Genomic DNA, 71,214 nt, shown 5'->3' on the forward strand with positions numbered 1-71,214 from the left:
TCCTATTGGCAGGTAGAAGCTGCAATTAGTTTTTGGCAAAGTTACATTGTTGTGATATTTTGATACCATGGTAGCATTTACAGGATATTGTTTTGTAGTGATATTATACAGAAAAGAGTTACTCAATAAGGCCCATTTACTAGTTGTTTTTCTCTTTCTCTCTGACCCAAGAATTGATGTGTAAGAATCACAGGCTGGTACCCCAAGGTCGAAAATACCACAGAGACGAGACCACTTCCTTACTCCCATCCTCCCTTCCTTATCTTTTAGAAAAGAGCTTGTTAAAAGCCAGGTGGTTTGTTTCAGAATTCACTAATGAAAGAACTCTGTATTCTATGCCTAGGAGTGTATTTTGCTGGGATGATCATAAATTGTAGCTGAACTGATAAACTACACAAAGGATACTTCTTTGCTCAGAAGGCAGGAAGACGTTTCCTTATTTGGTCTGTACCGGTTTTGAACTGAGAACCTGCTGACACACGAACCTTTTTTTCCTCTATATAAGCTGTTTTGTACTGAATAAACCTTTGAGTTGGTTTGGGAAGGCAACCTGAAGCAGTCTGTGTTTCCTTGTTCTCCCAAGCTACTCCCGGCGCTGTAACTAACCCAGCTGAACGGCATACTTGAGCGTTACTTTGAATAATTAGGAATCTTATAAGGAAAGGACAAAACTCTGCTTATCGGTGCTCACGCCTTGGAGGGAAACCGGGACGGAGATTTTCTCTTCATACATTAAAATGTATTTTCCAAAGAGAGTGGCAAACACTGGGACCAAAAAAGTCTGGATTGGTTATAATGAATTTAAAGATACTTTTAAAACAGTTCATTTCTTTATTTTATATATAAAACTACTATTTAGTGTGTAGTGTTTACTATTTAGTTTTTCCGCAATAAAGAGATGCTACTGTAACCAATCTTTCAGTATGACTCTTTGGGCTTAAATTATAACAGGTAAATGTATAAAATTACAAAAACATCAGTTGTAGCTCAGATGGTCCAGAAAGTTGGTAATTCACAGAATATTTCCTTTTTTGTGGACCCTTTGTAAAAAAAAAAAAAATAATTCTATAGTCAATAGTGAGAACAACAACGAACTTTTCTGTTATGTAATTGTTTACCTGTTATTTAACTCATTTGCTGTAGTTGGAATAGCCATGGGGAAGATCTTTATCAGTAAGTAAAGCTGCGAAACATCTTAATTTATATTTATAAGTCCAAAAATTCACGTCTTTTGTCACATTTTCCAAATGCACCCAGTGGGTCTTTGTCTGGCTAATCCTGCACCTTATGTTTGACACCCCTGACGTGCACGTTTTAAAATAGGGAAACATAAAACAGGCAAGAGTTACAACTGTGGATAGGAGAAAACAATAAGCAATAGGAAGAAATAACTCAATTTATTGAAAAGCTCAAAAAGATACAATTAAAAAGTTATCAGTAAGTGTTTTATCACGCCACATATAAAGCATTAATTTCAGCATTAGTTAATTTGACTGACGGGCTGCTTTGTAACGTTGTAATCCACCTCCCGATCAGCGTGTGGCGGTAAAGCACCAACCAGTTGTTTGCCAAGCGTCAATAAACCTCAAAGAAGAAGAAGACCCCAAAGTTATTACCGGAAGTGAGGTTTTTTTTTTCTGTCTCACGCTGTTAAGGAAACCTACAGACACATTAGCAATTTCCTCCTTGACTCTAAAGGTAAACAGTTGTATACTACCTACAAACAACATGTATCATTTATAAGCAGGTAGCCGTGTAGTGTGTCTTTTTGTTTCAGTAGTTTGAGCCTGATATATACGAGCTCACAGCGGCTACCTGGCAGTTGTGTAAGCTAGTTTAGCTGCTTCTGGCGGCTTGTGCTAGCTAACGCAAAGTGAAAGCTAATGGGGACAGGGCACGGTAGAAAAGAAAGCAGCTAGAAAAAGTTACTCTTTAATGTTTGGAGGATAGAAATGTATATGAATTTCCAGGCTAAAGTTCAGGTTTCACCAAACCAATCGTGCGGAGCCTGTCTTAAAACCAAAACTTAAAAACAAGTTCATCAGGAAACGTTACTGCACTGCGAAGGAGCATAGCTTAGCAGGAGTAACTATAGGTTTATTTCGCTTGTGGTTCAGCTGCTGCCACTTTGTTTGTGTCCCCATACAGCCGAGGCTTTATTAGGCTAGAAAAGAGAAACTTTATTACGTTTAATGTTCTGTGACTCATTTGCGCTGACGGTTAAGTGTTGCTCAATAAATAAGTCTACTTGCTGTTATTATTTCCATCCCTCTGAGCTAACCATGGCAGGTTTTTCTCCTTGTAACAGGTAACGAGAGATGAAAAAACAAGATACCGAAGAGTCCACCACTCAGGCTGCGGAGAATGCTCCACCCGCAGCAGCAGCAGCAGGGACAGAGTCACCTGCAGCTGCAAAGGACAGCTTGGAAAGCAACAGCCCCAAAGAGTCTGAACCACAGACACCACAGACGGATACACCTCCACAGGGCGAGGAGGGGGCGGGGGGAGGTAAACTGTGAATTCATGTCAATCCCAGCTGTACTAGATTATATAGTAGGCTAAAACCTTCCTATCATCAGTCATTGTGACTCAAGTTTATCATCTTGTTTCCCAGTTGTGCATGCGTATGTATACCAAGCAACCAAGATGTAGGAGTAGAGCTTTTTTCTCTATATCATTGATTAACCTACATGCAACCCGAAGGGTGCATGTACCTGTTTATTCCCTGTGAAAGGAGGAGGCAGGAGGACACATTTTTTTCAGTTGTCCGGTATAGTTTATAAATTCCTGCGCTAAAATCTTTCTTTTTTTGCAAATTACTCATCTGCTGTCTACCTAATTGGCCTGGCAGTTGGTCGTGATGGTTCTTATTCTGATTTGAAGCAAGGAAGCTTGCTAATAGCAACATGTGATCCAGTGCTTTAGTTAGTGTGTCCTTCCCACTACAACCTGTGGGGGGGGGTTGTACTCTACAGCCTGCTGTAGACTTCTGTGGGGAAACTTTGTAGAGCCCAAGATGTAACCTATGTAAGTGCATTTATGCTGGTGCTGATGCAATATTTGTTAATTAACATAGGGCAGGGATAGCTCAGTAGGTAGAGTGGTGGCCCCATGATCGGAAGGTCGGGGGTTCAACTCCATTGAACGGCTACCCTGAGGTACCCCTGAGCAAGGTACCGTCCCTACACACTGCCCCCCGGGCGCTGCATTGGTGGCTGCCCACTGCTTCACTGGGTGAATGGGTTAAATGCAGAGGAACTATTTCCCTATGGGGACTAACACATACACATTATTATTATTATTATTATTATTATTATTATTATTAGGGCCTTGTCCCAGTGTTTCACATGCAGTGCCTCCTGGGTCCTCGCTTGTTGCTGTGGTCAATTTTTTTTCAGGGAAGTTTTCCCTCTTCTTTGTACATTCCTTCATGTCGATTCCAATAGTTTCAGCAGTCTTATATTGTCCTTACATTGATGCTAGGATAATTATTTTTTATACTGAGAGAAAGTTATCCCATCCATCCATCCATCCATTCGCTTCCGCTTATCCTTTTCAGGGTCGCGGGGGGCGCTGGAGCCTATCCCAGCTGTCATAGGGCGAAAGGCGGGGTACACCCTGGACAGGTCGCCAGTCTGTCGCAGGGCTAACACATAGGGACAGACAACCATTCACACTCACATTCACTCGCACATTCACACCTAGTGACAATTTAGATTAATCAATTAACCTATCCCCACAAGCTGCATGTCTTTGGACGGTGGGAGGAAGCCGGAGTACCCGGAGAGAACCCACGCAAACACGGGGAGAACATGCAAACTCCACACAGAAAGACCCTGGCCTGATGGTGGAATTGAACTCAGGACCTTCTTGCTGTGCGGCAACAGTGCTAACCACCGTGCCACCGTGCTGCCAGTGAGGGGAAAGTTATCCCCTCACTGATAAATTAAAATACTGCTGCGAAAAACAACAACATTCAGCATTTAACAGCAGTATGATAAAGTATACAATCAAAAAGCTCAGTGCCTCTTTCATTTTCTGCATCTCAGTTGTCAAACTCCAGCTATGAAGTGTCTGCATCAGTTTCAGTGCCATGAAAGCATCATAAGCAGTGTTAGGAGAATTTACTAATAGCAGGTTCCAGCTCTATATTATAATGCTGGCACCACTAATGTTTGACTCTACACTGCTTAGAATAGTTTGCTCTCTGTTGTTGTTTCATTTTTCTTATTCTTAAGCCTTTAATTTGCTAAGTGAGATCCAGCACGGCCAAAGTGACAGTTAGGAAGTAGAAATGCTGACCATGTGATCATCTGTGATGATGATAACGCCAGTCACAGGCCTTCAGATGTGCATCATGGTTGAGGACGGTGCCTAAAAGCATCTCAAAGTCACAAATCAATTAAAGATTCTCATTTATTTTCAAGATATTGTAAATAAAACTTCTAAACTGTTGCTGATCTGATAATCTGGGTGTTTTTTTGTTTTTTTTAAGGAGTATCATTTCCAACACGGTCTTGTAGCAAGTGAGCTTCATATTTCTCTCACTGTAACTGTTTAATTCTACATTGTATTATTTATTTGTTTTTTTAATTATTATGAACTGAAAACCCAAAATGCAACATATTTGACTTCAGAAGAAGAAAAGCAGCTAGTCATTTTTTCCCCTCCATTCTGTGTAATTGCAGAGGCTCCGTTGTCTCAGTGTGACATGGCAGAGGAGCTGAGCCGGCAGCTGGAGGACATCCTTAGCACCTACTGTCGGGAAAGCATTTCAGACGATGCCAGCGACTTAGCTAACGGCCAGTCACACAGCCCAGAGCTCAATGGCCTGACCAATGAGAGGGAAGATGACAAGCCAGAGGAAAGCAAAGTCAACGGTGGTGACAGCGGTGTGGGAAAGCAGCAGAAGAAAACTCACGAGAAGAAAAAAGTGAAGGGTCTAGGTAAGAGGGGGAAGTGTGTTCAGTGTTTTGGCCAGATTTATAGGAATAAGTGGGAGAAATTAGTGTGAGCGCGCTGCACAAGTGGAAAGATTGTGAGTAATCTACTGAAAATGCAAATTTATGACTGCACACAAAACCATTTTGTTTCGGTAATCACCAGCACAGTCCAGAAATGCAAATCAGGCGATATAAAACGAGTAGATTTTGTGTATCTTTTCAATAACGGCATAGCATTTCAGGTCAAAGAGAAGCAGACTCAACATGATCTGAAATACAGCCTGTAACAGATGTTACAGGCTGAGGCAGCTGTTCTCTGAGAGCGCTAATGGAGTGCAGCAGTATTCATCCAGAGAAGGGCTGCTGTTGTCTGCTCGACAAACCTGAAGTTTGTATATGGCAGCTCATGTGATATGTTTAGAAGGAGGACACAAAACATTAGATACCATATTGTTAATGTCTTGTTGGACTTAATGTAATGTTTGTGTAAACTTGTGCATGACTCTTGTTTTTCCTGCATTTGTGTCTGCAGGTGTTTATTAAAGATAAAAGAAAATAATGTGACTCTCAGACAGCTGCGAGTAGCAGAATCTCGAGTTGCACTTAGTAGTACCTGAACGACATAACGTGGGAGTCAGACATTCTTGTTTGTCACGTTTGCGTCAGGTCTGTCTGAGTCACATTAAAAGATTAATTTTTAAAGATGCTTCAGTGTGTTAAGTGAAAGATTCTATATCTAAGGAAAGTTAGAAAAATAAGTGGATTTGTGGCACAGAGCTCTGTGTGTGTTCACTGCTGAGCTTGTGCTCTCTGCAGTTTTTTGAAATGTGACTAAAACCATGAAACACCGCAAACTGCTCGGCTCACTGTAAAAGTGCTGCCTGTAATACATCTGTGGCCTACTTGTCTACTCTTTTAAAATAGCAGTGCTGCAGACTAGGGCTGGGCGATATGTTTTAGTACAACTTTGGTAAGCCGCACTGCTTGATGGATTGTCAGAGCATTACGGCTGCCGTAGTGAGGAGCTTCGCGGAGTAATCTGGGTCCAAAACTCCATCCGCTTCAGGTCCCAAAGTCAAACGAACACTAAGAGTTAAAAACGGTCTAAATTCTTTCATCTTTAATTAAATCATCAACGTTGCTGCTTTATCGGGTGTAACAATTAAGTTTTACATCCATGAAAACAGAATTTATTAAATTTAACAGAGTTATAAGCTAACAGGAAGTTAGCTCGCTAGTTTCCACCTAAACATTTCATACCAAGTTCTGACCGAGAGATTTAAACTAATTAAAACGTACAGCTCTGCTACCACTTCCAACATAAATGAAGACAGAAAACTAAACAGCAGTGGCGTTTGCAGGGTTACTACTGGACTACCTGGTATATAATGTTGTGCTATGTGATTGCTAGCGACACAGCTATGTTAGCATAACATTAGCACAGTGAAGCTGGAGGATGAACACCAACTTTTTTTTTCCACTCGATAAAAGTTAACGTGAGGGATTCTGGTGGTCAGGGACAAATGCAATCGCATAGCAGGATGCTATACACGGGCCAAACTTCAGTCAGGAGAACAACTGAGATCATTCATCCACAATACAAGGTTAGTTATTAATATACTGCAACAACATGGGACTAGAACAGCTGCGAGAGAATTCAACATTAATGAATCATTGTTACGGAAGTGGAGGAAGCGCAGTTTTTGGATTTCCCCATATTTCAAAAGTGCTTCATCTCTTTGCTATGACTGTCGTCCGGCATAATTTGCAGATGATAATGGTTTTAGCCGCTGCGATGCTTTCGACCAAAACAGTCGCAGCTTGATGACATCATCAACATGCGCTATCGCGATAGAGCGGTATAGTCAAAATCTCTGTCGTTGGCCAAATTTATATCGTTTCTATCGTATATCGTTTATCGCCCACCCCTACTGCAGACCAAACGTATGCAGGATTTGCTGCTGCTTCTTCATTCATGCATGTGTGCACATGTGCATTCCGCCTCACTACTGCTACCTCTACAAATAAGTATCTTACACTGCCTTCTGTAAATTGGCCTATCTCTTAAAAATGTCCATCCAAAATCCATCAGTTTGTAGTAGTTTAAAAAGCTGCTAACATTTGTGTGAGGTGGGCGAGGTTCCATCCTGATGTTTTTATTTGCCTTTGTTGTGAGCAGGGAAGGAGATCACACTTCTCATGCAGACTCTAAACACACTGAGCACCCCCGAGGAGAAGCTCGCAGGCCTCTGTAAGAAGTATGCTGAACTGGTGAGTAGTTCTTCTGAAGTTTGTAGCTTTGGCTGTAAACGTCTTTGTTATTATGTTAACGATCACAAATACTTCAAAACATATTAACAGCAACATTTTAACTGCTGTAAAATTTCCAGTCTGCCTCTAAGGACAAAAAAAAACAACCCAAGCATCATATTGTTTGCGTGCACTATTCTTACATTTGAAAGTGTGTAAGGCAAGTTTGTCCTGTCGTGTCTTATAGGAAAGCAAGGCAGCGTCCTGCATAAAAAGATATAAATGTTAGTTTGGCGGTGTCACACCTGAAAGAGCATGTGTGTGTTTTACAGTTGGAAGAGCACCGAAACACCCAGAAGCAGATGAGGGCGCTGCAGAAGAAGCAGAACCAGCTGGTCCAGGAGAAAGACAACCTGAGGAACGAACACAGCAAGGCCATCCTGGCTCGCAGCAAGCTGGAGAGTCTGTGCAGGGAACTGCAGAGACACAACCGCACACTCAAGGTACAAAAACAGACCCTGTCCTCTATCTTTTACATGTATACACAACGCACATGCACAGAGACTCCTTAAATTTAGTCTTATTTTACTGATGAAGCGAAAACAGTTTGGAGGGTAAAGCTGACGATCACATAAAAAAAAGCACTCGTTGTCATTATCATCATCGTGTCTCCGCAGGACGAAGGAATGCAAAGAACCCGGCTGGAGGAGGAGAAAAGGAAGGAGGTGACTTCTCATTTCCAGGTGACGCTGAACGACATCCAGGCTCAGATGCAGCAGCACGACGAGAGGAACGCCAGCCTTCGACAGGAGAACGCAGAGCTCGCCGAGAAGCTGAAGAAACTGTATGAACAGTACAAACTCCGCGAAGAAGTGAGTAGGCAGTGTTTTCCTTCACCCGCTTGGTTAAAGCGCCACCAGTGAGTCCTCAGTTATTTGAAACTCTCGCCTGTCTGACCTTGTAATCCCAAAAGCACATAGAGAAAGTGGTGAAGCACAAAGACCTGCAGCAGCAGCTGGTGGATGCAAAACTGCACCAGGCCCAGGAGCTGCTCAAGGAGTCTGAGGACCGCCACGACAGAGAGAAAGACTTTGTAATTATCCTTTTCTTTTTAAAATAAATACACAGTCCAAGCACAAGACTGAATCTACACATGCAACAATCAATCTCTAACGGCTTTGTTTTCTCCCTCCACAGCTGTTAAAAGAAGCAGTAGAATCCCAGAGGATGTGTGAGCTCATGAAGCAGCAGGAAGTTCACCTCAAGCAGCAGGTTTCCCATCAGCCTTTCAGATTTTCCAGCTGAACTCGGGAATGACTTTAACATTTAAATAATGTTGTTGTTTTCCCTCACTAGTTATCACTGTACACGGAGAAGTTTGAAGAGTTTCAGACCACCTTGTCCAAGAGCAATGAGGTCTTCACCACTTTCAAGCAGGAGATGGAGAAGGTGAGGCGACTCCACTAACTTGAAGGTGTAAGAATGAAACGTCTCCGTGGTTATTGGCTGTGGTGACAGTCTTGTTCGCTTTGTGCTTACAGATGACTAAAAAGATCAAAAAGCTCGAGAAGGAGACGGCCATGTATCGCTCCAGGTGGGAGAGCAGCAACAAGGCCTTGCTGGAGATGGCCGAGGAGGTAAAGCTGGTTTGAGCTTATTGTGTCCACGTCTGCTGTTAAGAAGCTGTAAGATCTGTGTTTGAATAGTGTAGCTCATAGGTGTCAAACTCTGGCCCGCGGGCCAGATTTGGCCCGCAGCCTAATTACATTTGGCCCGCGAAGCCATACCAAATTATTATTAGAGCTGGCCTACTGTTATTATACAGCTAATATATATATTGTTTAGTATTAAGCTTTGCTTGTTCCATATTCAGTTTTTCAGCAAAACTTCTTTGAGTTCATAAGAAGAGATTCATTCTTAAATCTGGAGGAAGATTTTTTTTTTTTTCTTTCAATAAATATTAATGTTAGCCCGCGACTTTGTTCCAGTTTTGAATTTTGGCCCACTGTGTATTTGAGTTTGACACCCCTGGTGTAGCTATTTAAAAATCTGTATATCTTTTCAGCTGTCTTAGAGAACAGCCCCACTAGTATACTAGTGGACAACATCCTTGCTTTTATTTTGAAGGGGCAGTCGCTGCTAACTGTCTAACAAGATGAAGGGCAATCCCCAAATTAACCTGCAGCTAGTTTATTTTAGGATGCCACATAAATAGTGGAGTATGTGCCACTATTTTGAGCTGCAGAGCAGAACAAGGATTATTGGCCCTTCTATGCTCAACCTGTTTACCCTTGTGAACAGAGGCGTGTGCTAAAAGTGATGCTACAATAGCTGAGCTGAGCTTTGTTGTCGATTTACCTCCTTTATTTGTATTCTAGTCGGGTTTTTTTATACTTTATGATAAGACTGCAGTGAAATTGGCATGAAGCTGCAGTATAAATGGTTACAGGCTTCGTTGACATCACATTTGGTTCACAGACTATCACATTTGTAACCTAACCTTAAAATTTCAAGCCACGGTTCTAGACAGTAGAATCTTACGTAGACAGTTTATTATGGCTGCAGTGTTTATATTCATTTGTGATTCTATTCATTTTTTTTTTTAAGCAAGTGTGGGTGTAGGAAGTGGATGCATCAAATCTCCAGTCAAACCAAAAGTTTGGTGACTTTGCACATGAACAGTAGAATAACCTGCAAGTCTTGTTTTGCAGCAAGGTTATGACATCACAGGTGACTCAGTCCAGAGTCCTAACGATGTCACTGCCTTTGGGTCTCTCTTAGGGTTTTAAACAGATCCATGCTTACTCGTTTTATGGATACAAGAAGCCAAAAACCTCACTAATGGGAATCTTTTCTGTGACAACATGACAATGTTTCAGCTTCCTTACAGCTGAAAGTGGAATCTTCTGTTTTTCAATGCACAGATGGCTAAAAAGCTGACAGCACAGTTGCTGTAATTTTGTGTGTGTGTGTGTGTGTGTGTGTGTGTGTGTGTGTGTGTGTGTGTGTGTGTGTGTGTGTGTGTGTGTGTGTGTGTGTGTGTGTGTGTGTGTGTGTGTGTGTTTTTATTCACAGAAAGCCGTTCGGGATCGTGAGTTTGAGGCACTTCAGGGAAAAGTCCAGCGGCTGGAGAAGCTCCGGCGGGCGCTCAAAGTCGAACGGAATGAGCTGAACAAGAAGGTCCAGAGCCTCAGCGGCGGCACAGAGGGAGCCCCCACCTCCAACCCAGGGACTGACTCCCCCTCTCCACCACCTACAGACTCTCTGCTGGAGCCTGGCACCTGCCCTGCCCCTGACACCACCACCGCCTCCACCTCTTCTTGCTCCCACTCCTGCCCCTGTGAGCCGCAGCTGGACACAGACACCCTGCTGGAAGAGGCAAACACTCAGCCTGTCCAGGCACAGGAATGAAGCAGCACTGCTCACACGTTCTTCAAACCACCCACAGATAAGCCACCAGCCTGCAACCCACTACTCCTCTGCTGGATGGAGCCCATGTTAAACACTGGGACCGAAGCAAACTGCAAAGTCACACCTTTATGTACGAGGCCAGAATACCAGATCAGCGTTTGACAGAAGGGTTTAGTTGTAATCTCCCAGAATCTTCTGCAAAACAGTCTGCTGGTGTAATTACATGCACACTATCACACAGTTACCGTGAATGTATAATGCAATTTTCTGCAATAATTTGGTTTTCATGGTTTTTATTAGCATCTATCGAGTGTGTTCATCTACAGGAAGCAACTAATCAGCCACGCAAGTTAATATTATTACAATACTTTCAGAAATAACTATAGTGAAAGGATAGTGATCATATTTACAAGTTATTATCTACATATTAATGTCAACATGTGTAAAAATGATCAAAGAACAGAAACCAAGGATGACATAAAGGACCACCATAACAACATAAACTATGCCATGTAGTCATATTAACACATCTAAATTTGTGTATATACAAATTATCAAAGCATTTTTAGCAAAGTAAAAGTATATATAAAGCTCGTATGAATAAATTTACATTAACTACATCACTTTGTTCATTCTATTTACTAAGATCCAGAGCAAGTGTTTATTATTATGACTCTTCATTTCTAACTCTCGAGTTTGTTCCCCTTGTTTTGAAGTTTGCCATATTCTTCCTTTCCGTTTCTGAACTCACATGTACTCCTGTACTCAATACTCTGAGTAAATTTATTTCCTGCTTTAAATCACACCATGAGAGTTCCAGAAACATCTCTTTTAAAAGCATTATCCATATTTAACATATTGATTATAATAACGTATTTGAAATAACCTCCAGGGCCCTAATATTGCTCTTAGACTGTATGTAAACGGTGGCCACAGTGGCATCACCCTTTGGTTTCTAAGTCACATTTAAAAGCCTCAAATTTAGTGTTTTTGCCACGACTGTGTTGGATTTTCAAAGTCAGAAGTGACTTTTCATCTTTGTACAAGCATGTGGAAATATTAAATTAACAGCTAATGCTAATTAGCTTGGTTGCATTCATAAATTGTAGGGGTGCGAACCGAAGGCACACATGCCTGCAACAGAATAAAATAGTAGAATTTCAAGCTAGATTACAAACTAATTTCATTTAATAAAATCTTCCAGAAGGTCCCAGCAGCACAGACATAGTGGAGCTGTCCAGCTCAGAATTAGCTGACCTAGCAAACAGCAATTAACTACTCTAGCTCCCTGTGTCGGTCAGGGCAGGCATTGATTCACATGGATAACAGGTTATCATGGTGGTGTTATGAAGGGATTTGTTTTCCCAGGCTGGAAACGTTTTTATTAAAGTTTAAGGCTTTGGGGATGGACTTTTGAAGCAGGCCTCAAGTGGCCACTGGAGGAATTGCAGTTTCTGGCACTTTGTGTGTTCACATTTTTCAGGCCCAGAGGTTTTTGTCGCATCATCTTCAGATCTCATCATGTTTTTTTGACAATTAATAAATATTATTTTATTAGCTGACAATCCCAAAATATATGTCCGTATTAACCTCATTACTAGTGTGCATGTAATTCCACCGACCGCCTCTGTGTTGTGCTGTTTTCCTACACCTCCGGTCCAATCGGCCCGGCAACAACAGCAACACTGCTGTAAGGTGAAGCCAACCTGCTTTATGGTGTAAAGAGTCAGAGGGTGTGTGTGTGTGTGTGTGTGTGTGTGTGTGTGTGTGTCCAGTTAGTCTGCTTCAGTTTGCCCGCTGATTGTCAGTGTTTATCCTAAAACTCACATTATGTGTTTCTTTCAAGTGAAGTCTTAACAGCAGCATCAGGCACAATATTTTTAGCAGGTTCAATTCATAAAAACAGAAAATCATTTTTAGGCCTGTCCTGAAATTTGAGTCCCACTTATTAAAGCGTCGTACTGATGTTTAAAATGACAATTTTATGGCACTTAAGCATGTTATTTTTGAAAATTAAGGCAGCACATTACTGATGTGACATCAGATAAATATCAGCCACTGATCGACCAATCATTTTACTTGTCAATATTCCGATATCTTGCATTCCTGAACTTTTGGTCCGTCTGCATTGTTGGAAGATGAATCTGTCATTGAAATGTGGAAATCTGGCAGAGCACGCTATACTCTCCATTAATTTAGAGCATTGCTAAAGAGTTTTAGTTTTATGACGTCAGTTGCTTTTTGCTAATTTTGTTCGGGTTTGTCACTCTGCAGTAATGACCTCTTTAAACTCCATGGTTGTCTGGTGTGTGTATGGTGAGTGTGTGTGATAGAAGTACTTTCAGTTTTTCCCAGTTGAATGTTCAAAGACCTCTATGCAACGCTCATGTCTTGGTTTTATTCTATGGCAGTCTGATCTGACAAGCACTCAGCTGAGAATGTATTTTTATTATATCCACTGTCCTGCATGGATGTGCTGTACCACACATGACATCTCACAGAGGAACACACACACATATAGATTTGTTTTTCCTTTTGGCCCACACTTGAGCTACACCGGATTGTTTCGATGTTGAGTGTAATGTTGTGAATCTCTTGAAAGATGCACCGACTGAGCCGATGTGAATACAGATGGAAAAGTTAGACCGCCTCTTAATGGACCATTGAACACGTGTCTTCTGACATTCTTGTGTACTACATAATATGTAGCACTGGGAACAGAGTGACGACTCATTTTCATCTGATATCGCAATGACAAACCTAATCTCTTCCATTGTCCCGTAGGACAGATTCATTCCTGTCCCACAGTGGACTGAGAGGTTCACTCACCATAAGAAGGAACCAAAGATCTTTCTGTTTTTGTTGTTTTTTTGGTCTTTTGCAGTACTTTTCTCTGGCTCTGTATATTTTGTTTCTTGTTAAATAAAAGAACTGACTTAGCTTTGACCTTCTAGACTCAAGCTTTTATCTGATGCTTCTATAAATATTTGGTCAGTGATGCTTGTGTTTTGAGTATGTGTGTAATTTTGCCTCAGTTACAGCACCACGGTGGATTTTAAGTCGAGGTGGTTTTCCAAAAATGCCGCATTAACTGTTCAGGAATTCCAGACATTTTTCGATACTGTGCCGAATTTTAGAGTGTCAGAAGTCCCTGGACTTTCAGACCTTTAAGATCAGGGATGTCAAAGATGTTTTATGTCATTGACCATGTATGGCCCATTTTGAGCTTTAAGGGGCCAGCCCAGTAAAGCTCCCCCCATACTATAAGCGGGAAAAGAGGTTGAATTAAATGTTTAATCCCAGAGTTATCTAATTATAAGGAAATGATGTGCAATTTAAATAGTACATCTCAGGTCTTGCATGGTAGACAAATGTTACTGTAGTAAAGTAATCTGTCAACAAAACTCTTTGGGTTTAAACTGTAAGAAATGAACGCGCTGCAGAAAAAAACGTTCTGTTAGCTCATTGCTGAGACTGACCTGTATTATAAAACAGGAGATTTTTATATTATTTTCAGAAAATTGCTGAGTTTTTTGCTGCAAAGTTAAAAAACAATAACATGAATTTCTATAGTAGATACTACAAAAAAATAACACACCTACACTTTTTTGCTAAGTCCCTGATAGGTTTATTAATTAATTAATTAATTTATTATTTTTCACCTAATGATCATTTCCCCCGCCTGCATCTACAAATTATTGGACTTGGTATTGAATTATTATTCAAGATTCTTTATTTGTCACATGCATGGTTATACAGGTATAACACGCAGTGAAATGTGACCTGATACATATATATGATACTGGTTTTATGTGTTTTTACATTCAAATAAATGTAAAATTGAGGAAAAGGGAAAATTATACATGTGGAAATAAGTTAAAATGATATACTGTTATAAATTACAATTATCTGTAGCAATATATACGCTGTTTATAGTATGGGTGAAAATATGTCTGTGAAGGTTCTCAGTCATCCAGGTCATCGTAGCTTCTCGGATGAGAGGTGAAACGTCTTCAAGCAACTTAAAGAAGTCCAGACGCTTTTCTTTGCAAGCTCCTTTGACTATTGGTGAAAACGAATTTAATCAGACTGGAGCCTCAACAAATATGTTGGAATAATTGGGTTCAAAAAAGATAAAAAGACTAGAGATTTTGGGGATTTTCTTTTTAACTACTATAGTAACTATTAAGCCTTACTCTACTCTCCTAATCAGAAGGTGGCGGTAATGCGCTCGAATGCGATTTCCCCATCTGCCAAGAGAAGAAGAACATTTCCTCTTCCGCCGCGGCTCCGGTGCATGAAACACGAGTGTTCATCATTTCTCTTTCAACGGGCGGAACGGCGACAATACTGGACTTGCTGCCGACACTTAGCTGACAAAAATGGTTAGTGTGCTCCTTGGTAAATGGTTCCTGATGCTAATATTTGTTTTCGAATGAGCGGTTTGTTGATACCAGGATCGCCTCCAGCTTAGCTAGCGTAACTGCTGGTGCTACCGTTAGCTTAGCTCGAAAATTAGCCAGCGACAGCTTATATTTGAGCTAGTGTTAGCTGGGTGTAGCTAAAAGAGGTTTCGCCGGCCTGTGGTGGTTGCTACAAGTGGAAAGCTGCTTTCCCGTTTTCTTCTTTGCCATTTTCTCTCGTTCGCTGTTTTGCTAAGCATTTCAACGTTAATAGTTGTTTCGTCATCGTAGAGCCCTGCGCATTGTTTCCCCTTTGAAACAGGGCGACCTGCTGATCTAAAATCAATGTTTGTGTTGTTCACAGAAACCGATCCTGCTCCAGGGCCACGAGAGGTCCATCACTCAGATCAAGTACAACAGAGAAGGAGACTTGTTGTTCTCTGTAGCTAAAGACACGGTGGGTTCATAATAGCCAAGCTCACTCATCCATTGTTTGTTAGTTTGTTTGCAGCTGGCCAACTCGTTGATCATCTCTCTCTACAGGTAACTAACGTATGGTACTCGGTCAATGGCGAGAGGCTTGGTACCTACAACGGACACACAGGAGCTGTGTGGTGTGTGGACTGTGACTGTATCCTTATTTTTCTGGAAAAAATGCTTGGAAAAGTTTTTTTTTTGTAGCAAACGGATGTAGTTTGAGATTGTAATGTATCGATCGTGCATGCTCGATCATCCAGGTAAGGAAATTCAACTAAAGTAATTATGTTCATCGTAAAAACATGAGCTGAGGTGGTCTTAGATATGTGACATCGAGATGAACAGAGCAAACTTTCTGGGATGAGTTTGTAATCCTGTGATAGTGTCTGTGCTGAGGATACGCATGTTTGGATCCTTAACTTGTCTTCTCTCAGGGGACACTAAAAATGTGCTAACAGGATCAGCAGATAACAGCTGTCGGTTGTGGGACTGTGAGACCGGTAGGTTGAAAACAAGTTAATCATTTTTCTTTCACTAGCTTTGCATGATTTCAAACTAATCTTCATGTGTGGTATACTGGGCTTTGCTCTGCTCCCTCAGTTGATCTTCTCTCTCAGTCTGGCTGTTTTAGCTCCTTTCATGTTAAGTGTAACTATATTCTGATTGGCTGATTGGTGGGTGGGGCTTCTGTGCTCACAGCCTAAGTTTTCAATGACATATAGAGCCATGGGTAGAAAAAAAACTGAGGATTTTGTGGGGATTACTTGTCATTTTAAATTTTGTCTGAGTTTAATAAAAGCATCGACCATTTTAACGGTGTATAAGAGAAAAGGGAAAAACATAATGTATCCACTTTAATGCCATATTTGCAGCATCGTCTGAACCACTCAGGTATGAGACAATCTCTAACCGGAAGTAGCTTCTTCTACAGTGTCATAAAGCCCACAGTGTGTCGTCCACAGGTAAACAGCTGGCTCTGCTCAACACCAACTCTGCTGTTCGAACGTGCGGCTTCGACTTCAGCGGCAACATCATCATGTTCTCCACAGATAAGCAGATGGGTTACCAGTGTTTCCTGAACTTCTTTGACCTGCGGGATCCACAGCAGATAGGTGCATATACACAGTGTTAGCAGTCATGTTGATCTTTAAAGAAAAAGGGCTACAAGACTAAAGAGTCACACATCAGAGGTGCTTTGAAGCCACCATTGGGCACATTGTCCTCCATAGACCAGTGTGAAGTAACTCATCTTTGTCTCAGTTTTATATGTATTTAGAGTAGAGCTGGGCGATAGAACGATAACGATATATATATTGCGAACTAACTTTTTCTCAATAGAAAAAACTATTGCGATAGGCCTCACCACTCTTGTCCTCTTAAAAAAAAAAAAAAAAGAACAGCCAATCCAAATTAAGTAGCGCAGAGCCGAACCAATCACAGTCGCAGCGTCACGTCACGTGACTTGTTACGTACAGCACAAGTGCCAAGCCGCACATGTGTATTTGTTTGGGAAGCAGCCAGCCGCCGTGCCGCCCGGGTAATGGAGAAAATGAGTGTGCTGACTACAGAAAAATCAACTGAGAGCGTGACCGAAGAGAAAACAGATGACCGTTCCAATGCCGGAGAGATTGTTGAATGGAAGAGCCATAGAAGTTCCGTAGTGTGAAGGTATTTCTGCTATTTCAACTCTGACAAAAAACAGAGTAGCGCGCACTGTAAATTGTGCCAAAAGCAAGTCTGGAAATGAAGCGGTGCATGCTCAATCTCTGACTGGAAGCGCTAATTCGTCATTCGGCTTTTGTCAGACTAAAGTAACTGTTAAAACTGTTTGAAAAGCTCAGCTATACAACAAGGAGCGATTGAGAATTTCCTTTTAGTTCTCAGTTTATTTGATATTGACAAAAGTTAGTCAATTTTTTCTGTTCTTCTGTAAAACAAACCGTTTATTTTTAGAATTAATATTTTGTTTCTAAGTGGAATTGACGATTTAGTCTGTTTCGTTTGTTCTATTTTGAAACTTAAACGCTTTAGCGGCTGCCTTTTGTGTAGTTTGCAATATTTGCCTTATATTTTATTTTGCAATATTTTATTTATTATGGGAAATAAATATTTAAATCAAAACAAGCTGCTGATTATTTCACATTTTACTTGTGAGCAACGGCACATTTAAATCTTACAAATATAGTTATTTGGCTTATATCGTGATATATATCGTTATCGCCTGAAATGAAAAAAAACATATCGTGATATGAAAAAATCTTATATCTCTAATTTAGAGATTTTTACTGTATTGGTGGAATTATTGCCGTATATGCGGATTATGGCTCATGTCAGTGGTATAAAGTTGTAATTTCTCTCTCTCTTCTCTCTGCAGAGGACAACCAGCCCTACCTGACCGTACCATGCAGTGACCACAAGATCACCAGTGCTGTGTGGGGACCTCTGGGAGAATTTGTCATTGCCGGCCATGAGAACGGAGAGATCAACCAGTTTAGTGCCAAGGTTTGTCACACACACTGGGAACATGTGGGAATGTATTAAACAGGCAACATAGAAAGCAACGTGCGATCTACACACAGCCCACAGTGCTACGAAAATGGAGCCTCTTCACCTTTCCCTTGATTTCTGTATATGCTGTTACCATGGTGATTGCTCATATTAAACATGACCAGAATTTCATATGACACCAGAGTATGTACAAGGAGTCATTGTAAGCCAGACTGCTCAAAACAGTTTCACACCATCTTTTTTTTTCCCTACCCTGGCCCTGTGTGATGTCAGAGAGGGTGTCCTTGTATGGTTATCTCAGACATGCAAGAGGCAGCTTATCAGGACAGAAATGGCTTAAAGGGAGCAGAGCCAAAACGGCTTGTTTCAGACAGGATGAACTGATGAGGTCCACTGTAACATGAAATGAACAAGGCTTATTTTGAATTGTTGAGTGCCTGAATAAAAATGCGGAGCTTGAAACAAGAAAAAAATGAATCCCGCTTCAAAGCGTCATGTTGAAACATGCTTCATGTTTTGGACAGTCTGGAGAGATCCTGAAGAAGGCCAAGGAGCACACCAAGCAGATCAATGACATCCAGACATCTGTGGATCTGACGATGTTCATCTCTGCCTCCAAGGACAACACTGCTAAGGTAAGCCTTTAAACACAACCTCTGAGATCAGGTCACTGATGTACGTTCGCTTTAAACGTCACATGCAGATGTCTCTGATGCTGTTACTGAGTGTTGGTCATGTTCCTCATGTTCTTGTAGTTGTTTGACTCGACTTCTCTGGATCACATCAAGACATTTAAGACAGAGAGACCTGTTAACTCTGCTGCCATCTCCCCGATAATGGACCATGTAAGAGAAGCCCCTCACAGGTGCTGCATGTCCTTTGCACAGAGGATCAGTCTGACATTTAATATTTACTCAATGCTGTGTCACTCAGGTGGTGATGGGAGGTGGACAGGAGGCCATGGAGGTCACTACGACCTCCACCAGGATCGGGAAGTTTGAGGCCAGGTAAGCTAACGTGACAGATGTGGATTCCCCTTTTAATGCTTGATTTTAGTCCTTTCAGGAACCTGTTGTGGTGGTAACCACCTTCTTTGCTGTACTCAGGTTCTTCCATGCTGCCTATGAAGAGGAGTTTGGCAGGGTCAAAGGTCACTTCGGCCCAATCAACTGTGTGGCATTCCACCCTGACGGCAAGAGGTAAAAGACGACAGTCTTCCTGACCATCATCTTCAAATATGCAGACAGCGTGGTTGAAGCAGTTGTTAACACTTTTCTCCTGCTGTTGTCGTTTTGTGCAGTTACAGCAGTGGAGGAGAAGACGGATACGTAAGGATTCATTACTTTGACCCACAGTACTTTGACTTTGAATTGGAGGCGTAAACTGCCAGCCCGCCTGACCCCACAGCTTCAGCTGACATCAGACTCAGTCCAGTCAGGAAAGAGGAATAACGGACAGTCGGCACTTTGTCTCCTCCCCTTCATCTGAACTGATCTGGAGTCAGGGTACAACAAAGGTCTACGCTGTACACTTCTCCCAGATTACTTCACAATAAAGGAATAGAGCCGACGAGAGTGTGGTGTTTATTGTAAGGCTTTTTATCTAACATCACTTTTGACACTCCTGTGGCATCAGGGGCGTCTGGATCTCTACATATTTTGTGACTGGACTTTAACCCATTCTCCTGAAGTGTATTTAATTTGACAAGAATTTGACTTATCAATCATTTTTCTGTTGTGAAGCCATTCTGCCAAAAATCGCTATAAAATACCTTAAAAAGTTGTTCCAGTTTGTCATCTCTCATTTTGATAGCACTTGATAGTAAAAATAAGCCTGAACAGTGTGGAGTGATACAAGTTTATAGTGGTGATTGTGTTTCTTATACTCTCATGTGGGACATACCTCTTCCATTCTCTCTACTAAGCTCAGTGATCTGCTAACGAATCGATCGCTCTTTGTAAAACCTTAAACAGTTTTTTACCAAGTCAGACATGGTTTGCAGCTCTGACACTTGATCCAAGGAGGAGAGCAGGGTGAGAAAACGTTTACACATCGAAGTACAGTGTGTTGGTATTGGTACCTTTATTGTCCCTAACGGGAAATTGATTTGCAGTATGTCCGTACAGACAACCAACACATCACATACACACTCCAAAATAATCTAATATAAGCCTGACAAAACAACCTAGATTTTTCATCAAAAAAGTACAATGTGCAATGGCAACAACACTTATGGTTTAGTGTTATTAACTTTAATAATAGCAGCAGGTACAAAAAACAATCTATGTCTCTTTGTCTTCACTGCAGGCACTTTATAACGGTGACCTGATGGAAGCAGTTGAAAATCATTAAAGAGAAGATGATCTGAACACAACAGGACAGAGGTGGCCTTCCTCAGCACCTGCCTGTTATAAAAGTCCACAAGCTGGACCTGAGACCTCCCTAAAATCTTACCAGCCACTTTAACCAGGTTGCTAAGTCTGGTCTTATTATTCAGGGACATATTACCGTACAGCAATGATACAGAAAGTTAAAACAGATTCAATAAAACTTTTATTAAAAAAAAGTCATTTCAGATGAAACATTGAAACCTCTCAACCTCCTTAAAATGTACAGTCTTTGTTGAACCTTTTTCACTGTAGCAGCAAGATGTTACTCAAAGGACAGAGTCTTATCAAGAACAACCCCCAAATACTTGTAACTGTCCACCAGTTCAATGGCTGCACCATTTACCACTGTTAGCGCAGGATGGGGGGATGTCTTCCTGAAGTCAATAACCATGTCCTTGGTTTTCAAGGTGTTAATCATTAAGGAGGACTGATCACACCACGAAACAAACTCATCCACAACAGGCCCATGGGAATCCTCTTCACCATGAAGGAGGCTTACAATGACTGTGTCATCTGCATATTTAATGAAATGCCTGTTGGCCTGTGTACTCAGTGTTTTTGCATTAATGCTTGATTCACATATTGGGTGAGAAAAAATGGGAACTTTTATTAGTAAGTTGCAGTTTTTAGTTTGAAAGATTTATTTTTGTACAATTGCACGATATCCACGAGGTGTGAAATTTTCAAGTGGTTACAAGCAGTTGACCAATACTGTAGGACGGGGATGTCAAACTTTGATCTTAAGTGGGCTGGACCAGAAAAAGTTGATAGTTCAGACCGTCCTGTGATTATACAATAGAAAACCTCATCTCACGCTCTGCAAGAAGCTGGCTGACACCAAACAACTCCCTACTCTGAGCCCTTAACCTCCACAGGCACCAAGACTGTCTGGGTGTGGTAAGGAAATTGTCTCTAATAACGTCATCAGAACCGAATGTACTTGTAGCCATTTTTTTCTCTGAGCATTCAAAGCCACGTGCACGGACAATTTGGGGTTCAGTACACTGCATGTGGAAGTGTGATCGAGCAAACTTGGGGAGCTGGGTCTTCTTAAAACACTCTTGATCAGCGGTCCCCAACCCCCGGGCCTCAGACCGGTACCGGGCCGCGAGAGTTGAGGCTCAGGTGTGAAATGTATAGTTTTCAGGGTTTTTATCGGTTTCCAGCGTTATTTTGTTATCGTTTTTATCGTTAACTCTGTTTTCCTGGGTCTTTTCACGTGTGTTATGAATAAATCTTCTTTTTTACAGTACCAGTACTAGTTTTATTTTGTTGTATTTATCCGCGACACCTTAAAGGCCGGTCCGTGAAAATATTGTCGGGCATAAACCGGTCCGTGGCGCAAAAAAGGTTGGAGACCGCTGCTCTTGATGACAAGTTAGGTGGCACTGTACTGTAAATTCTGGCTTGCCTTTGTATCTTTAATTTACAGTGTCAGTACGAATAACAAGTCAGGACAATATAAGATTCTGTTTTATCTTTTATTTATTTTTTTATAACAAAGTTCTGATAATGCACATTTCACAAGGATAGAACTCCAAACAAGCACGTGTAGAGGCTCACTCCACCTTCATGTATAATGGTACAAAATATCTAAAATAAGTCACTCATACCCCAACAGTAACCCCAGAAGAGGTTCACACTCATACTTACATAAACACACAATGGAGGAAGAAAATAAAAAAACAGAGCAGATATTCATAGGAAAATGGGCTGAGGGGACTGTACTCGTGATTTTAAATAAGTTACTGAGCAGAGATTGGGGACTGTTTGGGCAAAGGCAGTAATACGTACATGCTAAAGGCGAGACCAATCTAAACATGCATTCACTAGTGAAGCAACACAGAGGCAAACAGTGCCTCATGCTGGTTATTCAGTATCACAGTATCATAAATAGATGTCTGAAAACTAACGAAGCCTTTTTGCATGTGAGCACTTGGAAATCATCTACATCTCTGCAGGGACTTCCGAGTGAAATACCAGGATAGGAACAGTAACACTCTGGGTGGCTTTCAAATATTATTAGAGCAAACCTGGTTTACACACCAGCTCACATGTATTGATTTTATTCTACATGGAGCACCAGGCGGGTGCGGTTTATACCGGCGCATTACTGGGCTTGTAAACAGGTGACAGTGTAAATCAGGCTTGCCTCTAAGAGCACATAATAAAAACAGGAATAGAAAAAGGCCCTATCACTGGAGCGGGAGAATACAGGAATCAAGAGGGGCTTGAGGATAACAATAAAACCATCCATTCCTCTGTGTGCCGGTCTTCAGGTCGTCTTCACCTCTTCTTTTGGTCTGAAACAGGTTAGAAGTTGCTACAGTTACTACACTGAGTTTACTCAGAAAACATCATCTAAACAGCTAACACAAAGACAAAGAGGGTTCCCTTTCTTTTAGCAGTTTCAGTAACTTATCTGCTGTTACCAGCCCTTTTCTCAAACACTAACTATGAACGTCATGTAGTGAAGCACCATATTACACCCACACTGTACTCCTGTATCTCTTTATCAAAACAACTGTCCAATCAGATGAAGCTTTGGTCATATCACTAATTAACTGATTAGCCAGCAGTGTGCCAGGACACACCAATAACCTCGTGCTTTTACTAACCATAGCAAGTTACCAACAGCACTGAATAATCATTAGTACTTTCATACAGCAACATTACCAGCTGCAGAACAGATTAGGGAGGTGATGGACGGTGATCATTTGCTTGTTCATGCCTCACACCTCTTTCTATAAATGAATGTGTGTGGTACGCAGCTCCTCTGATTGGAGCTTAATACACCTGTCTGTATGCATGAAGCCATTTTTTTAAACACTTAAAAACCGACTGAACGACTTCAACTACAAGTCTAAAGAACAACTAAAAAGTAGGTCAAATCATGCAATGCAACTCCACTATATGCCTCTTGTTGTCTCATTAGCTGCTTTGTTGTTGTGTGTGAGCCACACAGTATGCAGAGAGGTAGACAGCATTGCCTTACTACACACACGGCCTTAACTGAAAACCCTAAATGATAAATGCAAGAAACCACTACACCAACCAGTTACAAACCACAATGTCATGAATCTGAAATTGCTTCAAGCTGGGAACCTGGTGTCAAAATTCTCTACTCCATATCCAGTGAACAACCGAGACAAGTAAAAGTGAACCACTCTGTCCCAGTCTGAATGTTTCTTACCCTGATGTGTCCATTTTCTCCTCCTCCTTCTCTTCCTCTTTGACTTCTAGGAAGCAAAGACACATGGGTAAATACTGTTCCTGTTATCTTTAATCATGTTCTACGATAGGTTTGTCTCACTAGCCTCACCTTTCTTTTCCTCTCCTCCCTTCTCATCCTCCTTCTTCACTCGTTTAGCCTTCTTGTGGTTAGCTGCGTTCCGGCGTCCCCCGCCTTGCCCCTCCGCCTCATCTTCAGAATCAGAAAACTCCTCCTCGCAGGCTATCCTCTTGTCGTGGGCTCGGACTGAAAAACAGAACACACACAAAAAGGCATCAGTACAAATCCTCATGCCACTGTTTCTTTAATCCTAAAAAAAATAATTCCTCCTGAAGTCTCTTACTAGAGATGCGTTTGTCTGGGTCTTCCTCCTCCTCGTCTCCGCTGTCTGGGTGAGGGGCATCCTCTGGGATCGCTTGCATCTGGACACCGGGGGCGTGAGGCAGCATACGCAGGTTCTCAAACAGGCGCTGTTTGATCTTCTCCAGGTACTCGTTGGTGTTCTGGTTGGTCATGTTGGAGGGGCTGATGTGCAGCTTAAAATCAGGCCCAAAATACTCAAAGTAATCATTGTACGGCAGCTCATTGGGGATGGAGCAGTCCAAGGCGACAGCGGTTTCGTAGGTCCAGCAACGGGCCACATTGCGGATGGTGTAGCCTCCGCCGCCCAGCATCAGCAGAGGAAGGTTGAAAGTTTTGATGTACTCGACACACTTGGCGTGACCTGTAGGAGTCAGCACATATTGGCGTGAAATTCCTGATGGTACAAAGGCAGATCTGAGCATTATCTTTTGGACTGTGTGGTTATACCTTTGATGGTGAGGTTAAAGCAGCCCAGTCTGTCTCCAGACAGAGAATCAGCTCCACACTGCAGCACCACAGCACTGGGCTGGTACATCTCCATGACTTTAGCCATGACCTAACACATACACAGTAATAATAAAGTCAGAACATGAACAGTGAACATGCTCTCTGCTGGCTACAGAAACATTATCAAAGAAAACTTACAGGCTTGAAGATGGCTTCATAGGACTCATCATCAATACCATCTCTGAGGGGGTAGTTCACTGCATAGTACTTGCCCTTTCCTGCTCCAATGTCCTGCATACATTGGGAATATTGTTGAATTCATGGTCACACATGTTCAAGTTGCACTGGTCACGTGTCAGACGTAAGAGTAAGAAAACTAACCCTCAGGTCTCCAGTGCCAGGAAAGTATTCCCCATACTTGTGGAAAGACACGGTCATGACCCTGTCTGTGGTGTAGAAGGCCTCCTCTACTCCATCACCGTGGTGGATGTCAATGTCAATGTATAACACCCTCTGATGGTATCTGAAACATGGCATAGAACTCAGTTAATAAACTTATACAGTTCTACTACTGTATAATAACATAAACAAAACAAAAAACACTCCAAAAGTGCACCCAGTGTGTGTTTCTACTTAAAAGCAAATAAATGCTGATGAAAATCAACCACTCAGAAAGACACAGGACAAAGACAGGGAGCCTAACAGAGCATTTCTGAATGCTTTCATAAATGCGCTCTGCAGACTGAAGGACAGCTTCATCCATCAGGCTGTCAGGAAGCTTAACTCCCTCCCGATTCTGCCCCCTCTCCCCTCTCTCCTCCACAGTCTCACTGAACTCTGTCACACACACACACTCTGACTCACTCACTGGCCTGCACCAGTTACCAGTCACTTTGTGGAGCATTGGACTGCCATTACCTCATAAGACTTTGTTGTTACACTATCTCTTACCGTACATTACTAAATCTCCATTTGCACTATTTGCCTATTTGCACTACTCTGCCTGGTTTACACCCAATGTCATTTACCCATTATATTGTATATTGTATAGCTTTCTTGTTATATGTAAAATTGTATTGTATTTATTTATTTAAATTTTTACTTTTTAATTATTTTACCTGCATTTTTTTTAATCACTCTTATATTTAAATGTTCATTTGCTTTTTTATCTAGGGATTGAGAGTAACGTAGTTTCTATTCTCTGTATGTCCTGTACATGTGGCAGAATTGACAATAAAGTTGACTTTGACTTTGACAGAGGACAAGGATATACAGTCATGTAAAAACAGAGCACAGCTGTGCTGCTTACTTAAGCAGCTCCAGGATCGCCAGCACGATGTCATTGACATAGCAGAAACCAGAGGCCTCTGACTTCTTGGCGTGATGGAGCCCACCGGCCCAGTTGATGGCGATGTCTGTCTGCTGCTTGTTCAGCTTCACTGCTCCAGCTACAGGAATGAAAAAGAATAATCAACATTAAACAATCTGATGGAGCTTTTAAGGGGAGTTTTAACTGTATTTTGATTCTTGTAAGTTTGCATTTGAACAGTCAAAATATTCCTCATGTATGTTATTCTGGGCCTCTCAGTTCACCCTGTCTGAAACAAGTCATTTTAGCATCCACCTTCCTTTTTAAATTTCTTCTGATTAGCTGCTCTTTGTAAACAAAAGGACTGAGATTATGTGAAGTGTGTTTGGAAAACATACCCACAGAGCCACCTGTTGAGAGCTGACAAAACTCGAAGAGACCATCAAAGACTGGACAGTCCTCTCCAACATTGACTGTAAGAAAGAGAAAACCAGTTTTTACACGCCTGAACAGAAGGAAAAGCCGAGGATTAATGAGAAGAAAACAGCGCACTCACATCTCTGCATTTGTTTGCTGTACTCAGACATGTTGTCCGGTCGGATGGACCTCAGGAACTTAATGTAATCATCACTGTGGTACTTTGTCATCTCTTCACCACTGGCTTTGTGTGGTCTCTGAAATAACACACATTGTCAATAATTGTTAGTTGTAACTAACATTTCGTGCAGTTTGGTACAAGTGTGTGAATACAGACAGGGCTAACCCATCATTCAAGCCCTATTTACCTGTCTTATATAACTGACAGTCCTATGTAACGCAGCTTGAGATATATTTCAAAAATCATTTTTATTTAATTTTCTGAGATAAAACAAATATGGAAACCTTCCATAGTCAAACTATCCATTTATCTATCAATCGTCTATCACTTATTGACGTCAAAGTCACATGACCAGTCTAGAAGGGATATTGAGGGATTCGGCAACAGAGAGCCACGATCTTTCCAGCATGTTCCGAGTCCCCTCTGGGTTCACCATACCTCAAATATGTCATCTAAGTTGCACCCAAGAGGCATCCCAGTAAGACACCTGTACCACCTCAACTGGCTCGTTTTGATGCTGAGGAGTAGCAGCTCTGCTCTGAGCTCTACTGAATGTATCAAAGACCATATTCTTTACATAATTTCCTTAGGGATTATTAAAGGATTCTGGTCACTACTCCAAGTTTGTGGCCTTAAATCAGATTAGGAACAAAAACAAACAACCTTACGACTTCACGCTCACAAACAAGAACCTGATGAGTCTGAACTTCCAGCTAAAACCCATTTGACAGCCCAGTTCCCCCAGTTTGAGCCAGACACTATCACTCAATTAAAACCAGTAGAGGTAGGGGGCAGAAAAAAAAAGATTCAGCACAGCGTCATGATATTTTGGGTGGTGATACACAGGGACACCAAATACTCTGGGAATACTGCAAACAAGAAGGTTCGTCTCACCTGATAGGTGTTTCCCTCTGGACCACATCATTGGCAAAAAGCAAAGATGTGAAGCTGAGCTCACCAAACCTAGAGATTTTAACCTGCTGCCTACAAATTCTGTCCATAAAAGTTAGAAAGGGACTCAGTAACAAAGGGGATCCCTGGATAAGTCCAATGCCAATTTGGAATGAGTTTAACTTACTGCTGGAGACCAAACCCTCACTGTGGCTGCACAGGAACAAGTCACAGACTCATAAACCACAATTACAGCTGCATGAAGCTCTATAAATGTTACTCAACATGGACATCGTTCAAAGCTTAACACAGTTAAAACAGCAACCGATGACCATTATTTTAAATTTTTTTTTATAAAACTTCATCGCAGTTCTGCAGTAAACAGCAAATAACTACCCATTTTTATGTGTGTAAAAAAGCGCTATACAAATACAGGCCATTTACCATTTAAAAACTGTTGCAAGGTACAGTTGCATTAACAGTTTGCCTCTGAGTACTATCAGTCCTGGCAGAAACCCTGTGTGTGTGTCTCTGTCTGATGTGTCTGGTGGTATGACTCACATAGATCTCCATTTTTCTGTACAGTCCATAGTTGAGGAGGAGGTTGTGCGTCATACGGATCCTGTGTGGTTTCATGGGATGGCCCTGGCCATAGTAGTAATTCCCCACATCACCTGTGGGCAAAAACATCATCCAGACAAGTTTATTTTAGATATTGCAAAAAAAAAGAAAGAAAGAAAGAAAGAAAAGCCACATTGCCTTAGGCATTTTAGTTCTTCTAAAAATGCCAAATTCAAGCTCAGCTCAACCCAAAACCTGCTCATCTGCATTTCAAATACACCTTTAAGTTAAAAAGCCTACGAGGCTTCGTGTAAGGATGACTTTTTTGTGAACTTGGCCAACTCTAAACCTCTTTTTTTTTTTAATTAAAACTTGTAACACATTCACGAAACGACTACTGCAGAATACACCGTGGGCGTCTTGGGCTGACTTGTGGGAGTTTTTATCGGAATTATTTTGCCAGACAAACATTTTAAAAAGCACACAAGAAGGCTTGAGAGAAGCTCAATACACCCGTTAATGTAGCCAAATCATTCGGCTGGGAATGTATAAGTTCAGTGTTATAGAAGTTTCTTATGTATGCGATTCTGCACATTATTTTTTTTTTAATGGAGTCAAACGCATTCTAACTTCTATGAAACCACCGGGCTAGATAGCGCCAATCTAGAGGAAGCCGGTACATCGTTCACACTTCTCGGAAGTTGTTAGCAATGCCCGAGTAACACTGATGTGATTAGCGTCGGATCGCTTCACGACTCCTTCACGCTGCAGGGAAGACCTTATTAGCCACACGCATCTAAAACCCACTAAAATGCTTTAACAATTTCACGAAACTGGTCTCTTTACTAAAGCACTTGAAAGTTCGATGAAGATCCCCCAGTGTGCTGCGTGCAGGCTTAAGCTAACAGCCAACTAGGCTTTCCGTGTGGCTAAAGCAGGCTAGTTAGTCAAGCTAACATTAGCTCACCACACCGGCTAGCTAGCCTGATGGTATAACAACCTTTTTCGATTCTTTATGAAATACATGTAATATTTCCTACTCTTCCAATGCCACTTCGATATCAAGGCAAACCAAGATGCATACGTTCGATATTTACCGTCATAGTAATAGCAAACTTTCTTCTTTGTTCCTTGAGACAGCGCCATTTTACCCCCCTGTTCCGTGCTCACCGGTTCCTCTGTGGCTCCAGGGAGCACTCGTTGAGGTCCTGTCAACCAATCACAGAGGCTGAACCGCCCTACAGGGAGGCGCCGGTATTACAAACCGAAGAGCGCCCTAGTGCGCTCCGTAGGCCGTTTGCCTTCGGGGCTTTCTATGGCAAAGATTTCTTTTCGTTTTCAGTTGCACTTGGTATTTGGGTTCAAGCTGCAAGAAGCAATGAAGGCAAGTTTCTGCACGTACAGTAGCCCGTGTCAGTTCTACAATGTGAGGGTGGTCACTGGTCACTGTAATCTCCAGCAACAACCAGTCCGTGAGCTGATAAAATAAGAATGAGCTTTTCTTCTTCCCCTGTGTCGAGAATCCTTTTACTTCAAGGTTTTGCCCAAGGAAAAACAGCTTTACTGTAGATTCGAGAAGGGATTGAAATGAACCCCCGATATTTAAAATCCACGGACTCCCCCCAATCCCCCTAGCCTGCCAAAATGAGGTCACCAGAACAAACAGGAAAAAAATATACTGAAGGCAGATGAGTAAACATGTAAGAGTGTTGATACACAGGGAACGATATTAAATGGTTTCAGTTGAGAATAATTATTTGAAAAGCCAAAAACGGAAAATGCCAAATGCATGGGAACCTCACTGCATTGATTTGTGTACTTTTCTATGCATAAATAATTGAAACAGAAAGCTACAAATAGTTACATAAAAATCTACGTGAAGGCAGGAAATGAGGTGATGCCTAAAATTTCCTAGGAGATGATGGCTCTCCTCTGATATTCACGGAAGAAATACCTGAATAGGAACGGTAGTGTCTGTGCTCAGCTCTCACTTTCCACAGTATGATCCACCCTTTAACATAAACACACCAGTTACACCAACATTTTATTGATCTCTTTAAATAATCTCTTTTATCTTATTGCAAGGTTGTTGCAAGGTTCTGTTTAATACTTTTTGTAATACATTAAATGTGTATTACAGAGGTCCATGACCATAAACCAAGCTGTCTTCAAAATAATTGGCAATAATCATAAAATTGGCCTGCATCATTTTCCTTTCCTTCCTGTGAGTCAGGGGGAAAGAGAAGAAAGACAAAAGACAAACTCAACAACATCAATTTGTCATCACCCACTTCTTTCAGGGTGAAACCATAGACTGTATAAAATGAAGTACATGGACCCCATTGCTTTTTGAAGTCCAATCTTGAAGCCTTGAGCTGGGTGTTTTGGCCATTGCCATCTTGGTGTTGTGAAACCAGATGTGACAAGTGAGGCGTGGAAATCTGCGAAACAATAGCTAGGTAGGCCAACAATAAAAACAACTCTCCTTTTCCATCCTTTTTGGCTCTAATCGGTGACTGTAGTCAAACTGAACACAATGTTGGAATCAATATGACTTGAAACCAGGAAAAATGGAAAATACATCAATAAAGTCATCAAGAATGTGTTTACTGAGGTCATAGGTGAAGGGAGCAGTGGGAATCATTTTCCCATTTACTTCTAAATCCCTGGACTCCTTTTAACATTTATATGGCGCCAATCCACAACTGTTGCTTTATGTTGTATGGTCAGGACCCTCCAATAATACAGAGAATATACTCAATTTGACAGAGATTATTGATGTTTGTCTATGTTTTAAACGCAGTAACAAACCGTTCCTGCTACTGCATAGATTTGCTTATAACAATCCTTATTCCCAAGGGATCACATGAGAAACTGGGAGTGTTGTGGACGACCATATATAAAACGGCTCTCTACAACATTCCCGCTTTCTCACATCTTTACGACATGCTGATATCAGCTTCAAAATTTAGACACAGTTTAATTGTATGGAAGGTTGGGTCTTGATTGTTGTCTCAACTTGAAATTTGAGTTCGGCCATTGAAAGAACCTGGTGGTCGGTTTGCTTTGTTTGTTCTCATTGAAAAATAAAAGTGTTTCAATGCACCAGAGGTAAATGTTCTTCTACTAAATATACTTTAACAAATGCACGTAAAGTGAAGTACATAAAGAACCCATTTTCCTTTTACAGTTTTTTCTGATGGTTTGAGCACATTTTTTGTAACTATTGGCTATTTTTGCAAAACTCTACACACAAATAAGAAAACTCTTCACCCAATCAGCAAAACATTGTAGTTTTCTTGTAAAAGTGAATAACCCTTGCTTATCTCTCCACACCTTTGTAAAAATGGTATTTTCGTATCCAACAGTTAACACAAGCCATCATATTAATAAGCACACAATGCACCAACTACACACTGATGGTATGAATAAAAAAAAACACATCTGGCTTTTGCTTTCTCTGTGCACAAGGTAGGCTATGTCAGTTTGAGCTCATACTTTTGTCATAGGTCTGGAAACATGGAGGGATCCAAACTTCAAGTACTGGTGTTTATTTACACACATCAAAACAAACACAAGTGTTTATTTCCAAGTATAGGATTATTTGCAATCGCCATATTGACTATATGGGTTTCTTGGTCTGCAGTGAACATGCTTCCTCTGCCCCAGCATCTGGTCGTCTAGCTAGCAATTCTGTAAAGTAACAATTTCAGTATTTTTACATCAATGGTATTGTTGTGTTTCTCATTGGCATATGGCAGTGCTACAAATCTTAGTGCAAAGTGACTGTACTAACCGATTCTCAAAATGTCCTTATGATGCTTGCTACAGTGTAGCGGCTCGAGTTAGGCTGGACCCGTTGGCCAGCTTCCCTCAGGGTCATTCCACGGTTGATTACATGGTCCACTATTGTAGCTCTGATGTCATCAGCAATTCTATTTCTTACTCTTCTTACCCTTCCTATCCCCCCTCCTCATCTTCCTCTCCCCCCTCCTCGTCCTCCTCTTGCTCCTCCTTGTCCTTGTCGTCCTCTTCATCCTACTTCTTCACGTCCTCTTCCTCAGCCTCCTCTACTTCTCACTCTTTCCTGCTCCCTCCATTGTACTCCACACACAGAGCTTACCTGTATTATAGTGCTTGGGCTGATTGCAAAGTGAACTAATTATCTAAAAAAGTTTTCACATGTGACAGTGTGCCAGACAGTTGGCAAAATAGTGTAAATAATGGCCGTAAATGTGTATAGTTTTGCTAGGAGTGCGTTGATCATTTGGAAATTGAGTGTAAAGCAGTGAGTTGTGTTTACAGTTCTGCAAAAAGAGTGCTGTGCAGTGGATTGTAGCTACAGGTTTGCAAAGTGTGTATTACAAAATGGCAAACTGAGTGCAAAGCAGTGTTTGTGCTTTTAGTTTTTCAAACTCAGTGAGTGGTTTTGCTATAAGTATTAATGGTTTTAGAAATTGTGCTATAAGAATCACAGTTAGGGTTTACAGTTTTTTCTGATTGCTTAAACCCTAACTGTGATTCCTGTAGCACAATCTCTAAAACTATTCAGACTTATAGCAAAACCACTCACTGAGTTTGCAAAACTAAAAGCACAAAAACTGCTTTGCACTCAGTTTGCAATTTTGTAACACACACTTTGCAAAACTGTAGGCACAATTCACTGCACAACACTCAATTACCAAATTTTGAACACACTCCTAGCAAAAGTATACACATGTATGGCTATCATTAACACTAATTTGCCAACTGTCTGGCACACTTTCACATGTGAAAACTTTTTTAGATAATTAGTTCACTTTGCAATCAGCCTAAGCACTATAATACAGGTAAGCTGTGTGTGCGGAGTACAATGGAGGGAGCAGAAAGAGTGAGAAGTAGAGGAGGCCGAGGAAGAGGACGTGGAGGTGAAGAAGTAGGATGAAGAGGACGACAAGGACAAGGAGGAGCAAGAGGAAGACGAGGAGGGGGGAGAGGAAGGGTAGGAAGAGTAAGAAATAGAATTGCTGATGACATCAGAGCTACAATAGTGGACCATGTAATCAACCGTGGAATGACCCTGAGGGAAGCTGGCCAACGGGTCCAGCCTAACTCGAGCCGCTACACTGTAGCAAGCACCATAAGGACATTTTGAAATGAGAATCAGTGAGTACAGTCACTTCGCACTAAGATTTGTAGCACTGCCATATGCCAATGAGAAACACACCAATACCATTGATGTAAAAATACTGAAATTGTACTTTACAGAATTGCTAGATGACCAGATGCTGGGGGCAGAGGAAGCATGTTCACTGCAGACCAAGTAACCCATAGAGTCATTATGGCGGTTGCAAATAATCCTATACTTGGAAATAAACACTTGTGGTTGTTTTGATGTGTTTGAATAAACAGCAGTACTTGAAGTTTGGATCCCTCTATGCTTATGGATCTATGACAGAAGTATGAGCTCAAACTGACATAGCCTACCTTGTGCACAGAGAAAGCAAAAGCCAGATGTGTTTTGTATTCATACCATCAGTGTGCAGTTGGCGCATTGTGTGCTTAGTAGATGATGGCTTGTGTGTACTGTTTGATACGGAAACACCATTTTTACGAAGGTGTGAAGAGTTAATCTAGCTGTGTTTGCTTTTGCAAGAGAACTACAATGTTTTGATGATTGGGTGACAGGTTTTCTTATTTGTGTGAAGAGTTTTGCAAAATTAGCCAATAGTTACAAAAAATGTGCTTAAGCAATCAGAAAAAACTGTAAGCATTCAGAAAAAACTGTAATAACAAACTCAATGACGAAACCTGAAGCAGATTAGGATTTGAGACTGGCCACCAGATGGCGGTGTGCGCTCATTTGTGTTTGGCTTGAACTTCTCAAATCTCTGCATAGCCTGTCAGTGCTGAATGAAAAATGCAGCAGCTTTGAAGTGATCAGTCACAGTATCTCACCTACATCACGCAGTGCAAACAGAACAACGATGTACAGAACAAACCAAACAATGGAGAGGTGAACTCCGTGTGGAGCAGTCATCAATAATTTGTAGCTCACTGTATCTTCCGTGCCCGTGCACAGTGTAGGTAGATGTGGATGGTTTACACAATTAAGTGCGCTTCTTCTGCCATTATTTTATGCACACTTCTGTCTATTAGTAAGAAAATGTCTGCTGTCGAAGTTTAATAATTGAAATCTACAAGACGCACGGCGCCTCGTCAGCTGGGAGTTTCGGCTTTTTTTCAATAACTCAGAATTGTTTGAAGGCTGGAACCAAATGTAGCTCAGATCTCAACTCATCAAATCAGCATGTGAACTAGGTCAGATCACCCAGAGCAGGGCTGATGTGCTCAGCTTGCCATGTTCAGGAGGGTGGTTGCCTTGTTGCCTTCCTTCTAATGGAAGGAACACTGTGAATGTGAAGGGGACGGGGGGGGGACGGGGGGGGGGGGGGGGGGTGGATGTAGCTGTAGTGATCTCAGGGCCACGGGACTAATTGAGGAGCCAGGGGTCAGCGGACTCCCACTAGAATGTCAAGAGTGCTCAATTATCTTAGAACCTTGGGCCATGTGGGATTTCCTTATCAATGAGAATAGAAATAGTGGGCTTTGGTTTTTTAATGAGCTGTGGACCATCAATACTATGATGAGACACATGTGTTTTGGGTTTTTTTCTTTGTTTTTTTTAACCCACTGAGATGTCTCCAGTCGTTTTCCATTAGTGGAAAACACAAAGTCAATACAGCCTCGGGCTGCAAGTTATATGTAACCAGACATTGTTAAAATTTATATTACATTTTACATTTTTAGCTATTTATAAATAATTTGGCATGACAGTTGGATGTATTAAGCCAAATATAATGCAAGTAAACCAGTCCTGTTTTATATGTTTTTTTTTTTAATATTACAGGTGTCCTACGATACAGAGTGGGCCATTTATATGGATACACCGGAATAAAATGGGAATGGTTGGTGATATTAAAGTCCTGTTTGTGGCACATTAGTAAATGTGAGGGGGCAAACTCCTCCACATGGATGGTGACCATGGTGGCCATTTAGAAGTCGGCCATCTTGGATCCAACTTTTGTTTTTTCAATAGGAAGAGGTCCATGTGACACATCAAACTTATTGGTAATGTCACAAGAAAAACAATGGTGTGCTTGGTTTCAACGTAACTTTATTCTTTCATGAGTTATTTACAAGTTTCTCTTTGTTCACACCCATTGACATGTCGAAGAGGTTAACACGTGAGGAGCGGATCGAAATTGTGTTGATATCTGATGAACGCATTGCAGCAGATTTTAATGCAAGACATCCTACGAGACCACCCATCTCCCATGCTACAATTAGCAAACTGCTTGCTAAGGTTCGTGAAACTGCTTCAGTGTTGGATTTGCCAAAATGTGGACGCAAGAAAACTGTCACTAATGAAGAAACATCAGTGTCTGTCTTAGCTTCATTCAGCAAGAGCCCACACTAGCACTCGCCGCATGTCACTGGAGAGTGGCATCAGTCGAACATCCCTTCGGTGGATATTAGCTACTCACAAATGGCACCCTTACAAACTCCAGCTACTGCAGCATCTCAACAAGGATGACCCAGATCGGCGCACAGAATTTGCAGAATGGGCAAAACAAAAATTGGAACAGGACCCTCAGTTCACGCAGAAGATTTTGTTCAGTGATGAGGCAAACTTTTATGTGAATGGTGAAGTTAACAAACAAAACCACCGCTATTGGTCTGACACTAACCCACATTGGATGGATCCCTCCAAGACTGTTGGAACAACAAAAGTGATGGTTTGGTGTGGTATATGGGGTACAACGATAGTGGGTCCATTCTTCATCAATGGAAACCTCAAGGCCAATGGATATTTGAAATTGCTACATGATGATGTGATTCCCTCTTTATGTACTGAAGCCAGCACGTTCCCTGAGTTTTTCCAGCAAGATGGTGCACCACCACATTATGGGTGCCAGGTCCGAGCATTCCTAGATGAATAGTTTCCTGGAAAGTGGATTGGTCGTCGTGGGCCAGTTGAATGGCCCCCAAGGTCTCCCGATCTGACCCCCTTAGACTTTTATCTTTGGGGTCATCTGAAGGCAATCCTCTATGGTGTGAAGATACGAGATGTGCAGCACCTGAAACTACGGAAAGTTAATGCCTGTGCTGGCATTTCTCCTGCGGTGTTGCTATCAGTGTGTGAAGAGTGGGAGAAGAGGGTTGCATTTACAATCCAACACAATGGGCAGCACATTGAACACATTTTATAAGTGGTCAGAAACTTGTAAATAACTCATGAAAGAATAAAGTTACGTTGAAACCAAGCACACCATTGTTTTTCTTGTGACATTACCAATAAGTTTGATGTGTCACATGGCCCTCTTCCTATTGAAAAAACAAAAGTTGGATCCAAGATGGCTGACCACCCATCTTGAGAAGTTTGCCCCCTCACATATACTAATGTGCCACAAACAGGACTTTAATATCACCAACCATTCCCATTTTATTCCGGTGTATCCATATAAATGGCCCATCCTGTAGTTCATACTTGTGTATTAATTCAATTTAATTCAGTTTTATTTATACAACAACAAATCACAACAACAGTTGCCTTAAGGTGCTTTATATTGTAAGGTAATATTTCTCTCTACAATATCTGATAGAAAACCCCAACAATCAGATGACCTTCTATGAGCAACCACTTGGCGACAGTGGGAAGGAAAAACTCCCTTTTGATCATTATTACTTAATTATGTATTAGTAGAATAAATCTTTACCTGTTCAGATTTACTGGGTTGTATCTGATTACAAGTATACATCTAGAAAAAAAAAAACATTCCCAATGGAATAACAACAGCAAAGTTCTCCCTGGAAAGCCATCTTGTAATGCCTCCTAGCACTTTTGAAATGTTAACCTTTGTTCAGATGGTTGTCTTGATATAAACAGGGGTGCACATAGGTGGTCAAAATAAAAGACGCGCACCAGTTAAGAAGTTGGAATGCGCGTTTGCGCACATAAGATGTTCTGGAGGAGGACAGACATTTGTTCAGAACTCTTAAAGATGTCGAAGAAGCAAGCTCCGTAAGCAATTACTTTGGTGTTCCTCCACCGCAAAAGAAGCGCGTATTCCAGGAGGAATATAAACACAATGCACACACAGTGTCAGCGTATAAATGTTATTATAAAAATTAACAGAAAGTTTGCAGACTTTACCCTGTAAGAAAGCTTTTAAAGGCTTAGTTTTACCTTTTTAACATCTTAAATTTTGTGAAATTTCATGGAAATCTGGAATTCTGCAAAAGCAAGAGTTCTTCCATAGATTTAGATGAGAAGGCCGAATCTATAAATAGCATGAAGTCCTTCATGTGGTCAGAGTAGTACCAAAATAGTCAATTTTGCTCTACAAGGGCCTGATATCCACTTATGAGAACATTATAATGCTACTGTTCTATCAAAATTTTAAATGAATATCTTCATATATGGCTCTCATTTTTCTTAGAAACAAAAATTAGGTAAAATAAAAAAATCTGGTAATTCTTTGTTTTTACATTCATCAGGTCCCAATCAGCCCAAATATCAAAGAGAAATTAAAAATGCATGCTGTGGATGAGTTTGGGTCTTAGGAGGTTAAATCTGTCACTAGAGCCACCTGACGTTAACCCATTAATTACTTTGTATTTATACAAACACACAAAACAAGTATAAAATGCTGACTAAAGCTCGATTCAGACTTCTGCAGGAAATCTACATCCTTACTTACAACATAACTGGAAACCCCTCTTAACCCTGCCATGCCACTGAAGTCGTTGCGGGCTGCATCGACGTGATCTTTAGTTACATTTAACATTACAGGAGGTGCACTTTAGGTTATGTCAAAGGTTACAGTGTAGCGTTAAAAGCTATTTCCAGTTACAAAGTAAGTCCCATTCAAGCATAATTCACGCATAAGAGATAATGTTACAGTGGTGACTAATGAAAGTGGTTATACCAAACCACAGACCGTGTAGTAACACTGCTCTACGTGTGGAAGAGTGGGTACATTATTTCTAGATTCTAAAACTTGAGATACTATCACTTTAATAAATTTTGAGGTCAAACCTGGAGGGAACAGCACAGCGGCTGCATTTATTTATTCTTGGTGCTTTCGTAGAGAAATTTGGTACTCGAAGAACTCTGAACGAAATCTTTGCAACAAAGTTACAGTTTTCTATACATTACTGACCAAAGAAGATTTGTAATAACTTTCCTTCGGGATTAATAAAGTATTCTGATTCTGATTAACTGCCCAGAGATTACGTCCAAGTGGAAAGGTTTGCTTCTTTAAGGACTTATTTGTGTAATGGCGTTTATGTGTGTTGCTCGAATTCCTGTTGCTTGACTACTGCGAGTGGACGCCTGTTTACTCGTTAAAAATGTGATAATGTGATAGACACGCTCAAGAGATTCTAAGTCAACTGTACCGTGGCAAGAGCAGTGCATGATGGAAATAAGCATGAAGACACATAAACAGGCAGGTAACCAACATTTATTTACCATTATCAACTTTACAATAAAACCAGTAACATCTGTCAACATTAGCAAAATAAAGAACAGAAATCAATCCAATTTATTTACAGAGACAAAGCAGATTCAGGCTCACACAAGACAGATAAACAACTCTGCTTCATATCAAACTGCAACAGTGAACATAGCAAGCTTAAGTGTTCTTTTTTTTTTCATAGTAAGGTAAAAATCAAAGTCGTCTATCTTTTTTTTTTCTTTGAACAAACAAGACATAGCTTCTCTGAATCTTTAAGATGGTTCTCTATAATACACCACAAAATACTTCAAATTTGGGTTAAAATATAGGAATGTAAAAAGTTGGCAAGTCTTTTCTGATTTCTTTTTCTTCTATTTAACAGTCATTTCAAGTGGTTGTGGTGTCCTAGTATCTTATCTAGCGTCGTTCCTTCGGCAGGAGGCATCTTGAGCTGTGGATTTTTAAGGGAAAAGATGCTTCGACCTCCAATCATCATCCATCGTTACTTCATGGTGTCATTTGCCGGCCAGCTAGCCATTAAAAATCCCCCCAACCCCCCCCCCCCCCCCCCCTCCCCACGCACAGCGACCAAACCCGCAGCCTAAAACTCAGTCCAGGTTCAGATGTCGAGCAGTAACCAGGAAAGTGATCTAGTGAATCTAGTCTGTCGTCTTGTTATCATGACGAAAAAAGTGGCACGTCGAAGGAGTCTCTCACATACATGTGTATATATTTACATATACATATATCCATATACATATGTATACATATACACATATATATAAATATATATATATATATATACTCTTAATTTTCTCTCTCTCTCTTGAAAAACAGTTCACCCAGTTCATTGTGAGCTAAACGTACAATCACTCTTTCTTTTCAGACGGAGCGGGGGTCGAGCTGCTCTCCTCTGTCGGTTTCGTGGCCTCGGGGGCAGGAGCAGCTGCCTCTTTGGCCTCCTCCTTGGGGACCTCCTCCTTAGCTGGCCCCTCCTCCACCTTCGGAGCCTCAGCGGCAGAGGCAGCGGCGGCGTCAGCAGCCTCCTCCTTCACCTCCTCTTTCTTCTCCTCGGCAGGAGCAGCGGCTCCATTCTCAGCAGGCTTCTCCTCAGAGGGGGCAGCGGCAGCCGCTTCCTCTTTCACAGCCTCGCTCTTCTTGCTCTTCTTGATGTTCAGTTTGAAGTTGAAGGGCTTCTTCAAGGAGAACTTCTTCTTCTTCTTCTCTTTGGTGCTTTCTTTGGCCGCAGCCTCGCCCTCCGGTTTTGCAGCCTCTCCGTCTGCAGCAGGCGCCGGTTCGATAGTGTCACCTCCCGCACTGGCTTCAGGCTCCTTGGCGGCCTCCGCGGAGCCGTTGGTAGCTGCAGCATCCCCATCGGGCTTTGTAGAGACATCGCCATTGGTCTTCACGTGACCGTTCTCCTGTAAAAAGGGTTACAAAAAAAAGAAGAAAAAAAAGACACAAAATAAGTCAGCTTTCTATCAAGTCTTGTGTTTTTTAATTAAAAAACAAACATAAAATACAAACAAGAACAACTGCTGTTGGGGAGGTCTCGTATCTTTGCCGAGCATCGTTGCGCTCATCAATTAACCACCATGTCGTCTGGCTCAAGAGGCGACGCCTTGCAGTACCCTAATCAGGCGATAGGCGGCGGCAGCGTCTCACAGACCGCCCGGGTTGCCAGACAGACGGGCTCAACAAAGACGAGGCTGAAGCTCATCGATGGACGAATGAAAACACCTTCATTTGTTATTTTTTGTTTACCCAAGAAAAATGTGATAATTTTCCAGGGGAAAAACATTTAAAACTCCGAAGAATTTTTTTTATTCATGAACCCCCCCCAAAGACTATTTGGTAAGAGTGACGGAAAATCGTTGTTTTGAATATTAGTGACATTTGACATCTCATTAATGACTAATTTTACTTACATTACGTTTTGGAAAGTACCAATTTGCAAGATTTGCGGTGAGACGGCAACAGGGCTCTTTTCAGGGAGGAGTAGTAGACTGCCTACGTGCGAGCAAGCCGCCCCCTCCCCCTTTTGTGACTGGCACTGTCAAAAAGCGTTCTCGGTTCGACCTCAGTGACAAATAAACACATACTTACTTGAAACTGGGAAAACCGTGACAAATAACAGCCCCCCTCCCCGCGGACTGATATGTTTTTGGGGGGAGCTCTGTGAACACCCGTCTGAGCACAAGATGCTACAAAGCCCCACCTGACTTACCCCAAAATGTCCTCACATTCAAGTTTAATCGATTCATCGTTAGCCAAATCCGCTATATGCGAGGTTTTCGTGTGAGAAACTCAACTTTTATCAATTTATTATGCCATCCTTCTGTGATAAAGTAGTCATACGGAGCAACTAGATGGTATATTTACCTGTCCGTTGGTTTTGGCAGCTGCAGCATCAGCGGCAGCAGCGTTTGCCTCCGCGGCCACCTCTCCCTTGGATGCCTGGGATCCCATTGTCTTCGGTGAGTAGCGGTCTTCTAAAGCAAATTAAAAAGAAAAACTAAAAAAGGCGCGTTTTAAGTTAATCCAACTCCAGAGCGAGTTACGTATCCAGCGGTGAAACCGTGAAAAGTGTGTGTGTTTTTAATTTTTTTTCTTCAAACAGCAGCTACTCCCCTTCGGTTGTTCCCGTTGTCTGACTTGCCACCCCGATAGAGAGAGACCCTCTAAACTCGAAGCTCGCTGAACGTAACGCTTCAACATACAGCAGGTTCAGGGCACCACCCGTGGGCGGATCCTGTTCATGAACGGCCAATCATCGTCTGCTCCAGCCCGACTTTGTCCAATCACCTCTGACTCCCTAATTGTCCCCGCCCCTCTAGTGGACCCCCAGCAATGAAATCAATTCAGCCTTACTAAATGCAGTGTTTTATAGGCATGAAACTAAAAAAACAATGCTGACATAGCATAAAGATAAGAGAAAAGTCTCCCACACAAAAGTAGTTTCCTTCCTTGTAGTGAGTATTACTGTATGAGTGTGTTTGCTTACCTCAATTCACATGATGGCTGATAATTCAGAGGGAAGATATGGAGCACATAGCTTCATAGAACATCTAGGTGATTACCAGATGAGAGTGAGGTATATTTATAGTAAACATTAAACCACTTGTTTGGATGTGTGTGCGGGCTTTAATAGCATTGCACCTGATACACTCAGTCATAGCATAAATTGAACCTAAAGTTGCTTTGATCAAGAAATCAGCAGTGAGAAATAATGAACACGGTATAACAACTCTATTCACTGTAGCAGTTTATTTACACAGGATGCACAAGCACCCTTAGGGCTGCAACTAGTTCTTTTGAGTTATTAATTGACTGTTAGATCCTTTCCTCAAAGTGCCAAAAAAAAGAAGAAGTGAAAACTGCTCTAAAAAGTAGAAAGACAACCCTTTTTACCTAGATTTATTTTCCTTTCACCTCCAATTCCCACTGTCTCATTTCATGGCATTTAGTAATGCACTGCACCATTATTGTTTCACTTTTGCTTCCTGGCGTAAGTGGGGGAATTCTGACTGGACATCTTTTGGTTTCAGTCTCAGTACAGATGGTAGACAAAAACATATCTCAAATTACAGTCTGATTCAGCAATTAGTCAGACTGTCAGTAAAATCCAACACGTTTCCAGAAGTCAACTTATGGTATGAAAAAGCCTCCATATAGAGTAAATCACAGGCACAGTCTCCCCTGGGCAGTCAAATTACTCGAGAAAATAGTAGTTCCATCAGGTAGATGTATTATGCTTTACTAGCACAACACAGCTCATGAAATACAGTTTAAGAGGAGAAGAAGTAATTCTTGCAACACTATAGCCATCTTAAAATTCCTCTATTTTTGAAGTACGGCTAAATTAGCCTTAATTTCAGAGGTCACTTGACTATTGATTTTGCATGTATGGAAGAACAAGTCAAACCATATAAATGACTATGCCCTAAATAAAGCCTTTAAACAGCTTTTCTTTTTGCTCTAAAAAGTTATACTTCTACCACAATCTGTACTGTTGTGGAAATCTAGTAATTTTGGATTGTCATGGGTTTGATTCACTGCATCCCACTAATTGACAGAGCAGTTATCTGAAAAAGGCACACTGGAAGAGCAATTAGATCAAAATCTTGGTTACACAGAAATAAACGCAACCTAAATGGGCATTCAGGGAGCGCATGCTCCGCCAAGGCCAGCGTGCTCTTTTGCAGTTAAAAAAAAACAGTAACCCACTCGTTTCCCCATGGATCACCTCTCCGCTGTCTTGGAGTTCAGCACTTTTTAATGTTGCTTTTACCGTATGTCCATTAAGTCCCTCACTGTGATGGAAGAAATTTTATGACAGTTTTCATTTATACAGAGGACTTAACTGTGACAAAATCAACAGGTGGAAACTAAAACAGAAAAAGACTGGGAATGGGAATGTTTTTACCTCCAGGTACACTATTTCCCATCTAGATCTGTTCCCACCAGGAGGAGCAGCTGAATGGTAAAGTGGATTCACTTCTGTCATTCAATACAAATGAACGAAAACAACTGAATGAGAGTTTACTCTATTGTTCGATGTAGATTTAGAGGACACATTTCTGGCCATCAGATTGGAGAACAGGATTCTTGTTGAGGCTAGTAGCATGTCACGCTGTCTCCTCATGTCTACGTGACTAGAAATGTTGTTCACTTCCGCTTGTCAACAACATACCAGTGCTTAAATATGCCAACGGGATGATCATGCACATTCCCCCTGATCGTTCGCCTCCACAAACATTCTTCACAACAGCTGCTGATGTTAAAAACCTCAGTTACGCAAGCCAAAGACTCCAGTGTTCAGTGGCGCAAATTGTTCTTTACTGCAACCAATCTGTCTAATTGATTTTGTAAGACTCGGGACCAGTGAAATGTGTGTCCTATTAGAAACCCACCTGCTCATCTCTTTGCAGGTACAGATCAGCGATGAACAGAAATGAGTTTGAGATACTGGCTGAACTGTGTAATCATTAATGCATTTACAATGGGCTCAAAGCACAGTTTTGCATTGTCCATGCAAACATTTCATCAATGTGGTTAATACAAAGTTATTCATGTGACTGTATCAGCTGAAGACTTTCACTGTAGAATGCAGAGTGCTCCTTACTGATGTTGCTCACATGAATTCAGGTCTTCCAGTCACTTTCATGACCACGGGTGTATGAAATCAAGTACTTAGACATGCAGACTGCATGCAGACCTCAACAAAAAGTGCAGTTGTGAAATTTTCTCACTCGTAAATTGTCCATAGTCAGCTGTTAGTGGCATTGTAACAATGTGTGTGTCATTGTGGGGGAATTGCTGTCATGCCAGCAAATGCTGAAGCGTGGAGTGCGCAGAGTCAATTGATACATACTCTCAAATTTCATGTGGCCGTCAGATTAGCTCAAGAACATTGTGCAGAGAGCTTCAAGGAATTGGTTTCCATGGCTGAGCAGCTGCATCCAAGCCTTACATCACCAAACACAATGCAAAGAGTCGGATGTAGTGGCATAAAGGACGCCGCCATTGGAGTCTAGAGCAGTGGAGATGTGCTGGAGTGACGATTCACCCGTCTTCATCTTGCAATCCAATCAACATGTCTGGGTTTTGCTGTATAAAGTTTGTTGGAGGTGTAGGTTGCATTTTAGGAGTTGGGCTAAGCCCCTCAGTTGCCCTCAGTTCCAGTGAAAGGAACTTTTAATGTTTCAGCATACCAAGACATTTTGGACAATTTAACTTTGTGGGAACAGTTTGGGTATAGCCCCATCCTCTTCCAGCGTGACTGCGCACCGGTGCATAAAGCAAGGTCCATAAAGACATGGATGAGCAGGTTTGGTGTGGAAGAACTTGACTGGCCTGACCTCAACCTGACAGACGACCTTTGGAATAAATTAAAGCAGAGACTGCGAGCCAGTCCAACATCAGCGTCTGACCTCACAAATGTGGGTCTGGAAGAATGGTCATAAATTCCCATAAACAAACTCCTAAACCATGTGGAAAGCCTTACACAAAAAGTTGAAGCTGTTATAGCTGCAAAAAATGGGCTGACTTCATATTAAACCTTGTGGATTACGAAGAATGGGATGCTACTCACATTCGTTTGTGTGAAGGAAGGCAAGCAAATATTTCTGACGATATAGTGTAAGTAATTGCTAATATAATGACATTAAATAAGTAATCTTTAGTTAATTAAATTCTTGCTAAGAGATAAAGGAGAACCAAGACTAATAGTTGTTCACAGCTGGGATCTACTGAGTTGATCTTATAGCATGAGGGCTTGAAGGAGGATGGAAACACTATACATTGTTGCTCGTATGTTCATCAGTTAGTTTTATCGATACTTTTCACACACATGAGAGCAACTTGTTACTCCCTGAGTTTTGTTTTTGTTTTTGTTTTTAGAAGAAAGTAACCAAAGCACACAAGAATTACAAAAAAATCTCACTTTTTTTTGCAACACATTAATTAATAAGTAGCAACAGGCTGCACAGTGCACCAAAGTAGACATTACGTGAGATAACACTCTCTTTAATAGATAGTAAACAAAGAGAGCCGTCACCTAGCTCTTGCTTTTAAAATATGGTCAAATTAAAGTATATTTAGTGGCCATATAGTGCCATAAAATCCAAGCTAGATTATACTTATACATATTATGCACATCTTAGTCTTAGATAGAAAAAACACTGAGCTCACAGGGCAAAACATTTGATCAGCCTTTGTTTAATGTACTTAAACAAAGGCTCACTAGAAGAAGAAGAAGAAGGGCCTCTTAGCCTGAGTGTTGTTTAGGCTCCTGTGGAGTTTGCAGGCCTTACTTCCTCAACAATCTGCTTCCCGCAAAGGTTAAGAGTCTAAGTTGTGTCGCTGTCTGACATCAGTAGCCTAGCATAACAAAACCATGTGAAATAAAGGTTACATTTATTGGGAGATATTAACTATAAAAAAACAGTGTTATCATTCTTATGTGATCAGGGAAGAAGGCTATAATGCATGACCAAATTACCATGGTGGTCAGAAAAGATGGATCATTTAATTAGTAATGAAACCAAGAAATTATTACCAGCAAACAATATAGATGCATCAAATAAAAGTAGACAGAACAGATTCAGAGAAACAGAAAAGGCAAATGAGATCAGTAGGAGGTAACAGGACAAGAAAAACATGAACAAAATCAAAATGATGCTTGCTGATTAGCATTGTGGTTTTATGGTGTTATTGTGTGGTATTTCCTGGACAGGTGCAGTGACCTCCATGTGCTGGTTGCCTGGCAAACTCACTAAGGACAAGACTCCAGGAAGTCACCGCCAAGTGCTTTTAGGAAAATATATTTACCTTTTCATGCAAGCTCTTCCTGCTTGCATGTGCAGGTCTTTCTTCTAAGTTAGGCTAACTGTCTCCTGTTTGTATCCTCATCAAGCGTCAACCTCCTGAGCGAAAGAAAATTCCTGTAATGGCCATTGAGGCTGTCTCCAAGAGTCAGCCACCATAGAGTCCCATGTTAAAATAGTCAGCTTTACAGGATTAAAAAACATGTTTACAGCTAAAAAAAACAACAACAAAAAAACGTGTTTAGCAACTACTGATAGCTTCCTTATGGTGGATGAATTGTATTTATAAGTCATCTATCTAGATAGTATCAAAGGGCATGGGCTTCTTTGATAGAACAGAGTGAAATTCTAGTTTATTACAAGCTTGTTGCTTAGCAATGATGAGTAGATGTCTTATAAATTTAGCTTGCTAACCAGGCTTGCAAGCAATAACTGAAAACGTAACTCTCAAACCTCTCATTTAAATATAATCACATTACACACATAACCTCTCAACACTGATGGTCACTGGTTTCAATATAATTACATCCATCTTTCATATATTTAAATATATCTTCTTATAGTGACAGTCTACACTTCTGACATCTCAGTCCACAACAAACTTAACAAAAGACATTTGTCTTAGTCTCATTTATGGACTCGAGGCATGAACGCATTGTCCTGTTAAAACAGGAAAGGGCCTTCTCCAAAATGTTGCCACAAAGTTGGAAGCACATTATTCTCTGAAATAGCATTGTATGGTGAAGCAACGAGACTTCCCCTGAATTGGAACAAATGGCTCCAGCCCAAACCAAAGAAAACAGCCCCAAACCAGAGGAATGCAAGAGAATCCCGAATGGGGTTTACTTTTGGCCATGTTGTTGTTACCTTTGTCTCATTTACGGAATTGCCTTCGTATTCTCAATGTCAATATCAAAGCAAAGAAGCATCTTTATGGGTGGCTGTTTGGAAAACAGAAAATGTTATACTGGCAGGACAAAAAAACAAGTTATTCAAAAAGTCTATGAGTCTACCTTTGTAAATGGATTTGTAAATGTTTCATTCGCCCTAATCGCAGAAGAGATTTAAATATGCATCCAAAGGTTCAAAAGAATGTGCTTGAACTTGGTTCTCTTTACTCTGATGTTAGTTTGTGGTTTTGCCTCGACTTTCTGGCAGTCATGTTGAGAGGACAACCTTTTCTCACTCTCATATCACGTTGTATCTCTCTTGCTGCCCTTGTAAATGTCATAATAATGTGTCCACTGTGTACTGTGGAATGCCTGGCACGCAGGCCCTCCCGTCTTCTCAAGCCATCTTCTCCTGTGAATGGGCTTCTTCACCCCTCCTGAGGTAACTCACGCCTGGAGGAGATTGGGGGTGGGTGGTGGTGGTGGTGGGCGGGGGGTGGGGGGCCTTGAGGGGGGGCGAGCGCCATCATGGTTGACTTCTGCAGCCTGAACTACATAAATTGCTCCATTCTTCTTTTCCCCTGAAATCTTAGACACAGTGTGATGCCAACGACGGCTGTGAGACCAGTGACGAAGAACAGACTCATCGTCTCCTCACCTCCGCAGCGCCACTCTTAACACTTTTTGCTCTGTGTAATGCACGTCTGCGTGTTTGCACATGTGCCCCTGTGTTTCATGTGCATATAAGGGAAGCATTGTCATGGGACCAAACTAGCGTCAGGGGGAGAAAGGCACAAAGGAGTGCTCCTTCACTCGTAGATGCACATTATACACACACAAAGCATTGGTACGTCAGCTGTGACAGGGTTCATATAGATGTGCTGAGGGCTGGAATGCAGACAGGATGGGGGAAAAGAGGAGGAAAGGGGGTTCTAATCAGCATGTCAGAGCAGAGACGTCAGATATAAAGAAAGCAGTGGCTGGGGGAGAAAGAAGATAGCTGGAGGTAGAGGCAGTCAACGCATTGTTTGGACATCGCATGCACTGGAATGACGTGCTGATAGCTTTGGTGATAACATGAGGTGCAGGCAAAGAACTGACAAGAGGTCATCAAACAGCTGTTAACCCCTCCCCAATTCCAATGCCTTTACAAAGGCAGGACTGGGACGGGATGGAGACAAGAAGACTCAAGAGAATGGTGCCAAGTGAAGCAAAGCGGGCGTGAATGAGTCACATTTAACGACAGAGTTTTGAAAAGATGATAGACAGAAAATATATAGAAAAACCTTGGAAATTTAAACCTCATTTAGGATTAGAGGTATTGTTTGGCTATGATCTAGCCACATCCTAACAAGCACAATGTTAAACCTAGAATTTATTTTTCTGATTAGAGTATATAGGCATTCTACCTCCTCAATTTGGTAAAAATTCAATAATGCGTTTTGTGTTATTTGGAAATGCTGATCATTCTGAGAATCATAAGTCTACATAGCTTAATTGCTGCTAAATATTATTCTGAGCAGTGTTTAAAACTACATGTTAACACAGCCACTAAACGAGGAAAGGCCATGGCTTTTGCTACAGTTTTGCTACATTTGGACACTTTAATCTTCATATTAATATCAGTAATCTGGAGCTTTAAATTGTAAACATGAAGATGGAAATAACTGAAAAGACAAAGCAATACTTCACCTCAAAGGAATGAATACCCGCAGTTCACAGCAACTTCTTGCAGCCTATTTGAATGGTTCTGGACATTTGCTACATCCAGAGAAAGATGTAGCAAATGTCCAGAAGCATTTCCGCCTCTCTGCCAACTGTTGTGACTGTCTGTCACCATCAGGTAATGGTGCATAATGATAAAGATGCACCAGATAGAAAAGGAGAACTTCCCAATTAATTTTATTTATATAGCGCCAAATCACAACAACAGTCGCCTCAAGGTGCTTTATATTGTAAGGTAGATCCTACAATATGCATACAGAAAAAAACCTAACAATCATATGGTATGAGCAAGCACTTCGGCGACAGTGGGAAAGAAAAACTCCCTTTTAGCAGGAAGAAACGGCCGGCAGAACCAGGTTCAGGGAGTACCTTCTCAGGACGGCTTGATTCGGTTTTTAGGGTTTTCCACTAGTTGGTACTACCTGGTACAAGGTACCTTTTTAGTACCTACTCAGCTGTACTAGGAGTAGGTACTACTGGAAATGGATAAGTAAAGGGAAGTGTCAAAGCAGCCAACAGCGTGGACTCACGTGTAGCAGATGTTTTAGGGAAATACTTTGGTATGTGTGGGGGGAGGGCATTCAACCTTCTTCAGAGGAAGTCACCTAACTTTTTCAGTTTTACTGTGTCAGGATGGAGCAGTGTGAGAAAGGTACTTTCCAATCAGGTAACATTACTGCCGTGACTAAGCGCATGTGGGAAATGAAAGTATGATGTCATAACCACAAAGGCAAACACGCACGAGTGGGAAAACAGTTCATTCAGTTATCATTTGTTTTTACTGGTTCGTCACAAGCAGTGAATGTGAATGGCAAGTTTCCATATATGCTTCAAAAATAAACAACTTGCCAAAAGCACCACTGAACTTTAATGTGTCGCTGTCATCAAACTCCTCGGCTTGAACGAGCCAATCACCTCCTCCAACTGTCAGAAAAGGATTATTAGCCACATCACTAAAAGTGTAACAGAGCCCAATCATACCCTTTAACTTTCTCCTTGCTGTCACCTTATCAAACCAAGCTATACAGCTGAGCCTCGGGGAATTCTCTGAGTTTTTCCTGCCCTTTGACCTGCCCTACCCCCACCCTTTGATTGCATGACTTGAGGTCATTGCCTGAGGCTCTTGAAACAGCTTTGGTATGCTGACTACATCTCCCAGTTACTGTTACCTGCCTTTAATCCCACGGTAGCTGTAATTTATGTTAACGTCAGCGATTTTTATCTTACATGTGACGGCAAATGCCACCCCCTTACTGTCCTTTTGTTTTCTTGCAGTCAATGAAGCTCTGTAGCCCTGGATGTTCAGATGATCTCCTAAAGCCTCCATTGTTTCACTCTATGTATGAGCATCACAATTCTGGCTGGAGGGTTAGAGAAGAGCTGAATGAAGACAGTGAGAGACGGAGACAGAAAGGATGAGGGACAGAGGCTTATGGTCTTACATCAGAAGAGTGTGAGAGTGCTCTGAAAGTTCATCAACACCTCCTACCTTTGTATTATTTTTTGAACATCACTTTTTGAAACTGTTTATAGGCGACCACGCCAATTTTTTTCTTTTTTTTTTTTGAAAATGGATGCATCACTTGCCCTGGATTATAATCAGGATTTTAATCAAAGCCAGCCAGTCAATATCTAGGACTCGCACAATCACATAAGCAGTGACTTTGCAGCAATAGGCAGCATATGGTCTAGCATTTGAGCTGACAGATGTCCAAGATGGACAAATAGAGAGCAGAGCAAAAAAATAACCTTTGAGCTGCCTTAGTAGCTAGGGTCAAAAGCCTCGGAGCCGGGGGGCAAACAACAACGAGCAAGGAAATGGGGTGGTGGAGTGTTGTGTGGTACACAAGTCCAGCTAAGTAGGTTCCATTAATATGTTGTCTGGAGCGACACACTTGGTTCTCTTTACTTTCTCTTTACACTTTGACACATTCACACAACAAGAATAAACTCCAATGTCAGGGACTTTCCATTTACAATCCAAATACTACCACTGAGGAATCAAGTACGGCGAGCGCCCACGTGACATTTTACTTTTACTTTTGCTTTTTATGTCCAATTACAAACAAATTTATTATCAGAGGGGGAATCCCTATGGGGATTTCCCTCAAGTTATGTGTCACAATGTAAATAACAATGTGAAATACTGAGAAGGAGAAAAAGGATGTATTGGCTGAGGACTTTCTGAAAGGGTATTTTTTTAAGAACTGTAAGGCTTTATTTTGAAATAAGGCTGGATTTTTGGGGGAAATAATGTAGGGTTTGTGTTAAATGTGGAAATTCAACCTTGCTCTTGGGGAAATTACAGCCCCCCCGCTCCCACACACACACACACACACACTCACACTCAAAATGCCAGTCTGTCTTTGTCTAACATACTGTATACATAAACACAGGCATGTACACACACACATGCACGCACACACGGCTGGCACATACAGCAGCGAAAATGGTGTCAGCCCATTATAAATCCCTTTTGACATATGAGCATGCCAGCGACCTTATTACCATGACAACAGCTTCTACACACTATAATGCTGTGGCAATGCTGGCACAATATGACACAACAACGTGGACACTTATTGTGCGATGTGTTGCTGAGAGGCGAACCACTTGCCTTTTATTTTCATGCTCTCTGGCTCTCACCTCTTGTCCTGTTGGGTTTTTTTCTCTTTATTTTTCCTGCTTCTCCTGGCTGTGTGTGTGTGTGTGTGTGCATGTGTGTGTGTGTGTGTGTGTGTGTGTGTGTGTAGAGGGGATGTGTAATGCATTTGAAGTATTCAGGTATAAGGAAGAGTCTGGGAGCTGGAGAGAAAAGCACCCTTCCAGCAGCTTTCAAAACCAGATTGATATAAAGGTAGGTCAGGCCTATCTCTGCGTTTGCGAGCTCTCACTTCTCCAGTGTGTGTGTGTGTCTGTGTGTGTGTGTGTGTTTCAAATCTGTGTACACCCACGCGAGAGTCCTAAAATAAATGCTTCTTCTTTCATACATGTGAGCACATTCAGCAGAACTGCACAACACATCCACCCCCTCCTTTTTCCTCTTCTGCCTCCTCCTCTCTACTTTACCATCCATCCAGCGAGAGATGGAGGGAAAGCCAAAGTAAAGCAGGGAAATGGGAACACACTGAAAGAAGGGAAATCAGGCTTGCGCATTTGGACCAAAAAATTTGAGAATCTTAGGCTGGTATGCCTTTCTGTGTTTATCTCTTGTACGCATGCGAGGCATTCAGCTTCGAGGAAAGCGAGAATTTAACAGAAATCAAAACAGAAAGTGTACTTGTGGAATGATTTTAGAGATAAGACAAGTTAGTGCTGGAATATGACATCTGTGATAGGAAAACCTATCAAACCATTAATATCTGATACCTGAAAAAATGAACTTCTGATACTGGTGCCCAATAGCGTATCAAGACAGGTTGATGTTTGGAGATTTAGCCTACAGCATAACATAAATGCCTTGTATGTAGTCATCCAAAAAGCCAACGCTATGTAGCCCAATAATGTATTTGCGCACTTCCTGAATCCTTAGTCTTTTGCATATTTGTCATACTTAAATGTTTCATCAAAAAAAGCTGAGTTCAATTTCTCTAGCCAAACCCAGGCCTGGTTACTGCCAGATCTGTTGAATTAAGAAATCACTTATACAGAGGCTGCCTGACAATTTGAAGTAGGCTGAAAGATCTCAAAAAGAAACACATCAGCTAAGATGTCATTGATATATCTCAATCTGGAAAGGGTTGTGAAGCCATTTATAAGGTTTTGGGACTCCAGCGAACCACAGTGAGAGCCAAATAGAAAAAAACAAAACAAAAACAAAACAGAACAGCATTAAAAAACTGAAGGCCTCACTTGCCTCAGTTAAGGTCAGAGTTCATGATTCAACAATAAGAAAGAGACTTGGTAAAAACAACATCTATGGAAGAGTCCTGTTACATTTGGGGTAAAACTAACACACCACTTCATAAGACCATCATAGCAAGAGTCAAACAGGTTGGTGGTAGTACTATGGACTGCTTTACTGTTTCAGGACCTGGGCGACTTGAAACAGTGAATTCTGCTCTCTACCAGAAAATCCTGAAGGAGAACGTCTGACTATTAGTGCTTCTTCTGAAGCACAAACTCACTTGGGATATGCAGCAGAAAGATTATCCAAAACACACCAGCATGACTACATCTAATTGGCTCAAAAAGGTTTTGGAGTGGCCTTGTCAAAGTCCCGACTTAAATCAGACTGAGATGCTTTCATGACCTAAGACCTATAACTTTTCTTTCTTTAATAAATAAAATCATAATTTTAAAACTGTAATTTGTATTTACTTGGGTTATCTATGTCTAATAATAAAAATTTGTTATACGATCTGAAACATTTAAGTGTGATAAATAAGAAAGAAAGAATAAGATATCAGGATGTCAATCATTTTTCACAGTGTTCACACTGTAGTTACAATGTTGAGTGGTTCTCCTGAACATGAAAGGGAATGAGACAGTGCTAACCACAAAGAGGAAGTAGTTTGAAAACAACATAAAAAAAATCAAAATGCATATACAAGAAGCAAGCCAATCACTAAAATTGAAAGTTTCCATTGTTTATAACACTCATTTTGACTTTACTACAAAGAAGTATATTATGACCCCTATCTTTTGTGTAGCAGAGACGAAGCTAAAGGAGTAAAAACAGCACAACATGAACGAGAGTGGCCCACATTATCGGGAGTTCCGTGTATTGTTTTAACAGAATTCCAAAGCAGAAATAATTTATATGATTCTACGATATAATAAATACAATCAGAAGGTTTTTGGAAATTTCAAAATCTTTTACTGGCAAATAAATACAAATTTTGGTGATGATGATATAAATCCTTAAGAACCATGAATTCCTCTGTAAAATATAATTTCACCCAGCAGCGGTTGAAATCAACTAGCCAACCAACTATTTCAATTCAAGTTCAATTCAAATTCTTTGTTGTCCCACAAGGGGAAATTAGTTTAGCAGCAAGGCAACAATAAGAGTAAACAAAACAATAATATTAATAATAATAATAACAATAATAAAAAGCCACAAGACAATTATTTGCCATTAAGGAGATGGGTTGCAGTAGGGATAAAAGAAGCCTGGAGTCTTTTGGTCTTCCTCACAGGTACTCTAAAACGGTGGCCAGAGGGCAACAAGTCAAACTCACTGTGAAGTGGATGGTTCAAACAATTAACAATAGAACGAGCCTTCCTCAGCACATGTTTGTTATAAATGGTTGAAAGTCTGTCTAGCCAGCACCCTGAAATTTTTTTAGCAGTTTTTACCAGAAGTCCCAAGCGATTCTTATTCTTCACCGTCAGGTTACCGAACCAGGCAGCGATACAAAAAGACATAATGGATTCAATACAACTTCTGTAAAACAAAGACAACATCTCAGATGAGACATTAAAGGATCTCATTTTCCTTAAAAAGAACAGTCTTTGCTGAACTTTGTTAGTAGTGGCATCAGCATGAGCTTCAAAACACAGGTTATGGTAAAGCACCACCTAAGCACCACCACACCTAAATACTTATAACTCTCCGCAATCCCAGTATCAGCTGTTTTAATAATAGTAAGTGATGAGCTATAAGAGGACTTGCTAAAATCAATAATCGTGTCTTTAGCTTTTGACACATTCAGTTAAAGGAAGGACTCATCACACCAAGCCACAAAATCTTCTACAACCTGCCCATGGCCTGACTTCTCCCCCACAAGAAGACTGATGATCACTGTGTCATCAACTAGTTTCTGAGGTCACTATAGGCATGACCGTGAACACTTTTAACTACCTATTTTTTATTTGGCTGAACTACTGAGAATGCTTCCAACACATGGTCACAACTCAAAAAAGTTTCTGTTTTTAGTTTTATCTTAGTTTTGCCACAAATCTCGAGAATCTCGACTTTTCTTGACTGTCTAATTTTCTATCTCTCAAATACTTGCTGCATTTATAAAATGCACCTTATTAGCAAAGTTCCTCTACACACTTAGTTTGGAATTGTCTAAAGGAATTCATTCATGAGCTTTAAAACACTCTGCATATGCACTCTTCACCAACTTAAGCGAGCGGGAGAGGGAGTGAGCGGTAGGTAGCGAGGGAATGGCGGACTGATGGTGAGTCAGAGGGGAGATGGAGGCAGAGGGAAGAGAGGAAGAAGTGCTGATGAATGGGCTGATGGCACACTGACCCACTAATGTTGCAGCTGTATTGCCAGTGGCTCTAACTGGCCTGATGAAACACAGAAACTCACACTGATACGTGCAATTTACTAAGCCCTTTTTACCGAAATTAACACTCCCTTATGTTGCAACAAGGGCTTTTTTTGAATGACTTATGCATCATGTGCATTTCCATTGTTATACTCCTGGGTATATGCTTGGTTTAAGTGAGGAAATCTCACATGAGCACACTTCTGCTACATCATTGCCTTTCTGTAGTTAAAGGTCATGAAATGGAGGAAGTAATGCTCTGCCAGCACAGGAAACATAAACCAGGTTTCACAAGCTTTGCCCACACTTGGTTTCTAAATCTGTCAGATGTATTTTTGGCTTTGAAAATCTAATGAGTTTCAGAACCTTGTATCATGACAGTGTGGGCAAGAGGCACTTCAGTTCAAGCATAAAGCATGGCAAATCTATTGACAATGAGCCCCATAATATGTTTAAAAAAAATAAAGTTCTTAATGCCAAAAGTTCATGTATAAAACGTCATAATGGAGTTCAGTGTAGGCCTGACCTTTAGAAAACAGCCAATGTAGTTTTGATATTTTGTAACATAATTCCAACATGTAGAATCTAAATTAATCTTAAATATTAGCTGTAAAAAGATGAGATTCAATGTAACCAACGTCTGTGAGGGATCAATCGAATGAAACTATATTTCACTCTCATCTCTTTTGTGGTCTTATAGTAAGAGTGAATCACATGGATGGATATTTCCTTTTTGAGTTTCATTTGATCCAGCAGTGTAAAGGTGGAGAGCCTCACTGTCAGGTGCAGAATGCAGCACTACCAGAGATGTTAAGATGTCAAAGCTAGTTGGAAGTGTTTCGACTTTTTTGAAACTGTTCTTAAAGGGATCACTAGAAAACACAGTTATTCGTTTTCAAGAGACAAGTGATAATATTCTTGTGTCTTGATCAGTAAGGCAGACTTGGGGAGACTAATATACTGGTAAGCTGTTTGACAAAGGTAATAAAATATGTTTGTTAGTACGTGCCCCCAATTAATCCCCTCCATGAATCACCACCTTATTGTGGTGGAGGATGTTTTGTATCCCAGTGATCCAGACGCAGTGATGTTGGGCCTTATGCCTCTGGTAGGGTTTTCCAAGGAAAATTTGGTGAGGGGCCAGACAAAGAAAGAGTTGCTTGATATGAAAAAGTACAAATCAAAAGACCAGTTTGTCCAGGGAGGGAACTGGAGGGAGCACAAGGGAGAGCGTCGGGTGAACAGCTGACATTGCCCTGCCTTACTATGGGCTCACCATCCACAGGAGGCCTCATAGGGATTGGCTGCATTTTGTGTTTGGTGCCAGTCTAGGGTGGTCCCATCTCCAGCTTCCCATGTGTGCAATGGCAGTGAGACCTGAACGTGCGACATGGAATGGCCTGCCTGATCTGAACCCGAGTGTGTTCTGGCAGGGGCCCCTTATGTTGGTATCCTCAATTCCTACCTCCAGCAGAACTCCATAAAGTATTCCAAAGGCCTGGGGACATGGAGTCTAAACCTCGTGCATCTCCTTTATTGAGGTGGCTGGACAGAGTTGTGGCTGTAATGTAGTTGGTACCTGTCGTGATGGTAATTCCAAACCAGACAGTGGACACTGAAGTTGAAAGAAGCCACCAAGGTTAAGAAGGAATTCTGAGACACCCGGTGGCCAAGCTAAAAGCTAAAAGCAGTTCATCTAGTGTAATGTGGAATACCTCAACCTTGTCCACTTATTTCCCTTCCTTACGAATGGCTTCTTCACAACCTCCCTTCAACTGAGAATATTTCTGATGTGGCAAACAGTAGATGGTTCATCCAAAGAGCTCAATGCATCTCTCAGGTTCTTTGTTAGGTATTTACTTGACTTTTTCATCTTTCTTAAGGACACCACTTTCAGATACTGTTCATCTGCTGTAGGAGGTTTCCTGCGTCTGCCACGTCTTCCTTTACACTCCACTTGTATAGCTTCCTCATATATTGTAAGGACACTCTGCACAGCATGCCAAGATACGCCATGTTTTTATCTAACGGCTTTTCAGCAACCACCTTGTTATAATTGTTGTTGTTACTAGTTACTAGTAACAAAGTACCTAAGGATAAAAGAATGTAAAATTGGTTATTTGCTAAGTTGTCTGTTAAGTGTAGACACAAGATTAGTTCTTGAATGATTTGTAGAGCAGTTTGAAGTGGCTTAACAGACAAAAAAGCATTTCTCTGATGACATGATTCGAGTCATGCTGACAGTTCTTCCTCTTTCATACTGTCTCACAATTCTTTGGTGGTTCCTGTCTTTCTGCTTGGTAGCCAAGATGGAGAACTTTTATTATGAGAAATGTACAACGTTTGTTCCACATTTAACTTTTTGACGGTTTTTACTACACAATCCACGTGCTTGTAGACTACTTTTGCAGCCTTACTTGATAGCATGAACACACTGAGACATGCAAAGTAGCAAGTAAATAAGTATGGTAGAGAACTGGAGAAACAGTATTTCAATTAAAGAGATATGGATCTGATTAAATGCACAACACTTTCCAAGGATAGTCTGATAGATGTGTTTTATGCACAAACACACTCCAAGAGTCACGATGACACATATCACCAGGGAGAGGAGTCACACAAACATACACAGTGTGGAGAATTAGGATGTGATTTGACTGAGAGCTTATGATAGGTCGATGCGAGGAGGTTGGCTTGATGTGCACTCTTATAGGGTGGCTTGACACTGGCCCCTTAATATTCCCATTAGAGACCTTACACGCTGAAAACACACACCAGTGGGATGCCATCTCCCATGAAAAGTAGGCCAGACGGAGCATTTAATGCGGTGAATGCAGGGTCTTTGTTTGTATTTGTGACTGTAAGCAGCATAAAATCTTATCATTCCATTGGTGTGAATAAACAGACAAGGAAGGTGAGACAGGTTCTCTGGCAGCCATATGGGGGTTTTAGCCTACAGTGCTGCTTACACAAGATAAGACAGTCAGCTGGTTAGGGGGGAATAAAGGCATACTATGTAAATCCAAGACATTAAAACACACAACACATCCCAGCAGGGCTCCACAGACAGGTCACATCGTTTCCAAAGAATGTGGAGAATCTGCATCAGCCTCAGTATGAGATGAATTTGTGTAGCATGTGCTCTGCATGACAGTGAGGCAATGAGGTCAAGCATGGGTGATGGAAGAAGGCAGTATTGGAGGGAAAATGTAGACGTGTAAGAAAAGGGCAGCAGCACTGACATACTGGCAGCAAAGCTTGAAAAGCTACAGCAGCAAGGCTGCCCTTCACATCAACACACACTCACACACATGCACGCTGGTTACACACACACACACACACACACACACACACTGGTTATGCCCTCCCAGCACACCCTCTAGGCTGGCACATGGAGTGGTGGGGGGAGGGAGGCTGCATGCCCAAGGATGAGACTGAAAAGAGTGTGCAATTCGGGGATGGCAAGATGGCTGCACAGCTCAGTCTGCCTCTCGCACTCCTGTTAAATTAAAGGCTGTATATGAGCCAGACTGTTAAACTAGGTGCACTGTGCCGAATAATTCATCTGCAAAGATCAGAACATCTGCAGCTTTGCCATCAGCAATCACAGACCGAGCTTTTGAAAATTCCATATCAAAGAAATACACATCACACGTTAAGCAAATCCAGAAATGATTCCTGGTGGATCATTTTTTGCTGGAGACCCTTTCAAGTCTCAACGCAGGTTGTGCACCTTTGAAACCCTTGGGAAAAAATGTGATATTTACAATAGGCACAGTATGGCAACTTTTGGATTGGGAGTTATTGCTCTAGAACCTGCTGATAATATAAATTACGGTAAAGAGAGCTGATAACCAGGAAGAAAGATGAGGCAAATGAGTTGGTAATCAGCAAAGACAGAGCGAGAGAGAAGGAGGGGTGTTGTGAGAATTGACCTAATTCTGTGTGATGGCTGCTCGTGTAGTAGACAGAATTATCAGTGCCACATATTTAGACTTGAGGATGAGGATGCTTCTGTGTGTTCAGCTTGTGCACACGTGTGTAATATGTGTGAATATGATGCAGTGTTTTCTGACACCCTGCTTAAAAATGCATGGCTGTAGCTGATGGGGGAGAGAGCTGGTGCTGCAAAGTATGTGTGCATTTTCTAAAACAAATCAAATCAATTTATTCAGGGTTGGTGGTTAAATATTTTGACTTTTTGACTTTTGAGAAATTTAGACAAGGTTGTAGAAAGCAAAGACGTCAGGGAAAATTGGCTAATTTGCATAAATATGACAATTTATACACACACACCCACACATATATAATTTTCCACACTAAGCCACTTAAGCCACTTTTGCATTAACAAACCACAGAGGAATTAAATTTAAGGTCGCAGTGGAAGACAAATTTTCACTGAAGCCCAGTTACACCGGGGGCCCTGAAGTAAATTTCTGTCTGTATTTCTTTTTGTCTTTCACCGTCTCTTGTTACCTGCTGTCCAAGCTGACAGAATCATATGTGGCACCAATTACCTCGGTCTCAGCCTGTCAAGTGGAGGCAAGCAAAGCCAGGGGAAGTCAAAATGACAGTGAAACGTTTCTTCATCCACCACTGGGGGGTTAGAAGCACTCATTGAGGCTGGGATACACATCTCTGATCTGTTGCTTTGTGTGTGTCAGGATGTTGCTGACTTTTTACTGACAATGTGGTCTCTGGGAAAATGTGACATGCTCTGCCACTTGAGTACAGGCTACAATGTCTCAAAAACTGCCAATTTTTGGAAAGACATTCATGGTCCTGACAGGAATAAACGAAAGTAAAATATTTTAACCATTGTGGTTTTATGACTCAGCCACACTAGTGTAAAAATAGTATGGTAACCTCTGTGCAACTAGAAAAAAATCTGAGGTTATCCAGTAATTGCATTTATTTCTGATTGCACGTAGTTTACGCAACCACTTTCGATTGCAAAGCTACGGAAGCGTAGAGCTGCCACCCAGGCAAAAGAAAAATACAAGTGTATCACGTTATAACGTGAAAGGTTTATTGTTCTAACAAGATACTTTTCCTGTTTGTACAATATACTATCATGTTTGTACAATATACTTTTCACGTTTGAACAACATAATATCACGTTATTACAATATACATAATTATCACGTTCGTACAATATAATATTTATATTGTACGAACGTGATCCTATATTGTACGAACGTTCGTACAATATAATATTTATATTGTACGAACGTGATCCTATATTGTACGAACGTGATAATTATGTATATTGTAATAACGTGATATTATGTTGTTCAAACGTGAAAAGTATATTGTACAAACATGATAGTATATTGTACAAACAGGAAAAGTATCTTGTTAGAACAATAAACCTTTCACGTTATAACGTGATACACTTGTATTTTTCTTTTGCCTGGGTGGCAGCTCTACGCTTCCGTACAAAGCAGATGCACAGATTGGGTTGTTGGACATAGTCTGTCTCCAAAGAGTTGGGACCTAAATCAAGTTGACTGCAATCACTCTCAGACTGATTGGCAAAGTGCAATAAATAATTTATTGTAAATAATAACAATTTGCAAATAATTTCCATCAAAAAAGACAAATTGGCAATGTCCTGCAATTTGTCTGAGTCAGTCTACACAAATTAGATTAACGTTAAATGCATCATATCTCTTGTAATAGTAGACGTGACTCAGCTGGTTGCCATTTGGTTGTATAATAGTTATATTGCATTATCCTGCAGGACCTAAATAACTTTTTATGGAGGAATCAGAAACATGACATTCTGACTGAACCCTTAAGGTAAGAAGTTGAATGTGAATTACTGTTTATGCAGACTTTTGCTCATTTCTGACAGCTCTTTGCTGAAATATTACAAACAGATTGCATGTAATTGACCCCATTCATTCACAAACTGAAAGCTGACTGATAGCAGACTTATTGTTGTTTTGTCACTGGCTTGATCAGCCAAAGTCAGTATGAAGATGACTGTGAATGGACACATTGCTAGTCATGTCTACAAAGTAGCCATTTAAAAGGCAACAAGACTGGAAGTTCACTGCACACAGTTGCAATAAGTTTGGGCGTACCAAGATCTAAAGGCTGTTTTCCTTAGTTTGGGTGCAGCATTAATGAGATATCATACAGATAGATGGAAGGTTTGCCATAAATTTGCTGCAGTGGTTCTATTTCTATATTTAATTTTAACAGCAATAAAGAGTCAAAAGCATTTTTGGCACATTGACCTCAGTCAGTTTCAGAAGAATCAGGTGGGGTCATTTTTTCAGAGTTGTTTTTTCTTACATGTAGCACACATTGGGGACTATTATGCCTCACACTGTCCTGACTACCATATTGTCATGGTTTTCTGTGTGGCAGGCAGGATGTAGTACCCAAATGCAGGACTCATAAACAGAGGTATAAAGTCAAAATGGCAGCTTAAATGCTAGAAAACGTCACATTCAAATACAAAGCAAAACTAGACATTAGAAACTAGAAATTCAGACTAAAAGACGGGAAAATAAACCAGTAACTCAAAACTAGGAGTTGACGTGGAACATGGAGGGAAGAAACACACAGGATGGAGCAACGAGACAACAAGCAGGGGAAGACTGAGGACTAAAACGCACAAGCGGGATAATGAGAGGATGGGGAACAGGAGGAAACACAGCTGGGACTAATCAGAAATAATGACACGAGGGGAAGCAAAACTAGATACACTGATGTTGGAAAAAAAGATATCAAAATAAAACAGGAAGCAAGAGACAAAAACAGACTAGACACAGAGACGTGGAACATGACAGGCTTAAAACTAAGCACACAACGCACGGAGACTAAATGAGGAGAATAAGAAAACAGAACTAAACCTTCACTAGAGAACCAAAGAAACCCAAAAAACATAAACAACAATAATCATGGAACATCATCACAATGACTGAAACACCAATGACAGATATACTCATACAGAGTATTTAGGAAGCAGCACCCATGATGATGCTTGTCCGAATCATACTAATGACCAACTTCAGTCCATATTATTTCCAAAATCTTATAAGTTAAAATCCTTATCTTTAAATAGACAATTAACCTAGCATACATTTTGACGTTAAATAATCCTGACTGCGATTAAGGCAATAAGCCAAAACAAACTGATTAAGTTTTTCTTCATATGCAGCTTTAACCTCTTTAGACACTGGCTAACTGTCATCTGGTGGTCTTTTCTCTGCATCTAGTCAAGGTTGAGAAATACTTTGAAAATGAAAATGGTGCTAGTTAATAATAATAAATAAAATTAAATAAAAATGCCTCATGCTACTAAACTTACTGACACTGAACTATTCACGTCAAAGGTTTATAATGATCACATCAGGGAGCAGAGAAGCGTAGACTGGTTGTTTGACATGTGAAGTTCACCACAAAAGACTTGCTTGTACTTTAATGGAATTGGGAAACACTACAAATGTTAAATATTAGCATGCTACTTTGACCTTTTTTGGTAGCGTTCAGCTCTGTAAGCATTTCAAAACAGCTGTAAAGTATCTGCGTTTTAACTCTACATTACAGATGTTCAGCATATTTATTAGAGTTTTATTTATATATTTTTAACCTAAGCTGAATTGAGCCCAGTACCAGTGTTTTAACTGGTTTCACAATACTAAGCATGTATTTTACCACTACTATTAAGCAAGTGTTATTAGCTAAATGCTGCTACAGGAAGCAACAGAAACGTGTAAACTGTGATTGAAGTCACTGGCAGATCCAATTTTAACATTATTTGTTAAACAAAACATTTTCTAACATGCATATTTGTACGTCTGACCCTGCTAGATTTTCACCACAATATCTTTATGTTCTGTAAAGCGTAAAGCGCCAAAGTGAAACCAAACAAATGCCTTTCAGATGAGTGTCTATTTTTGAAGTCCATCCACCAGAAGTGGGGAATGGCCTTGATCTGCTGTCGGCCATCGACAGATGGCTGATTAGCATTTCTGAATCTGTAGTCAAACTCTAGACTGATTTGGGAATGATTGGAATTCAGCTCAAGACTTTATCTACTAACTCGCCATTGAACTGTGTCTTTCTCTTACTGCTCCTCCTTTTGATTAGCAAGTAAAACATTATTCCGATGGCTCATTGATCGCCTGGGGGTTTTACACAGATTGGCAGTATTTATGGCACGGTGCCCGTGGAAAAAGACACGTGAGAGCAGCACAATTTACTTCGCCTTTCACACTGCTACCTCCTCATATACAACACACATACACAGACCATCTTTTGCTGGTGCTTTTCTAGTCTTCTCCTATCCTCTTCTATCATCTGGCTTGCTCTCTTCTATATCACTTTCCAATCAGCTAAATTCCTCTGGCTGAATAATACGTCACTGTGCTAAGCGTCTGTGCACACGCACATGCATATATGCATGCTTACATCCACACAAACACAGTCACTGGTCCTCCCCTATAATGTCATTATGGCGCAGAGTGAGTCAAATTACACTGAATCAATAAATCCTGTTTATCTGTTGGGGAAACCCTGCTCTCATTTAAAGCCCAGGGGAATGTGTACATGGATGGAAGACGAGGGAACCGTCTCTTTCAAGATGGTCCTGGTGTTATCAGTGGCTGACGTGCTGCTACGTGACTTTGTGTAAAGGAACTGTTCGGAGTCAGTGTGGACAGGCTCTTTGCTTTTGTATGACAACAACAACATCAAGGTAGATATTGCCATTTGCCAGATAAGCTAATTGACTCCTGGACTGTCTCAATGAAAAGCCTATTGAGATGCAACGCAGCACCTGAGAAGTGGCACACAACAATGACGAGAATGTTAATGAGCTGCTTTTTTTTACTACAAGGTAAACACAACAGCAGCCCAAATGCCTCTCAGCGTTTAATCTTAAATTATCACAGGACACACAGTGCAATAGCTGCAGGATTCACAGGCAAACATTCCCAAAATTACAGATAAAACACAGTCAACACCGTGATGGTGCTGATAGGCAAGGATCATTTAAATTAACGCAAGGGATGGACATGAAAAGCCAGTTGTTTTCAGTAATCTGCCTTTTGCTACAGCTCATTTTGACATAAGACTTAGCAACCTTATTAAAATCGGACATTTGCTCACATTCAGTTTATTACCTTCATAATATAACCCGCGATTTAAGATTAATGTTGAGAAAACACATCTTATCATTCTTTGAATTTAGGGTGTAATTTCCATCTGAAATATTTCACAAGTAAACACAGTAAAACAAGGCAGTGAGTCTCAGTCTATAAAGAAAAAAATGATCAAATTATATGTAAGTATTTCTAAAGTAATGAGCACCTTTAAAGTATTTTAGTAATAAACAGATTGAGGAGCTTTAACATCAAATATTTTGTTGTGCAGGGTGTAACATGGTTAATTTCTTGTGTAGCTGGAAACGAGCGTAACAAGTCCACTTCAATAGCTTTTTGTTGGACTAAGTAACATTAGCCTCATTTTAGCCTTTGTGTATCTGACATTCAAGCCTTGTTTCACGTGCTAAATGTTTTACAATATTACACATATTTGCATCTCTTTCAGGTTCAATCAATTTATTTTAGATTCTCACTGCTTAAGGTATTGCAATAGAAGCATTCTTGGTTGGCTGTTATTGACTGCCCACTCTATAAACTCCTCCCATGGCACTGGTCGACCCTTGTATGGACACTTTCGCAGACAAGCAGTTAGCATACTGAATACAGTCCAGACAGCCAATTAGAGCATCACTGTTAAGCCCCCCTCGTATGTAAATAAGGCTAAGAATTTGCAGGAAAGCATTCAAGTGCTGCCAGCAATGGCAAAAGTCTCGGGCGCAGAATTGAAAAATGAATGCGGATGCAATTAGGAAGCTGAGAGAGTAGGACAAGATGAGGAATATACGTGTGTTTAAAAGAGAGGAATCTAAATTATGAGTGTGAGAAGAAAGTGTGTGTGGTGGGGTGGGAGTGGGGGGTTGGGAAAGAAGAAGAAGAAGCAGAAAGGCGAGGGTGAGGGGGTGGAAAGAGAGAGGAATACTGGGATGAGACTAAATACATGCCTACATCAGTGTTTCAGTAATTTGATGAAATAGGCTTCCAGTCACTTTGCATAGTAACACAGCTGGTTGTGCATTTATAGGACCTAGACTGTGAATATGGGGCTGCGTGCAGGTGTACACATTAGGCATTCTGTTTGATCATATATAGAGTGGATTTTGTGCACGTGTGTGGGAGTCAGAGGATGCGTTCAGCTGCAGGGAGACATCGTGCAAAGCAGGGAATTTTGTATGTGATCACGCTACTGCACATGGCACTGTGTAGCACATGCAACTCTTCTAAAACCTCAAAGATATGCACACTCACAACATCTATCTAGCCTGTGTATGCTTAAAACACTCCCAAATCAATATTCTGGGCTCTGTGTTGTCTTATGGTTTTGTGCAGTCATTCCCATTCGTGGATGGCCAGTGACGCCCGTCATGTCGTTAGTTCACGCGTTTAGCCCCTCATCACATTTACTCTTGTTCAGTAATCGCAGCATGTCACACTCAGCTGCTCGACTGGAGCCATGGCTTAGCAGACGTTGAGTATGTGTGGAAATGGGATTGAGCTCATGATGGTAAATCCAGTGACATCAATGATATTTGCCTCTTCTCTTTTATCAGCCTGCGCCTTCCCGTTTGATTATAGTCACTGGCAAAGCGGTCTTTCGCTAAAAGAAAGGAAAATCTGAATTTCCCTGTCAAATTACAACAAAATAAATGCCTAGATTGTAAACTGGTAATCTAGACTGCAATTTTGGTACATTTAAAAATCAGGAAACATGCTTAGTACAGAGTGACAAGTTAGAACACCTTTGTATTTAAACAGTCCACATGAAGCTGCTTGGAGAGTGCTAGCTTAACTTAAGTATTCGAATGTAAGCAACAATTTTCAACAATTTTGTGACTTTCAAGATCTATTTTATTGACTTGCTTTCTCTCAGCAATCCCCTGTTTGTGTCCGGGCCCCTCTCCCCACAGCCTTGCATCTGTCCTGCCATCCTTCTTCCATTCTGTGTATTGGATGAATATATAGTCTGTTTACTGAGAGAGTAAACACTAGAATGAAGGAGCAGGTCAAAGTCAGGGTCACTTTCTCTGTATCTTTCCCTCTTCTCCAACCATCCAGCTCCCTCTGGCCCTATTGCCCTGTCCTTCCCCTGCTCTCTTATTATGTGCTGGTAATGAGAGGTCTAGACAAGCTTGATCAGGATTAAGGCCCAGGAAGGCAGGCAGTGAGGCACAGTGAGGTCAGGCAGAGAGAGGCAGCTTTAGCTTGGACACATACACTCCTGAGGGCCCACGATGCGCACCAAAAGGCCAGGCCAGAGGTTTTTGAGGAACGTCATGGATCATGGATTGAGAGAGGATTCAGGAGATAAATAAATTTAGCCGCCACAGAAATCCTACTTTCTGCAGGCTCACTATCTACCAACGTTATTGACTGAGGAAAAAAGATGCTGCTGATGAAATGAAAATATTCAGCAGAAAATAACAGAAAATACTGCTCAACATTAATGTAGTTTTCACACAAACTGATCTTTTAGCATAGCATTAATTCCAAAATATAATGGCATTCTTTATAATTGAATCTAGATCCACAATATCAGCTGCACCTGCAAAATGGGCTTCTATCATGGATAATTTAAATAGTACCAGTTTCAGTTGATATCACTGTACAAACAACTTGGTAATTTAAAAGCTGGGGAATTTAGTTAGGTGGGTGCATTTATTAAGAGGGGTTTCCAGTTACGTTGTAGATCACAACGTAGATTTCCCACTGAAGCATAATTCATACATAAGTGTATTGTGGCTTCAACCTTCACCAAAAGCACAATAGGCAGCATAAAAGATGGACGTAGCTATCACCTGTTGGTCCACAGAATTCCCCCTCCAGTAAAAATCCCCCCAAAACACATGAATGAATGTGATGTGTAGGAGCAATCTCATCTCAAACCAAGAATCTTTTGTGTGCTAGGCAAATGTGTTAACCACTACACTAAATAATCACCTGTTTTGCTTCTGTCTGAGTGACTTTTGCTGCTGGTTAACCTGGTTAAACATTTTCTGTTAAAGTCATCTGTTCTTTTTTTGCAGACTATTTGAAGAAGTCCTTTGATCCATTAACCCTTCCATCTTTATGTTTATTGACTCTTCTCTTTTCACACATGTGAGTGTCTGAGGCACAGGATATCAGCTGTTGACATAGATGGCTCTCAGTCCAGTGGGAATCCAGATCCATGACAGACCCGTAGCTAGCAACAAATTCCCATCCTTCAAGTTCCCAGATGGATCTGATTTGTGCTCATTCCTAAACATCAGGATAGGCCAAGGACCCTGACACTGGAAATGATCAGGCTGTGGCAGGATCTTTCTAAAGAAAATATGCAGACTGCCTGAAAAAACAGATACAGCAAAAAGTGCATTCAGAATATAATACAATCACCTTGCTTTTGGCAGCAGGACGGTCCAGAGAGGGATAAAATTGGAAAGGGCAAACAATGTATGCTTCTAAGTGACCTTGAACAAAGCACACAGGTTCCAATTAGAGTGGGCCTCTAAGCCACAATCAACAGAATAAAATGTGAATAATTTAAGGGCTTTTTCATGTTCATTTTTAATATAATAATAAGCTTCCACCGAGCCTTATTCTAACCAGCTATTAGTAATATTTTTTACAGCATTCAGACAGGTCCCATTGATATTTCACAGTGACAACAAGTATGTGGATGTGGGGGGTAGGAAACACACCAGAATGCCTAAGAATTTCATGAGAAGAGAAACACAAGGAGCTGCTTTTGTGCAAATATAATGGACGAAAAATGTTTAACATCTCATGAAGTAACCTCTGTGTTAGCTTGGAGTACAAAATAAGCTGTTTGCTTGCAGTCTGGTCAGAACACTGGATTGAAATGAAAATAAAAAGCAGTGAAATACTGCTCGGTTGTGGTGAGAGAGCTCTCTCTGCTACTGCTTATGGCAGCTGAATGAAAAATGCTGCTTTTTTAGGCTGTATGTTGAAGTGTTTTACAGTTTTTTCTGAATGCTTAAACCCTAACTGTGATTCCTGTAGCACAATTTCTAAAACTATTCAGACTTATAGCAAAACCACTCACTGAGTTTGCAAAACTAAAAGCACAAAAACTGCTTTGCACTCAGTTTGCAATTTTGTAACACACACTTTGCAAAACTGTAGGCACAATTCACTGCACAACACCCAATTACCAAATTTCCAACACACTCCTAGCAAAAGTATACACATGTATGTCTATCATTAACACTAATTTGCCAACTGTCTGGCACACTTTCACATGTGAAAACTGTTTTAGATAATTAGTTCACTTTGCAATCAGCCTAAGCACTATAATACAGGTAAGCTGTCTATGTGGAGTACAATGGAAGGAGCAGTAAGAGTGAGAAGAGTGAGAATCAGAGGAGGCCGAGGGAGAGGACGTGGAGGTGAAGAAGTTGGAGGAAAAGGACGTGGAGGTGAAGAAGTTGGAGGAAGAGGACGTGGAGGTGAAGAAGTTGGAGGAAGAGGACGTGGAGGAGCAAGAAGAGGACGGGGAGGGGAAAGAGGAAGGGTAAGAAGAGTAAGAAACAGAATAACTGATGACACCAGAGCTACAATAGTGGACCATGTCATCAACCGTGGGATGACCCTGAGGGAAGCTGGCCAATGTGTTCAGCCTAAACTGAGCCGCTACACTGTGGCAAGCATCATTAGGACATTTCGAAATGAGAATCGGTAAGTACTTTGTAGCACTGCCATACTCTAATGGGAAACACAACAGTACCATACATGCAAAAATACAGAAATTGTTACTTTACAGAATTGCTAGACGTCCAGATGTTGGGGGCAGAGGCAGAATGTTCACTCCAGAGCAAGAGACCCATATAGTGAACATGGTGATTGCCAATAATGCAATAAGACTGCGTGAAATACAGCAGCGCATAATGGATGATGACACCATCTTTCAAAATATACACAGTGCAAGCATTTCTACACTAAGTCGTGTACTTGCGCGCCACAGAATAAGAATGAAGCAAATTTACAGAGTTCCTTTTGAGAGAAACACAGAACGTGTAAAGAAACTGCGATATGACTATGTGCAGGTAAGCTAGTGTCATTGGTTCTGAATTTGGAAGTGCATACTGTAGTGTTGTGCATGGGCCTGATGTGTTGCATTTGTTTTGTCTTGTCCAGAGAGTGATGGAACTAGAAGCAGATGCGATGGGACATGAGCTACTTTTTGTAGATGAGGCCGGTTTTAACCTCAGTAAAACCAGGAGACGTGGCAGGAACATTATTGGACACCGTGCCATCATCAATGTCCCAGGACAACGTGGTGGTAACATAACCATGTGTGCAGCTATAAGCCAAAATGGTGTTGTTCACCATCATGCAACCATAGGCCCATACAACACTGCACACATTATTGCATTCCTGGACACCTTGCATGACATGCTCACTGTTCAGAGACCAGAGCAGGCCCGATATGTCATCATATGGGACAATGTTAGTTTCCATAGGGTTGCTTTGGTCCGCAACTGGTTTACAGACCATCCATCCTTCATGGCACTCAACCTCCCTCCATACTCTCCATTCTTGAATCCCATCGAGGAGTTCTTCTCTGCCTGGCGCTGGAAAGTATATGACCGTCATCCTCATCAACAGGTAGCCCTTTTACAGGCAATGGAGGAGGCATGTGGAGATATTGACCAGGCATCATGTCAGGCCTGGATACGGCATTCAAGGAGATATTTTCCCCGGTGCCTTGGACTGGAGGATATCGCATGCGATGTGGACGAAATTTTGTGGCCGGACCCAGAAAGACGACATGATGTAGGCTGATTGTCTTTTTTTTTTCCTTTTATTTGTGGAATTCCTATTTTGTGTTCTGACTTTGTCTTGGTTTTGATGAGTGTGAATAAACACCAATACTTGACGTTTGGTTCCTTGTATGTTTACATGACACTATGACAAAGGTGTGACCTCAAATTGACATCTGTACACAGAGAAAGCAAAAGCCAGATGTGTTTTGTATTCATACCATCAGTGTGCAGTTGGCGCATTGTGTGCTTAGTAGATGATGGCTTGTGTGTACTGTTTGATACGAAAACACCATTTTTATAAAGGTGTGAAGAGTTAATCTAGCTGTGTTCACTTTTGCAAGAGAACTAAAATGTTTTGATTATTGGGTGACAGGTTTTTTTTATTTGTGTGTAGAGTTTTGCAAAATTAGCCAATAGTTACAAAAAATGTGCTTAAGCAATCAGAAAAAACTGTAATAAAGCATCAACTTCTGGGCCTGAAAAAGAAACCAGTTGAGGCTGGCTGAAAAAGGGAGTCAATCCCCACAGACTAACATGTTACAGTTTTTTCTGAATGCTTAAACCCTAACTGTGATTCTTATAGCACAATTTCTAAAACTATTAATACTTATAGCAAAACCACTCACTGAGTTTGAAAAACTAAAAGCACAAACACTGCTTTGCACTCAGTTTGCCATTTTGTAATACACACTTTGCAAACCTGTAGCTACAATCCACTGCACAGCACTCTTTTTGCAGAACTGTAAACACAACTTATTGCTTTACACTCAATTTCCAAATGATCAACGCACTCCTAGCAAAACTATACACATTTACGGCCATTATTTATACTATTTTTCCAACTGTCTGGCACACTGTCACATGTGAAAACTTTTTTAGATAATTAGTTCACTTTGCAATCAGCCTAAGCACTATAATACAGGTAAGCTCTGTGTGTGGAGTACAATGGAGGGAGCAGGAAAGAGTGAGAAGTAGAGGAGGCCGAGGAAGAGGACGTGGAGGTGAAGAAGTAGGAGGAAGAGGACGACAAGGACAAGGAGGAGCAAGAGGAGGACGAGGAGGGGGGAGAGGAAGGGTAAGAAGAGTAAGAAATAGAATTGCTGATGACATCAGAGCTACAATAGTGGACCATGTAATCAACCGTGGAATGACCCTGAGGGAAGCTGGCCAACGGGTCCAGCCTAACTCGAGCCGCTACACTGTAGCAAGCATCATAAGGACATTTTGAGAATCGGTTAGTACAGTCACTTTGCACTAAGATTTGTAGCACTGCCATATGCCAATGAGAAACACAACAATACCATAGATGTAAAAATACTGAAATTGTTACTTTACAGAATTGCTAGCTAGACGACCAGATGCTGGGGCAGAGGAAGCATGTTCACTGCAGACCAAGAAACCCATATAGTCATTATGGCGATTGCAAATAATCCTATACTTGGAAATGAACACTTGTGTTTGTTTTGATGTGTGTAAATAAACACCAGTACATGAAGTTTGGATCCCTCTATGCTTATGGATCTATGACAAAAGTATGAGCTCAAACTGACATAGCCTACCTTGTGCACAGAGAAAGCAAAAGCCAGATGTGTTTTTTTATTCATACCATCAGTGTGTAGTTGGTGCATTGTGTGCTTAGTAGATGATGGCTTGTGTGTACTGTTTGATACGGAAACACCATTTTTACGAAGGTGTGAAGAGTTAATCTAGCTGTGTTTGCTTTTGCAAGAGAACTACAATGTTTTGATTATTGGGTGACAGGTTTTCTTATTTGTGTGAAGAGTTTTGCAAAATTAGCCAATAGTTACAATAAATGTGCTTAAGCAATCAGAAAAAACTGTAATATGATGGCTTGTGTTAACTGTTGGATACAAAAAT

At 41.1% G+C, this 71,214-nt stretch overlaps 5 protein-coding genes across 5 annotated transcripts; 3 read left to right on the forward strand and 2 right to left on the reverse strand.

Moving 5' to 3' along the window:
- The first annotated feature begins 1,433 nt into the window (after positions 1–1,433).
- On the forward strand, positions 1,434–13,551 carry txlna (taxilin alpha). The gene is made up of 11 exons (XM_086280381.1): positions 1,434–1,698; positions 2,309–2,508; positions 4,689–4,946; positions 7,123–7,214; positions 7,526–7,696; positions 7,871–8,065; positions 8,167–8,286; positions 8,391–8,465; positions 8,550–8,642; positions 8,735–8,830; positions 10,269–13,551. Exons 2-11 carry the CDS (start codon positions 2,319–2,321, stop codon positions 10,602–10,604), a joined length of 1,626 nt encoding a protein of 541 aa, XP_086136507.1. The 5' UTR covers positions 1,434–1,698; positions 2,309–2,318; the 3' UTR covers positions 10,605–13,551.
- Positions 13,552–14,832: 1,281 nt separating this feature from the next.
- On the forward strand, positions 14,833–19,774 carry eif3i (eukaryotic translation initiation factor 3, subunit I). Its single transcript, XM_086279454.1, has 11 exons — positions 14,833–14,989; positions 15,372–15,464; positions 15,551–15,638; positions 15,919–15,984; positions 16,447–16,596; positions 17,859–17,986; positions 18,517–18,627; positions 18,748–18,837; positions 18,926–18,999; positions 19,099–19,191; positions 19,293–19,774. The coding sequence occupies exons 1-11, from the start codon at positions 14,987–14,989 to the stop codon at positions 19,372–19,374; spliced, it is 978 nt and encodes a 325-aa protein (XP_086135580.1). The 5' UTR covers positions 14,833–14,986; the 3' UTR covers positions 19,375–19,774.
- A 2,075-nt stretch (positions 19,775–21,849) lies between these two features.
- hdac1 (histone deacetylase 1) lies at positions 21,850–29,038 on the reverse strand. Its single transcript, XM_086279453.1, has 12 exons — positions 28,881–29,038; positions 27,784–27,896; positions 26,290–26,407; positions 26,132–26,206; positions 25,734–25,872; positions 24,806–24,947; positions 24,623–24,715; positions 24,425–24,533; positions 23,958–24,338; positions 23,705–23,860; positions 23,576–23,621; positions 21,850–22,685 (listed from the first exon to the last, which is right to left on the reverse strand). The coding sequence occupies exons 1-12, from the start codon at positions 28,927–28,929 to the stop codon at positions 22,658–22,660; spliced, it is 1,449 nt and encodes a 482-aa protein (XP_086135579.1). The 5' UTR covers positions 28,930–29,038; the 3' UTR covers positions 21,850–22,657.
- Positions 29,039–39,096: 10,058 nt separating this feature from the next.
- Positions 39,097–40,979, reverse strand: marcksl1b (MARCKS-like 1b). The gene is made up of 2 exons (XM_086280766.1): positions 40,668–40,979; positions 39,097–39,706 (listed from the first exon to the last, which is right to left on the reverse strand). The coding sequence occupies exons 1-2, from the start codon at positions 40,752–40,754 to the stop codon at positions 39,155–39,157; spliced, it is 639 nt and encodes a 212-aa protein (XP_086136892.1). The 5' UTR covers positions 40,755–40,979; the 3' UTR covers positions 39,097–39,154.
- A 26,904-nt stretch (positions 40,980–67,883) lies between these two features.
- LOC147304491 (uncharacterized) lies at positions 67,884–69,531 on the forward strand. Its single transcript, XM_086281174.1, has 3 exons — positions 67,884–68,248; positions 68,334–68,616; positions 68,708–69,531. The coding sequence occupies exons 1-3, from the start codon at positions 67,884–67,886 to the stop codon at positions 69,353–69,355; spliced, it is 1,296 nt and encodes a 431-aa protein (XP_086137300.1). The 3' UTR covers positions 69,356–69,531.
- Positions 69,532–71,214: the final 1,683 nt, after the last annotated feature.

Source organism: Aulonocara sp. 'chitande type north' Nkhata Bay, linkage group LG22 (assembly GCF_057382095.1).
Source record: "Aulonocara sp. 'chitande type north' Nkhata Bay isolate Kocher_YH1m ecotype deep benthic linkage group LG22, A_spYH_male_GT1.1, whole genome shotgun sequence".
In the NCBI taxonomy this organism is placed as follows: Eukaryota; Metazoa; Chordata; class Actinopteri; order Cichliformes; family Cichlidae; genus Aulonocara; species Aulonocara sp. 'chitande type north' Nkhata Bay.

Coding starts and splice junctions, on each gene's coding strand:
- txlna (XM_086280381.1), top strand. CDS start 2,319: ATGAAAAAACAAGATACCGAAGAGTCCACCACTCAGGCTGCGGAGAAT. Junction 8,287..8,390: donor ACGACAGAGAGAAAGACTTT/GTAATTATCCTT, acceptor CTCCCTCCACAG/CTGTTAAAAGAAGCAGTAGA. Junction 8,643..8,734: donor TCAAGCAGGAGATGGAGAAG/GTGAGGCGACTC, acceptor TTGTGCTTACAG/ATGACTAAAAAGATCAAAAA.
- eif3i (XM_086279454.1), top strand. Junction 17,987..18,516: donor TCAACCAGTTTAGTGCCAAG/GTTTGTCACACA, acceptor TGTTTTGGACAG/TCTGGAGAGATCCTGAAGAA. Junction 19,000..19,098: donor ATCGGGAAGTTTGAGGCCAG/GTAAGCTAACGT, acceptor TGCTGTACTCAG/GTTCTTCCATGCTGCCTATG.
- hdac1 (XM_086279453.1), bottom strand. CDS start 28,929: ATGGCGCTGTCTCAAGGAACAAAGAAGAAAGTTTGCTATTACTATGAC. Junction 26,207..26,289: donor CAGCAAACAAATGCAGAGAT/GTGAGTGCGCTG, acceptor TCTTTCTTACAG/TCAATGTTGGAGAGGACTGT. Junction 24,339..24,424: donor CTTTAACCTCACCATCAAAG/GTATAACCACAC, acceptor TGACTCCTACAG/GTCACGCCAAGTGTGTCGAG.
- marcksl1b (XM_086280766.1), bottom strand. CDS start 40,754: ATGGGATCCCAGGCATCCAAGGGAGAGGTGGCCGCGGAGGCAAACGCT. Junction 39,707..40,667: donor CTGCCAAAACCAACGGACAG/GTAAATATACCA, acceptor CCCTTTTTACAG/GAGAACGGTCACGTGAAGAC.
- LOC147304491 (XM_086281174.1), top strand. CDS start 67,884: ATGTGGAGTACAATGGAAGGAGCAGTAAGAGTGAGAAGAGTGAGAATC. Junction 68,249..68,333: donor ACATTTCGAAATGAGAATCG/GTAAGTACTTTG, acceptor GTTACTTTACAG/AATTGCTAGACGTCCAGATG. Junction 68,617..68,707: donor TGCGATATGACTATGTGCAG/GTAAGCTAGTGT, acceptor TGTCTTGTCCAG/AGAGTGATGGAACTAGAAGC.